We start from the raw sequence: 72,089 nt of genomic DNA, 5'->3' as shown, positions 1-72,089 counted from the left end.
ACCTTGAAAAGTTACAGCTAATCAGAGAGAGCCAGCGTGGATTTGTAAAAGGTCGATCATGCTTGATGAACCTGATCAAATATTTTGTGGCGGTAACTGAAGTGGAGGACAGGGGAACCTCAATGGATGTTACTCAGATGAACTTCCAGAAAGCACTCAACAAAATCCCTCGTAACTGATTGTTGGCTAAAGTTGAAGCTCATAGAATTTAGGGAAAATTATTGACCTACTTAGGACGTTAGTTTAGTGGCAGGAGATAGACAGCAGGGATAATGGACAGATCATCTAACTGGCAGGATGTGAAGGCTTCGTCCCGCAGGAACCTCAACTATTCACCATATTTATTAATGGTTTAGATGACTGGATAGAAAGCCACATATAATTGACATACTCAATATTGCCATTAAAAGACACCATCAGCCATATTGTAATCATGTATATTTTAAGCATAACTTTACAAAAAAAAAGATTCAGTGACTGTGTAAAACTATTTCAATATTGGTGAGTGTGAGGTGTCCAATTTGGACTTTAAAAGATTACAGTACTTTCTAAATCGCCGGACGCAGCACAGGGAAAAGAGACTTCAGGGTCATGGGCAAGTACAGGAACGAAAAGCAAAACAGCCAATGGAATGCTGTGCTTTTTATCTAGTGGAATGGAATACAAGGGGCTAGAAATGATGCTGCAGTGAAAAAAAGAAAACAGGCCAGGCACCATCTGGTGTAATGTTCAGCTATGGGCAATATGCGTTGGGAAGGATATGTTGACCAGGGAGACTGTGCAGCATAAGAGATGCTAGAATGATTCATCGGCTTCAAATGTTTCTGTTTTTTATTCATTCACAAGATGTGGGTGTCGCAGGCAAGGTCAGCATTCGTTGTTCATGCCTCGAAACCTTTCACAACTGGGTGACTTGTTAGGCTATGTAAGAGGACAGTTAAGAGTCAACAACATTGCTGTGGGTCTCTTGTCACATGTAGGCCAGACCAGGTAACAATGGCAGATTTCATGCCCTAAGGATATGACTAAACAAGATTTTTTTTTAATGACAATCGACAATGGTTTCATGGTCACCATTACTGAGACTAATTTTCAATTCCAGATTTATTAACTGACTTTAAATTGCACTGGTTGCCTGGGGCTCTGGATTGCTAGTCCAGTTACATTAACACCACGCCACTGCCTCACCTCATTATGAAGTAGGATTACACAAACTGTGGCTGGGTTCCCTGAAATTTGGAAGAGACTTGTCTTGATGTACAGAGAGATTTGGGTATTCAGGTCCATTGTTCCCTGAAGGCGGCAACGCAGGTCAATAAAATGGTCAAGAAGGCATACGGCATGCTTTCCTTTATCGGACGGGGTATTGAGTACAAGAGTTAGCAGGTCATGTTACCGTTGTATCGGACTTTGGTTCGGCCACATTTGGAATACTGCGTGCAGTTCTGATCGCCACATTACCAAAAGGATGTGGATGCTTTGGAGAAGGTGCAGAGGAGATTCACCAGGATGTTGCCTGGTATGGAGGGCGCTAGCTATGAAGAGAGGTTGAGCAGATTAGGATTATTTTCATTAGAAAGACGGAGGTTGAGGGGGGACATGATTGAGGTGTACAAAATCATGAGAGGCATAGACAGGTTGGATAGCAAATAGCTTTTTCCCAGAGAGGGGGATTCAATTACAAGGGGTCACGAGTTCAAAGTGAAAAGGGAAAAGTTAAGGGGGGATATGCGTGGAATGTTCTTTGCACAGAGGGTGGTGGGTGCCTGGAATGCGTTGCCAGCGGAGGTGGTAGACGCGGCACGATAGCGTCTTTTAAGATGTATCTGGACAGATACATGAATGGGCAGGAAGTAAAGAGATACAGACCCTTAGAAAATAGGCGTCATGTTTAGATAGAGGATCTGGATCGGCGCAGGCTTGGAGGGCCGAAGGGCCTGTTCCTGTGCTGTAATTTTCTTTCTTCTTTGTTCTTTGTTTTCACATTCCCAGCCTATCTCTTCCAGCTGCTGAAAAGTCTTTGGGAATTCTGCAGGTGAGCTACTTGCCACAGAATGCCGATCATCTGACCTGCTCCACTCGCCACTACATTATGGTAAATGGTCTAGTTCAGTTTCTTGTCAATGACAACACTCAGGAGGATTTGATGATGGTAGTGAATTCACTGATTATAATAGCTAGGGGAGATGATATTGTCTCTCTTGTTGGAAATAGTCATTACCTGACATGGAGGTGGTGAGTGTGTTACTTTCTGCCCATCTGCCCAAGTCTAAATAATGTCCTGATCTTGATGGAAGTGGGCAGGAACTGTTTCTTAATCCGAGGAATTGTGAATGGAACTAAAGACCATGCAATCATCAGCAAAAAGCCGAACTTCGGACATTTTGATGGTGGGAAGGTAACTGACCAAGCACCAGAAGTTACTTGGGCCTCAGAGAACAATTAGAAAACACATTTTTCTATTAAAACCGTGGAAATCTGGAACATTCCCGAAAGTAAAGAGCGGTGGATGTTACATTTAATCTAAATTTTCAGGACTAATATTGATACATTTTTGTTAGCTCGGTGTATCAAAGAATCCGGTTCAAAGCGAGGTAAAGAGACTTGAAGAACATATCATCTATGATATAACTGAATGATCGAACAGGCTAGTGCAACTGAAAGCTGTGTACTGATAATGTGGATATGTGTCCGATCCTGTCATATTTAGCGGGTAAAATACACACATTCTATAAAATAACTTTGTAATCTTTCAATTCTGGCCTGATTGCACTGAGCAGTGCTGGAGTACAGCCGTTCTTTTATACCCTGCCGTTCAGTAGGTGTTAACGTGGGCACAGTGGAGCAGTGGTTAGCATCGCAGCTCCAGTGACCTGGATTCAGTTCTGTGTGTTGCCTGTGCGGGGTTTGCACGCTCTCCCTGTGAATGTGTGGGATTCTGCCGCGTGCTCTGGTTTCATCCCACAGCAAAAGACTTGCAGGTCGAAAGTAAATTGACCATTGTAAATTACCCCTTCTGTGGGTAGGTGCGAGGAGAATGGTAGGTAATGCAGGATTAGTATAAATGGTTGGTTGTTGGTCGGCAGAGACTCGGTGGGCCGAAGGACCTGTTTCAGTGCTGTATGACAAAAATAATAACGTGGTCAGGGAGGGTCAGAAGGCTATTGTAATGTCGGATCATTCGTGGTGTTCAAATTAAAGTATCGAAATAGGCCAGTGCATATTCATTTAGTCAACTCCCAACTGTTGCAGCCAATATTCAATTATAAATATACATTCGGTGCAGTGGTAAACAAACTTGTGAAAATTCTGCTTCTTGCAGAATAAATGTTAAGATTTAGAACCATCTTGTTTACCAGTAATTGCGGGTATTTTGTACCACATTACACCAGACCTTCAGCAGTAATAGTAAATTATAATGACTAGTTTCGATATGAACCTTTCAGATAGAAACATGGGAATGCCACCTTTCTCTGATTTCCAAATATTAAGCAGGAAGTTGTCTGCTTTTCAGTAAGTCTGTACTCACCGGAACAGATCACACTGGCATCGTTCCTGTGGCTGCACTCCTGCTGAGTTCCTTGAAAAAGACGGCAGTCCAATAAACTGGATTCGTTTCCAGTGCATTCAAAGATATCAGTCCGTACGAGCCCAGTGCCCTCTCCAAAATGAGCAGAACTTGGCACCGACACGGCGACTCCACACTGAAGCTGACTACAGACCACATTGGCGTCTTTCAAATCCCAGTCAAGGTCACACACTGTTCCCCAGGTTTCAACGTACTGGATCTCCAGTCTGCCTGAGCATGGAGAGTCTCCGGATGTTAGTCTAGGAGATCTGTGATCTGAATAAGCGTATTATATCATAATTAGCGGAATACATTATTAATCACAATAATACAAATAGTTATATTTCAATACGCATCTTATTAATCACACATCTGTGAACAGTCGTTCTCAGATTCTGTTCAAAACTGATTATGCTGGATTTCCTGCATCACTACTGCTTATAATGTGACAGAACTGTCATGTTTAAAATGTTCCTTTATTTATTTATAACTTCCCCAGTCGCCGTCACTGTAACTGAGAAACATGCACTGTGTCAGCAGGTAGAACTAGGCAAGAAGTATTGTGTGACAAGAACTGGTGCTAGGAGTACTGTTGTTCATATTTAACATAAAAGATTTCGAGTCAGAAAAGGGACGGACAATTGTAATATTCACTAATGACATCTACTTGGAGCAATAGTTAGTACAAAGGCAGATTGTGAGAAAAATACTTTACGTTAACGAAATTGTAAGTGAATTTTAATGCAGATAAATGTACACTTACACATTTGGGTAGGAGTACTGAGAAGCCATATTCCTTGGACAATGATAATCTAAATTGCATCGAGGAGCAATGGGATTCAGGGGTACAGACATAAAAATCAATAAAATATCAATACATGTTAACAAAGCTCTAGGAAATACAAAAAAAGATAGAGGTTTGTTCATGAGTGATACGTTGAAAGGGGAGTCACACCCAGCACAAGGAAATATTTGGTGTTGATTGGGAGTAGGTTGATTGGGTGCTAACTGGTCAGTGTTTCCCTGCTTTTCTAGGCAGTGTGTAACTGAGCAACTTTACACCATATCAGTTGAATCCTAGTGCTTTAACTGCTGTAACTGTACTGGATCAGCTTGGCTAGAGTTGTCGCTAGTTTCAGAGCACTGATCTTCAGTACGACAGCTGGAGTATTATCGGGCCCTTAACGTTTGCTTTGTGCTGTGTGCTCAGCCGCTTCTTAATGTTGTGTGCCGTAATCTTCGGAATGGACCAAACAAAAGAACGCATTTGCACAGCGCTAACCCATTGACATGAATTATCACATAATACTTCTCACCTTTTGTCAGTCTGAATAACTACCTTTAACCACACTTTGTTGATTGTTTTGTACCCAGTTTTCTACTGTCTGTCATGATCACCCTTCAAAGCCCTTCATATGAAATTAATTATCTTGAAACCACATTCACAGTTTTAAGTTTAAAAACTGGACAGACAGTTTATGACCAACAAGCTGCAGCAGTCAGCATATAATCATAGAATGTTCACAACACAGAAGGAGGCCATTCAGCCCGTTGTGTCCATGCTGGTCCTCTGTAAGAGCACCTCAGCTCGTCCTATGCTTCTGCCCTTTCTCCATAGCCATGCAAAGATTTTCTCTTCAGGTGCTTGTCCAATTCCATATTGAAAGCCACAATTGAATCTGTCTCCAACAGACTCGCAGGCAGCACATTCCAGATCCTAACCACTCGCTGTATAAATAACTTATTCCTCATGTCACGTTTGGTTCTTTTGCCATCCACCTTATAACAGTGTCCTCTGGTTATTGACCTTTCTGCCAAGAGGAACTCTTCTTCTCTATCTACTCTGTCTTGACCCCTCATGATTTTGAACACCGCTATCAAATTTACTCGTAGCGTTCTCTGTTCTAAGGAGAGCAACCACAGCTTCTCCAACCTATCAATGTAACTGAAGTCTTTCATCTCTTGAACCTTCCTTGTAAATCCTTTCTACACCCATTCTAAAGCATTCACATTCTTCTGAAGTGTCGTGCCCAGAATTGTACACAATACGCCAGTTGAGGTGAACCCAGTGTTTCACAAATGTTCATAATAACTTCCTTACTTTTGTACTCGATGCCTCTATTTAAAAAGGCCAACATTCCATTGCCCTATTAACCACTTTCTCAACCTGCCATGCTGCCTTCAACGATTTGATTAGAAATACTCCCAGGTCACTCTTGGCTGCAGTCACTTTATAATTGTACCCTTGAAAAGAGACCGGCAGCTAGCATTAAAAGAAATCCCAAAGTTTTCTCTGGACAGAGAAATAGTAAAAGGGTGGTAAAAGGAGGAGTGGGGCCGATTAGGGATCAGAAAGTGGATTTACATATGGAGGTAGTGGGTATAGTTGAGGTATTAACTGGATTCTTTGCGTCTGTCTTTACCAAGGAAGAAGATGCAACACAGGCAATGGTGAATGAGGAGGTAATTCAGATACTCGAGGGGTTTAAAATTAATAAAGAGGATGTATTAGATATAACCTGTTATAGATGAACTTACACTTTGAACATCCAAATTAGGACCAGGAGTAGGCCACTCAACCCCTCGAGCCTGCTCCACCATTCAATGAGTTCACGTTTGAACTGATGACTCCGCATTTCCACCTGCTCCCGTTAACCTTCTACCCCCTTGGTTATCAAGAATCTACCTACCTCTGCCATAAAAAAATCAAAGACTCTGCTTCAACTGCTTTTTGAGGATGAGAATTCCAAAGACTCACGACCCTCTGAGAGAAAGAAATTCTCCTCATCTCTGTCTTAAATGAGCGACCCCTTATTTTTAAACAGTGACCCCAAGTTCGAAATTCTCACACAAGGGAAAACATCTTTTCCACAACAACCCTGTCAAGTCCCCTCAGGATTTTATGTTTCAATCATGTCGCCTCTTACTCTTCTAAATTCCAGAGGATGCAAGCCCAGCCTGTCAAATCCTTCCTCGTATAACAGGTCACCCATTCCAGATATTAGACCAGTAAACCTTCTCTGTACTGCCTCCAACGCATTTACATCATTCCTTAAATAAGGAGACTAGTACTGGACACAATATTCCAGATGTGGTCTCACCAATGCCCTGTGTCGCTGAAGCATAGCCTCCCTACATTTGTATTCAATTCCACTCACGATAAATTATAACATTCTCCTTGCTTTCTTAATTCCGTGCTGTACCTGCATACCAGCGTTTTGCGTTTCATGCTCTGGGACACCCATATCCCTCTGTATCTCAGAGCTCTGCAATCTCTCAGCATTTAGATAATATGCTTCCCTTCTATTCTTGCTGCCAAAGTGGGCAATTTCACACTTCCACACATTATACTCCATTTGCCAGGTCTTTGCCCACTCAATTAACCTAATTATATCTGTTTGCAGACTCCTTATGTCCTCTTCACAAGTTACATTCTTACCTAACATTGTGTCATTAGCAAATTTAGCAAGCATACTGTCGGTCCCTGCATCTAAGTCATTTCGATGAATTGTGAAACGTTGGGGCCCCAGCACAGATCCCTATGGCACACCACTCGTTACATCTTGTCAACCAACAAAATGACCCATTTATGCCTACTCTCTGTTTCCTGTGAGCTAACCCATCTTCCATCCATGTTAATATGTTACCCCCTCCACCATGAGCTTTTATTTTCTGCAATAGCCTTTGATGTGGCAACTTATCAAATGCCTTCTGGAAATCTAAGTACAATACATCTCCCAGTTGCCCTTCATCCACAGTACATGTAATTCCCTCAAAGAACTCCAATCAATTGGTGAAACATGATTTCCCTTTCACAAAGCCATGTTGACTATACCTGATTACCTTGAATGTTTCTAACTGCCCTGCTATAACATCTTTAATAAAAGCTTGTAACATTTTCCCTAAGGCAGGTGTTAAACTAATTGACCTGTAGTTTCCTGCTTGCTGTTTCCCTCCTTTTCTGACTAAAGGAGTTGCATTCGCTATTTTCCAATCCAAATGAACCTTCCCCGAATCTGGGGAATGTTGGTAAATTAAAATTAACGCATCAACTACCTCACTTGCCACTTCTTTTAACACCCGAGGATGAAGTCCATCAGGTCCCGGGGACTTGTCAGCCTGCAGCTGCAACAATTTGCTCAGTACCTTTTCCCTGGTGTTTGCAATTTTCTTGAGTTCCTCCGTCCCTTCCATTTCCCGACTTACAGCTAAAACTGGGATGTTACTTTGAAACTCAATAGTGAAGACTGATGCCAAATATCTGTTCAATTCATCTGTCATCTCCTTATTTTCCATTATTAACTCTCCAGACTCATATTTTATAAGTTCAACGCTCACTTTATTACCTCTTTTCTTTATTTTTAAAAATATATGTATATATGTAAACTCTTACTATCTGTCCTTATATATCTATCTAGCCGTATCTCGTCCTCTAATGTTACTTGCCTTATCAATCTTTTCGTCATCCTTTGTTTTTAAAAAAATATTCTGTCCAATCTTTTGACCTGCCTCCCATCTTTGCGCAATTACAGGCTTTTTCTTTAAGTTTGATCCGACCTTTGGCTGTTTTCCTTAACCACGGATGGTGGGACCCACTCTTGGAATGTTTCTTTCTCGTTCAAATGTGAGAAATTGTGTATTCTGAAATATTCCCTGAAATGTCTGCCACTGAAACTCTATTGACCTATCCCTTCACCTGATTTGCCAATTTACTTTAGCTAGCTCTGCATTCATGTGCTCATAATTGCCCTTATTTAAGTTTAAAATATGAGTCTTGGACCCACTCTGCTCTCCCTCAAACTGAATGTAAAATTCAATCATATCATGATCGCTGCTACCTAGGGGCGCCTTCACTGTGAGGTCATTAATTATTCCTACCTCTTTGCACAATACCAGGTCTAGTATATCCTACTTTCTGGTTGGCTCCACAAGGTATTGTTCCAAGAAATTATCCCGAGAATATTCTATGCAGTCCTCATCTAGGCTATCTCTGCCCATCTGACTTTTCCAGTCTAAATGTAGGCGAAAATCCGCCCCTAATTATCACTGTACCTTTCTGACAGGCTGCCATTTTTTATTCATTTATAACCCGCCCCACAGTGTGGTTAATGTCAGGTGGTCTGTACACCACTTCTGACAAGCAAATTCTTGCCTTAATGATTTTTCATCTCGACCCGAACAGCTTCTACATCCTGGTCTCCTGAACTTAGGTCATCCCTCACCATTGCGCTAATACCATCATTAATTAACAGAGCTACCCCTCCACCTATTCCTAGCTTCTTGCCCTTCCTAAATTCCATGTATCCTTCAATCTTCAGGTCCCTGTCTATATATATAAATGAACTAAACTTTGGTGTACAGGGCACAATTTCAAAGTTTGCAGATGATACAAAACTTGGAAGTATTGTGAACTGTGAGGAGGATAGTGCAGATCTTCAAACGGACATTGGCAAGTTGGTGGACTGGGCAGGCAGTTGGCAGATGAAGTTCAATGCAGGGAAATGTGAAGTGATTCATTTTGGTCGGACTGACATGAAGATAAAATATAAAATGAACAGTTCAGTTCTAAAGGGGATACAGGAGCAGAGGGACCTTGGTTTAATAGTGCATAATTCATTGACGGTGGCAGGCTAGGTTGAGAGAGCGTTAAATACAGCATACACGGCCCTGGGCTTTATTAATAGGTGCATAGAGTGCAAGAGCAAGGAAGTTATGTTGAACTTGTATGAGACACTAGTTTGTCCTCAGCTGGAGCATTGCATCCAGTTCTGGGCGCCGCACGTGAGGAAAGATGTGAGGGCATTGGTGAGAATACAGAGACGTTTCATGAGAATGGTTCCAGGGATGAGGAATTTCAGTTATGAAGATAAATTGGAGAAGTTTGGATTGTTTTCCTTGGAGAAGAGAAGGCTGAGAGGTGAATAGACAGCGATATTCAAAATAATGAGGATTCTGCACAGAGTAGGGAGAGAGAAATTGTTTCCACTGGTGAAAGGATCGAGAAGGAAATGGCACCGATTTAATGCATTTGGTAAAATAAGCTAAAGTGACATGCGGAAAAAGTTTTTCATGCAGCGAGTGTTAAAGATCTGGAATGTTTGTCTGAGAACGTGGTGCAAGCTGGTTCCATTGCAGCATTAAAAATGGAACTAGACAGTTATATGAAAAGGAAGAACGTGCAGAGTTATGGAGTGAAGGCAGGGAAATGGAACTGAGTGAATTTCTCTTTCAGAGAGCCCATGCAGTCATGATGGGCCGAATAGTCTCCTTCTGCACTTTAACAGTTCAGTGCTTCTGTGATATTGCCTCTCCTCCGTGTTCCAACCAAAATGCATCAGTTCACACTTCTCTGCAAGAAATTACATCTGCAACCTGTCCGCTCATTTCACCAGCCTCGCTTTATCCTCTTGAAGACTATTGCTATCCTCCTTACTGGCCATGTTTTCAGGCAAACGCGCCTCTTTTCTTCCAATAGTTCAACTGTGTTGAGTTGAATCGTTGCAGCTACTTCCTGAACTATCTTAGCTCCTTTGTTTAATAATTCTGTGCATTTTACTTTCTCAATATTTCCTAAAATTTAAAAGACAATGCGCAGGCAGCGGTGGGATCTTAACGCGCAGTTTCCTCTTGTGATACCCACAATAACTGCGGACCCATTACTTCAGCTCCCCGAGGCTGAGAAACCTGCCTCCCTCCCTCCCCTGCTCCCCAGTCTCAGCTTCACAATCTGTGTAATACATCAGATCTGAGGCCAAGCGATGATTGCAGGCGGACAGCCGGTCTGACAGTGCATGCCAGGTAGCGGCTGCTGGGTTGATGAATGGAGAGTTGGATTGAGGTTGTGACATTTCCAGCCGTTCAGATAATTCACTGCGGATCAAGGGAAAATCTCAATGGAAACTGCTCTGTCTGCATTGTAAATGTGCTGAGTATCATGTATTTGCTGCTGCCGGTGGAGAATGTTTAATAAATACGGTGCTAATGATATAATTTTAAACAGTGATCCGAACATTAACATTAATTCTAACCGGAGATTACTGGAATTATTAACATCTGACTTTCCAGGTACCGACCATCCCGGATTGTTTTACTTTTGCTTCTTCCCAGATTCTATCAGCCGCGGTGGGAGACGGGAGACTGAGAAAGATTTTTACCTGAGCAGATGGCACCGGCATCATCGGAGTGTGAGTAGGAATAGTGATCCCATTGAGCTGACTCACAGTCCCGCAGAGCGGCCTCGGTCCCGCTGCACTTTACACTCATCGTCACAATGGGTCCGGACCCTTCCCCAAAGTGAGCCAAGCTTGGTGCAGAGACCGCAGTTCCGCAGCCCAGCTCCCAACACACAACAGCGGCGTCCTGCAGGTCCCAGTACGAGCCATACACAGTCCCCCACTGTCCCCTGTAGTGTATCTCCACTCTCCCAGCGCACCGACTGCCCCCATTCGCCAGTCTCAGCTTCACCATCTCTGTAAAACATCAGAAATATCATCAAGCGCTTATAGTGTGTTAAACCCACAAGTTCCCAGCGCACCGACTGCCCCCATTCACCAGTCTCAGCTTCACCATCTCTGTAAAATATCAAAAATATCAGCAGGCGGTTAGAATGTGTTAAACCCACAGGTTCCCAGCGTACGAACCCTCCCCATTCACCAGGCATGAATAGATAGGAACATCAGTCTGCACTCAGAACCCTAATAAAACCCGAAGTAAATATTACACATAAAAGAAAAAGGAAACTGAAATACTAATAAACGGTGCAAACGAGCAGGGAACCAGGAGACAGCCGGATATTCCCACCAACACAACTGCTCCAATGGGAACGAGGTGGCGACAGGCTCAGAGTCGATTTAACCGGCAGAAGTGGGGAGATGGGCGTGGCTGTAATGATCTCATATTTAAGTGCTCAGTACTGATTGGGCGAACACAGTGAGATCCCAGCACCACGAAAGAGCAGGGGAAATTGCCCCCTCACCCAACACAGCCAATAAAGATAGGGCTGGATGATGATGTGATCAGGATGTCAGCACAGATTGGTGAGGTGGACCTTTGGACCGGCAACAATGTCAGTGGAGGTGATTCTTCACACTCTGCTCTTCAGAGACCCTTAATTATTGTCCCACCACATGAAGACAGCAGTCATCTCTTAGCTAGGTAACAGTGTGAGTGGAACTGATTATTCTCACTCTGCTCTGCAGAGACCCTCAGTTACTGTCTCTCCACATGAAGGCAGCAGCCATCTGTCAGCTAGAATTAAAGATCTTTACTATCACAATGAGCGACACACTCCCTTTCTGAGTAGCAACAGGGCAACATGATCAAAAAGGTGCTGAGACTGTCGCCCAAGCTTAATATTTAATGGGATGGGTTGGAGCAGAGAGATAGCAGATAGTGTGAAAAAAAAGGCGATTACCTGACGGGCCAGCCTTACTGTTCCCAGGTTTGCCTGAAATGAGAAGTTAACAATTAGAGTTCACTGGGAAAAGAAATGAATGAAACTGTCAGAAAGAAAAGACACAAATGCAACTAAGTGCAGGGTCATTCTTCCCAACACTTTGCGGAAGAAATTATAAGGGATATGTGATTTCATTCCTTAAAACAGAAAATACAGTTTCTGCATCAAATTAATATTGGTAATGGGCCTAAATGTATCCAGAATTGTTTTCACATATACACACACTGACACCCGGATACACTCTTCCCTTGTGGCGGTGGGTGGACCTTATGTATTACCAGTGTGAAGGTGCCTGAGAAGGCGGTGGTGATGATCCTCTCCCTTATAGAATTTTACAATGAAACAGCACAGAGGGATGCCATTCGGCCCTTGGTGCCTATGCTGTCTCTTTGTCAGTGCAGTCTAATTAGTCCCACTCCCTTTCCCCATCGCCCTGTAAATGTGTGCTGATGGTGCTCTGACCATTGATGACCTGTGTAGGTGCCCTGAGAAGAGAGTGGTGATGGATCTGCTTTTCAACTCACTGGTGATGGCACGCTCAGTGAATTCAGTATTATGATCTAAAGTTCGAGAAGGAATGGGAACATTTAAATTCTATTAAAGATTTTCCGATCCTGTGGTAGATTCCGATGCCTTTTAATTTACTGCAAAGTCTTCCACCTGTAACTTTCAAAGTTTCTATAAAGGTTTAATTGGGCATTTCTGCTGTTCAATAAAATATATAGCTTCCTCAAACAAAACAAAACAAGATGAAGGATCTGTCAGTCTCCTAACTCCCTGCTGACTGTGTCTTACTAAGTTGCTGCTGTTCCGATTCTCTTGTCACCTGCCTCGCCGACGTGCCATATTCTTTTACCCGTTAATAATGTTCGATCAATGGTCCTCCCGTTTACTGGTTAAGTGTTCATGCTTTTTAAAAATGCAGTCTGTCGGTTGACTCTCCCAATCCCCCTGATGACAATTTGTCTCACAGATCTCCAGGTGTTTTTCTATTAACACATTATATACAATGGAGGGTGTATTGAGCTGCTCCCCATCTCGCTGATCGCAATGTGTCTCACAGATCTCTAGGTCTTTTTTTAATTCTCAACATTACATACTATAGAGGGTGTGTTGACCTGCTCCCAATCCCCCTGATCACAATGTGTCTCACAGATCTCCAGGTGTTTTTACGATTCTCAACATTATCTACTATAGACGGTGTGTTCATCTGTACCAATCCCCCGATCACAATTTGTCTCACAGCTCTCCGGGTGTTTTTCTATTCACAACGTTATATACTGCAGACAGTGTGTTGACCTGCTCCCCAACTCCCTGGTGAAAATATATCTCCCATGTATTGTTGTCTCTTTGTATACTCTGGTGATATATTATTGCCAACGGGACACCAATTCCTGTCCTCAGCTGTGCCTTCTGAGTAATCTTGAATGTGTTAAATTTTCCCAACTATTATCTCATTGGTCTCTTTATGCTCCTAATTCGATAATGTAAATAGTGTGTGACTTCCTCCCATTAGGAACCTTAGCATTCCTACCAACTTTCCGTGATAATAGTCAGTTCCCATACATCCCCTTTTCCAGTGACCCAATGACAGACGAGGGGGAATAATCTTTCAGTATTTACTGATAAACGGTTCCAATCTCAGTGTTTCTGTAGAGTCCGTGAATCTTCTTCAATCCATTCAGTCATTTCCCCTACTGTTCATGCATTTATCATTACACCTGTAACCACCCATGTCACACTGGACTTTTTTTCCAGATAATCCAGTGGTTCAAGGAGAAAACCCACGAGCACCTTCTTAGGGAAACTAGGGATAGACAACACATGGGTGCAGAACAATATCGCCAACATGACGATAGTGGTTCAAGAAAACACCCCGCCATCCCATCTGGCTAAGTAGGGTTGTTCAGTAAATTCTGGCTAGCCAGCGAGCTCATATCCCGAAAATGAATCTAAACAATCTGTAACCGAGATTCCCATATTTGTCTATTCGACCAGTTTATTTCTTACCATCTCAGAGAAATGTTCAGTCGTTCCCCTTTCTCAATCATTACTATTTTTCCATTTATCTGCACTACTCATATCTGCTGACTCCTCCATTTGGCTCTCATATCCTTCCTCACAATTTCTAACCGCTCTCATTATTTTTCTTGAAAAAGCTTGAATGCATTTCTTTGTGTACCGTTATCCAAATCACCTCCATATACAGGGAATATTACCACTATTCTCATACTCTTCTGGTCGGCCTCCATCCCGAGGTAAACTTCAACTGATCTAAAACTCTACTGCTGTTATCCTGGCTCGGACAGTCCCGCTCACCCGTTTCCCCAGCTCTCACCGACAAGTGGTAACTCCCGCTTCCCACACCTCAGATTTCGGCGGTCGCACCATTACCTTCCTGATGTTTAGACTAATGGGTTTGGTGCAAAACTGTTAAGTTATTTTAACATTTTATACTTATGTCAACTTGCTATTGTACCGTATTACTACAAACAGTAACATGGAAATATTAATTATAAATAACAATCAACTCAAAGGAGGTGAACTGAAACGGGATAAACGTGGGATATACAAAGACCAGAATTTAAACTCTTGAATGTGTCACAAAACCAGGGATGGAGTGGTTTTGGGATTACAAAATACAGTCAGTACAAAGAGTTTATCAGTACATGCTTGTCACGGCAGATTATTAGGTGGGTCAAGAATCAAAATAATTATATTTAATCAAACTATTTTAGTTCCAATTTGAACTACTTCCACAATTAGGTGAGCTCTTGTAGATTTCAGAAGCAAATTAATTGATAGAATTACAGTTATTATAGCTTGCACTCACAAGCAAAGCACTGGACAGAAGAAACTCATATCAAACAATCCGGATTCTGTGCGTCAATAGCATTATCTGTAAGTTTTAGCAATCACTATCCATAACACATCAGCTAGTGTCTGAAGAAACGTTGCCACGGTTAGAAATAACCAAACACGCATCAAAAATTTACAGTACCGAGACAATTTGTTCTGGGCCCTGTCTATTGAATTGAAATATGCAAACGAATTCAGGGTTTCTTCCACAGGTGATCAGAGTATGGGACATGTGGAAGGACATTAAAGAATTTAATAGGAGTAGGATTAGGCCAGACTGCCTATGCAGCCTACTCCGGCATTCAGTAAAATCATGGCTGATCTCCTGCCCCAGATCTACTTTCCCACCTTTACCCAGAGACTGGGAAACAACTCCAGATCTTTCATTAAACACTGCATCGCACCATATAAAAAGTATGGGGCATGTGGAAAGAGATTCAGAAACGCGTCTGGATATTAAATATTACATCAAATGTATGAATCATATAGAAAGAGACTGAGAAACACTAATTATTACACAACACCGTGCACCTAAATGTATGAAATAGAAAGCATGATTTAATGTGAAAAGGCTTTGTTTTGAAGATTGTCGGTGACTAAATAAAACTGTTCATACGTCAAATCCCCTGAAAACAGTAGCATCATTTCTGGAGGGTGTAATTGATAACTCTAATAATAATCAGTACAAATGTAGCAATATTGATTGCACCTCCTGTTAATATATTATACAATATTTATTGTCCTTTCTGAACGTTCCAAATTCTGTAAGAACTATTTAATCTAATTCTCTGTATCACACGGCACTTCACTGAGAAATTCTGGGGACAGATATCTCAATGTGGGATGAGTCGGCTAGATGCAGATCGCAGTATACTGCAGTTCTCACTCACATACACTCGATTGTAACACTGAGCAATTTCTACTTCCAGGAGTCTCCGTTTTAAACGCCTCATTAGAATTTTAACTCCAGTCTTCAGCGTCTGTACGACAGCCATAGGAAACAATATAAAACCAACTCTTGGGGCATTTATGTTCAGTTTTGGTACTAAAACTGAATTTAACTCAATTCTCCTCTGGAAATACAATTAAATGTTAATCAGATGACAAATATTAGATCCGCTTTTGCTGTCAGTGACAAAAGTGGATAACAGTTGCCTATTTGAATTTGATGAACTTAAAGTCAAACAGGACAAAATGTATTTAATGACAAATTTATAAATTAAGGAAACTGTTTCAATATTCACTTTATACGATCTCAATAAATGACAAATTAAAATAAATATGCACATTTCGTATAAATTGATTTTGATCTGGGGCCAATTGCTAAAAAAAAAAGATTCAGGGAGTCAGATAGATTTCATACTTTCTCTTTGTTCTTTGGCTTGCAGAAAATATTCTTAAATGACCTTCAAATTCAGGATTTTAGAATACAATCCATTTTACAAAAACAAAAGACAATTCATCATGGCGGTATGCAATAACATTTAGGGAGAGTTTTCCTGTCGTGAACCAGCATTTGTTGTCGATAGACATTGACAAATGTATCCAAACCCGCACTGGAAACAGTGAGAAACTGAATCGAATCATCCACTGAAAAACTCTGCAAAAATATCGAGCAGGTGGAAGGAGACTATTCAAGATATCTCATTAAACAATTCGCGGTGTTTTACATAAAAGGAGCATGTGGAAGGATACTTTGCCACAATTATTATTACTTGACACTGTACATATGAATATGTGAAATAAGTTGAGAATTTACAATGCAAAGTTCTACAGTTGCAAGGTCATCATTAAGAAAACAATAACAAATGGAAAATCCTCCGGAGATTTTGGAATGTTCAGTAACATTATCTTTTGGAGAGGCACGTCACAATTACAGTAATAACTAATGCTAATTGATACAATATTGGTTCTGCCTCCAGTTAATATTATACAATATGATAAGATCATGTACAACACTCTAACGTGGAACAAACTATTTAAATTATTTCAGTTCCATTCAGTATGTCGCACAGGGTCAGACAACACTTCTACTGTGAAATACCTGGGACAGAAATGCCCATGTGGGTTCATTCGGCAGTAGATTTAGCTTTGACTGCTGTTCTATAATCCCTGCATTACCATCGACCCCACACCCCAAACCGCGAGACCTTCTACTCTCTCAGTGATCACGTTCTACTGCTAGATTGCTGTGTTTAAATCATCTGCTGAGAATTTCAACACCAGTCAGTTGTGTCGGTACAAGAGCATCAGAGGACCAAATAAAACAAATTGCCACGGTATTTGTTTTCAATTTTGGATTTAAATCAAAGTTTTACACATGTCCCTCCTGGGGATTTAGACGACGTGTTAATCAGATGCAAGCTATTATAAAAACAATGTTTTCTGATAGCAAAAGAATGAATAATTGTTCCCTATTTAAGACTGACGGAATGTAAAATCAAACCATCAGCTCAAGCTCCGTATTCAATGTGAATTCTACAAATGTGATAAACTATTTCAATATTCTCTTCATATGATAGCAAAGAATAACATTGTTTTTTGTCATAAAACATGCCTGCTTTTAAAAATTATTCTGAGCAACTAACGATTGGGGAAAAGGCTACAGGGATTCATACTTGCTTAAATGTTTATAGTTTCTGTGGTTTGAATAAAGTTTTCTTTAAATAATCCACAAAACAGGATTTTACTCTCCAATTATTGCATATTCATGGAAATATAATTCGTTAAATACAGAAAGTATCTGATAACACTGGGACTACGTTGTCCTGTCAGTAAACCAATAAAGTATTTTTATAGACAGAGATTAATAAATGGAACCAAACACACACGGGAAATAGTGAGAAACAGAATTGAATCATCAATGGAATAACACAACAAACATCGAGCCATTGGAACAATAATAAAGAACAATATCGCTAACTCATTACACACTACATGGCACTGTGTAAAAATATGTGATTGGGAAAATTGAACTATCTTTAGGCACTGTACAAAAATGAGGAAATAGTAGAATTAATTTAATATAAAAGATATTGATCTTGAAGATCATCACTAACTGGTCAATAATACAGAGCAAATTCCCCAACGATTTAGGAACTTTCAGTAACATCATTTTTTGCAGAGTGCTCGTGAAAATTATACTAACAATAAAAACGAATTGAAAAATATTGGTTCCATCTCCAGTTGAGTGGTTATTATAGAATGAATATAACACTTCAACACTGAACAAATTACTTTAAAACATTTAGTTTCATGAACTGTATCACTAGGACAGCAGACAACACTTGTATTGAGAAATATCTGTGACAGGAATGTGTGTGGCAGTTCATGTGGGCAGTTGATGTAGTTTTGACTGATGTTCAACACTCAGTGAAATAACTTACACACAGACCTCGAAACACTCTATTCAAACAAAGATGGCACTCTACTTCTATCAGACGCGCTTTAAATAATCAGATTAGAATTTCAATTCCAGCTGGCTGTGTCAGTATAAGAAACACAGGGGGAAATATAAAACAAACTCCCGCAGTCTTTGTGTTCGATACAAATTCAACTGGGAATTCAAAATACCCGTTAATTCGATGTAAAATATTCCAAACTCGTTTCATGTAACCAAAACAATATTACTGTCAGCAGTAGCTCAATTGCCAGCACTCTGGCCTCTGAGAAAGGAGATGGTGGGTTCAAGTCTAATTCCAGAGACTTGAGCACAAAATCTGGGCTGCCACTCCAATGCAATACTGAGGGTGTGCTGCACTGCCCAAGTGCTTTCCATCGGAGGAGAAGTTAAACCGAGGCTCCGTCAGCCCTTTCAGGTACACTATTTGGAGGAAGGGCAGGGGAATTATCCCTTGTGCTCTGGCGAATGTTGATCCCTCAATCAACATCACACACACAAAAAAAGTATTCTGGTCATTATCACATTGCTGTTTGTCGGCGCTTGCTGTGTGTAAATTAGCAGCCACGTTTCCTATATTACAGTATGGACAACACGACAAAACAATATCGAATTGACAGCAAAGCACTTTGGGACGTCCTGTCGTCGTAAAATGTGCTATATAAGCGCAAGGCATTTTTATATAAATGGAGGTTTATTCCTATTTGTAGTTGAAAGAACTTAAAATTGAAACATTCAATCCAAAATTTGTAGTAAATGAAACTACTACAAATTATATTACACAGTATCCATTTCATACCATCCCAATGAATGACAAATGTAAATAAAATAGATCCGTTTTCCGTAAATTGATCTCAGACACTGACATATTCTATTCTAACAGCGAAGTGTCTCTTATTCTAACAGACCCTGCTTAAATCGACCCATGAGATTTTCAACGCCTGTCTGCTCTGTGCGAGCGGCTGGTGGAAGGCAATAAACAAGTGCCGATATTTCATTAAACTCTGCACAAGAAAATTAAAATGTATAAAGCATTATTTACTTTCCACATCTCCTGAATTTGTTCTGTATTAAAGATGATAATTAGATTAATAATATATATCTTGTAATAATAATCAGTGTATCAGTAAATAACATAATGCATTCAATAATCTGTAACTTACAGTTCAAAAGCTGCAGAAGAGACAGGGTCAGGAAGGTTCGCATCATCGTTCCAGCGCTGGGTACAGCGATGAGAACAGAACATTACCCGAACGCTGTTCTCAGACACTAAGAGCTCCTTACAGCAGCTTATGAAACTTTGGCTGTTGTGGAAATTAATTCTTTGAGAGAAGTTTCTGCAGAAACCAATGTTTCCTTCCAAATAACCAATAGATTTTGACTTGTGTGAACCGTGAATTACAAGCTGGTAAAATAAACCAATGAGACGAAATGTGACCATTAATGGATAAAATGAACCCAGGTTCCAACTACCAGCCTATCCTGTGAGGATAATGACGTGTGACAGTGTGAAAAGTAAATGAATCACTGATCTGGCGTCCAGATCCTAGATTCATAGATGCACAGGAAAGGCCATTTGGCTACTTTAGTCAGAGTCGTCCCTTTGAAAGAGCTGTCTAATTTATTGTCACATATGTAGCTTTTTCTCGTAACCCTGCAAATTATTCCATTGCAAGCACTTGTTTAATTGTCTTTATAAATTCCTCTGGAATCTGATTTCATCACTCTTTCGGGTCGTGCTTTCCAGATCTAAACAAGCCTCAGAGTGAAGAAATGTCTCTTCACTACCTTTCTAGTTATTCTGCCGGTTCTGCAGAAGGTCTCGGACCCAGGCCCATCTCTGGAACTGCAGAGAAGAGGGAGGTGAGGCAGGGTCACCAGAGCAAGTACGCAAGGCCCCAGTGAGAGGGCCTGGGCGGTTTTCTTGTGGTGCAGGTGGAGGGAGGTCCCGGGGAATGAACTGGTTCCTGGTGGGGGTGCTCTGTGCGTCACAAATTGGCCATGAAGGAGGCAACGCCCCACCCCACCCACAAGGCCACAGGGAGAATGCTTCGTTTTTCAAGGTGTCCTCTCCATGTGGTGGAGGACATCGCTGCTGGTAAGATCCCAGCGGCGGTGGAATGATCCCATAATTGTCTCTTAATCGGCCACTTAAGATCCTCAATCTGCCATTGGACGAGAAGGCTGTTGTTGGCCTATCCTGCTTCCGGGATCACTGGACGATGGGGAAGCGCTGGGATCCCCATCATGCCAAATCCCTAGCCACACACCGCTTTTCCCTATGCCCCCTCCCCACCCCTCCTGGCTTCCAATCACGCCTCTGGGGGCCAGTAAAATCCTGACCATGATCTCTGATGACAAACGTAGTCATGAGGGGGAAATAATTTCCGCATTCTTACTCTACCATAACCCCTCATTATTTTGAACTCTGTTAGATCTGGGACGGCGGGACTGACGTACGAGGAGAGATTGAGTCGGTTAGGATTATATTCGCTGGAGTTCAGAAGAGTGAGGGGGGATCTCATGGAAGCCTACAAAATTCTAACAGGACTTGACAGGGTAGATGCAGGAAGGATGTTCCCGATGTTGGGGGACTCCAGAACCAGGGGTCGCAGTCTAAGGATGCAGGTAAGCCTTTCAAGACAGAGTTAAGGAGAAATTTCTTCACCCAGAGAGTGGTGAGCCTGTGGAATTTGCTCGCAGAGAAAGCAGTTGAGGCCAAAACATTGTATGTTTTCAAGAAGGGGTGAGATGCAGCTCTTGGGTCTAAAGGGTTCAAAGGGCATGGGACGAAAGCGGGAACAGGTTACTGAGTTGGATGATCAGCCATGATCATAATGAATGGCGGAGCAAGTTCGAAGGGCCGATTGGCCTACTCCTGCTCCTATTTTCTATGTTTCTATTCCACTGAACTTTCCATGCTCCAATAAGAAAAATCCAAGCTCCTGAATTCTCTCCATGTAAATGAATTCCCTCACCCGTGGTGCCTTCTTGATAATCCTCACTTGTACGTTTTGCTGGGCCTTGAAATTCTTCCAAGGTATTCATGCCCGGAATTGCACACAGGAGGACAACTGAGTCATAACAATTGATCTATAAAGTCGTAACTTGATGCCCGTTATGTTTGAATTCAATAACCCAATTTTCAAAGCAAATATCTCGTACAATTTCTCAATTAGCTTCTCTACTTGCCCTGCAATCCTTAAAGATTTATGAACATGCATTCCCCTGTCCCTCTGTTCTTGCACCTCCTGAAAATGGTACTATTTATGTTATATTGACATGATGTTTTCACAATGAACATCACTTCTGACTTGACCACAATAAGTTGCATCTACCGTTGATTTGTCCATTTCAGCAGACTGTCTACCCTGAAGTCTGCTATAATAATATTCACGATTTAATGCAGAGCCATGTTTTTCACCATCCACAAATGTAAAAATTATACATTCTAATCCCAAGTCTATGTAATTTGCATGTAGAAAGAAAAAACAGTAGTCTTAAGACCAACACCCGGCAACAGCCACTCTCGCCTGTCAGAAGAGCATCCATTCACCATTGTTCCCTCCCTCCTGTCTCTTACCCTATCGACTACTCGAGCTGACATCGTCCCTTTAATAATATGCATTCCCATTTTCTGAATAAGTCTGTTATGAGGTACTTCGACTTTTTTGGATGCCCACATACACAAAGCCTGCTTCAGCCTCTTACTTGATTGAAGAACTCAATCAGCTAAGTTACACGCAATTGGCCTTTCATAAATCCGAGATGGTTTTCTCATCTTACCCCATGCTTCTGCAAGTGAGAATTAATTTTGTCGTTGATCAAGACCTCTAGCAGATCTCTCAACCTTCACTGTGGTTAGACAGATTAGCGTGCAGTCACAAGATTTACCCTCTCCTCTCGTTTTGAAAACATTTGCCAAATTCCAGTCCTTTGGCCCCAGTGCGATATGCAAGGAGGATTGAAACATTGTGGTCAGGGCTGATCTTATCTCTACCCAGCTTCCTTTATCTCCCAGAATGCTTCCCATCTGGACCAGGGGTGTTGTCGACATTTACTGACAAACTGTTTAGCAACGCGTTCCCATCTATTTTATCCTATGCAGGATCTCTACTTCCCTCTCCTCGATTGCGCCATTAATTTCAGCCTCTTCTTTTTTGAAGCCAGTTGCAAATTACTCATTCTGTACCTCAGTCACGCCCTCTGCCTCGACAGGAATATTTATTTGCTTCTCCATAATCGGCTGCACCGTTCCTTTATTTTTACTTGTATATGTTTGACAAGATTTCTGATCCCCTTTACTCTTAGCTGCTAATCTTTTCCATGCTTTCCCTTTGTCCTTCTTGTATTCTTTTCCAATTCTCCCTGTGCACTCTGCTTTCTATTTGGTTTGAGATTATATTCTTGAATTGGAATTTGTAATGAATCTCTCCTTTCTCTTTTCCTTTAACTGACAATTCATTTTTCATCCAGAGAGTGCAGCATTTAATTCCCCATCTTCACCTCTAGACTTGAGTATTCCAATGCATTCCTGGCCAACCTCCCTGTTTGCATCCTCAGTCATCCTGAGGACATCCAAACCTCTGCTGCCTATATACAACTCTCGCAAGGAGACGTTCATCCATCACCTCTGCACTCGCAATAGCTTCTGGTCATGCACCTCAACAATATTGAAATTCCCACGTTTATTTTATCATCTCCCCATGAGCTCTTCTCTCCCTATCTCTGTAATCTATTTCAGCCCTATCAGATATTTGTCCTCCTTCAATTCCGGATACCTGAGCATTCACAAATTTAATCGCTCCACCGCTGGTGGTCTTATTTTCATCTGCCAAGATCCGAAATTCTGGAATTCTCTCCATAAACCTCTGCCTCTCCACATATTTTTCCTCCTTCAAGATGCTGCTTAAAACTTACCACCTTGATGAAGCATTTGGTCATCTGCCATAATATCTGTTTACGCTGCTCGCTATCAAATTGTGTTTGATAATATGACTTGGATAGTTTAACTATGTAAGGGCACCTCATAAATAAGAAACTGTTGACCTTGTTTTCCACCTTCTCCTTTACTCTTCTCCAGTTAGAAGTGTGCTTTGGAACTAAGTGCATTTAGCTCTTTGCCACCGTGGCTGAAAGGGCCTTTGAACCTCTCCATTCCAGTTCCACTATCATTCCTTCCATCCTTCCTTCACATAATGAATTTGCCCTTACCCTCAACTTTCACTCCACCAGACTCTACATTCAATGAAATATCCTCCATCACTTCTGCCAACTTCACTGCAATGCTCCCACCAGACATCCTCTACTCCATTTTCAGCATTCTGAAGGTACAGCTAGACCCAGTCTTCCTTCACTCAAAGCACCCACTACTCTCCCAATGTCACCTTTCCATGCAAGTGTTGGTGATGCATGACCTGCCCTTTCACCTTCTCTCCTTCAACTGTCAGGACCACAAACAGTGATTTATTTGTATTTTTGTTTTTGTTTAATCAATGTATTAATTCTTAACAATTGTCCTCGACACCATGGAGATGAAGCATACCTTCTGCAATTACTTTGCTGAGTACCTCCATTAAGTCCCTTAGCTTCCATTCACTTGCCATTATAATTCGCTGTCCCACTCACAGCTGACCTCTCTGTACTCGGCCTCCTACATTGTTCCAATTTTTCTGACTCAGCATCAACTTCAAAAATAAACACGTGGGAACTACTGCCCCCCATTTGTTTTTGACAGCAGGTTCTGGTAATGATTCTGTTCTTCATTTAATCACTACTGCCTTCCACCCCATCACAGTTTCTCTCTTTATCTCCTTCCTCTGTTCCCATTTTCCCTGCCTCTGTCCTTACTGAAACACTGTTACAGCACAAACCTTTCCTGTTCTGAAGAAAATTCGCTTTCTCAAAATGCTGCCTCGCCTACTAAGTAGTTCCAACATTTTCAGTTCATGATTTAGATTTCCAGCATCTGCAATATTTTGACTTTTTAAAGAAGTTGATGTCATAGAGAAATGTGGTGAGGTTGCAATTGAATGTAAATACATACACACAATAGATAAATAACTTCGGAGAGAGTGGCACATGGGAATATGATGGGATCAGGAAAGTAATCTTCTTCGGCACACACTTGGTCAAATGTTGACTTGTTGCCCAGGGTAGTCACCTCGATTGCCATGACCACCATTACCAGCAATACAGCAATCACTGCTTTCCTGTTCAGTTTTGCTGTATTTGCCCACTGTAGAACAGCAGAGTGTATCTGAGCCATTCCTCTCAAAACTGCTGCACTCCATATAAGGACTTTGCAGCTTTATTGGGAAAACTGCCAAATAATTGAGGAAATGTGATCTCTACTTGAGACTGTCGAGAGACGCAGAACACACTGAGACACTGAGTGGTCATCATAAGTTGTGAATGTTCACCATCGTTGAACTATACAGGGAGGGATGTGATGTGTTTCCTCTAAAACAAAGGAATCTGTTTTCTGGAAGGTGATCACTTGGAATCAGGAACGGCTTTCCATTGCCGAAATATGAGAAAAGCAGCTCACAGTCTGCAGAGCCTCAGAACAGCCACTGCGTGTTTTTCTGTTCTGTTGAAATGAGAGGAAGCACCTGGCGTTGTGGTGATTTCTCTGCTTCCGTTTTTCTTGCCTGCTGCTCTGCAATGTCAAGAAACTGCAGCAGCATATTAAAACTCGGAATTTGAAATTACGTTGTTTAAAATCCAGAAGGCCAAAGTATCGGGGGAAGCATTTCTGGGCAATATCATTAATTCATTGGAAATATTTGACAGCTTAGTGTCTGCAAATAAACGTACCTCTTATCACAAAAACTGAATCACAGCACAGAATATCTGTAATCTGTGTACAATTTCCAAATGTATAACACACAAAATCAACGGGCCATGATAAATCACTCTGAGTCCAAATCAATCAGCAAAGTCAGATACACCAATGCATAAATTCTCGCTGTGGTTTTAATTTAAAATAGAAGATGCCATGAGATGTTGAGGCTGTTTCCTGCATAGGTGAATGAAGCAGGAATACTGTTAAAAATCAAATACAATCAGGAGGATTGAGCCTGTGTTAATGTAAAGTGTTAACTCGCTGCGATCCGATCACTGGAAATGCAGACTGTGTCAATGTCAGTAGTTAACTTGCTGTGATTCAATTCAAAGAGGGGATCTGAAGGTAGACAGTTGCTTCAATAAATTGTCCACTGTACCTCAATAAATAACATTTAATGTCAGCCTGATTTCTCTGGGAATGAAAGTAAATCTGGGTAATGAAAAGAGTCTGAAGAACTAAAACAGATCAATAAATGAACACAGCTGAGCAGCCACTGTAAAGTTATCACAGGTAGAAAATGTTCAAATGATTAATTCCTCCGGATCTCACATGGAATGAAACAAAAACTCCCCAGAAATGGACATTTAATAAAATAATTCCACATACCGCATTGTCAATCTAGACAAAAATGATTTGAAACAAGGTAAAGCCCCCACAATACTGCCACCCACTCTTTGGTTTCTGAGGATATGTCCGGTCCTTTCCCAATATGATAGACTTGTCCCCCTGAGGTGTGTTTTGCAGATATCACAGACTGACAATTTCAGCATGAGCCAAGGGTGTTGACAGCAACTGGTTGTCAGAGAAACTTGAAACACACGCACAGAATGGTGGTGATTGAAGATATTTGGGTCAATCTCTTGTATCTGTGAGGAGCTAATCGATCCTGAAAACAGTGGCACTTATACATGAACATACTGAGAAATGGTAGCACTAACCAAGGAAATTGCAGTAAGCACTGATACTCAGCAATGAACCTGGATAAATTATGTTCCACATGCAAGATCTCCTCAGACTTTTCCAAATACTTAAGAGAATGCAGTATGAAAGTAGAGATCTGAGGATCTCTCTGCCAACACTGTCATTTTCTGGGATCCCTGTTAATAATGTGACACTCAGGCAACCTAATAAACACTGACGTTAAATTAGAAAGTGATGGAAATACTCAGCAGATCTGACAGCATCTGTGGAGACAGAGTTAGCATTTCAGGTCTGTGACCTTTCATCAGAACTGGAAAAGGTTAGACATGTAATAGTTTTTTTTCCAAAGTGAAAAGGAGGCGGCAAGCAGAAATAAAATTAAGATGTGTGATCGGACGGAGAGCAGGAGAGATTTTTTGTTCTTGTTGTTATTATTTATTCATGGGGAGTGGGCATCCTTGGCGAGACCAGCATTTATTGACCATCCTTGATTGCCTTTGCGATGGTGTGAGTTGCCTTCTTTAATTGCCGCAGTCCTTGGGGTGTAGGTACACCTACAGTGCTGTAAGGAAGGGAGTGCCAGAACTTTAATCCAGCGACAGTGAAGGAACGACGGTCTTGTTCTTAGTCAGGATGGTGAATGGCTTGGAGGGGAATATTAAGGTGGTAGTGTTCATATGCATCTGCTGCCCTTGTTCTTCTAGGTAATATGGGTAGCGGCTTTGGTAGGTGCTTGGTGTGTTGCCACAGTGTACATTGTTCTTGATACACGCTGCTTCCACTGTGTGTCTGTGGTGGAGGGAATGAATGCTGGAGGTTGTGAATAGGGTGACAATCAAGCGGACTGATTTCCTGGATGGTGTCGAGATTCTTGTGTGTTGTTTGAACAGCACCCATTCAGGCAAGTGTAGAGTATTCCATCATACTCCTGACATGTGCCTTGTAGATGGTGGACAGGCACTGGGGAGACAGGACATGAGTTACTTGCGGCAGAATTCCTAACATCTGACTTGTGTCTGTAGCCACAGTGTTTACCTGGCTGGTCCAGTTCAGTTTCTGGTCAACGGTTACCCACTGGGTATTTATAGTGGGGGATTCAACAATTCTAATACCAGTGAACATCAAGGGGAAATGGTTAGATTACCTCTTGTTTGAGATGGTCACTGACTAGCACTTGTCTGGTGCGAATGTCACTTGCAACTCATTCGCACAAGGCTTGAAGTTGTCCATGTCTTGCTGCATATGAACACAGGCTGCTTTAGTATATTATGAGTCACAAATGGGGTTGAACATTGGACAATCATCAGAAAATATCCCCACTTCTGGCCTTATAATGGAGGGAAGGTCACTGATGAAGCAGCTGAAGATGGTTGAGCCGAGCACACTGCCCTGAGGAACTCCTGCACTGATGTCCTGGTGCTGAGATAATTGTCGTCCAACAACCACAACCAACTTCCTTTGTGCTAGATACTACTCTAACCAGTGGAGAGCGTTCCCTCTGATGTCCTTTGGTTCCAGTTTTGCTTTGGCTTCTTAATGCCATGCTCAGTCAAATGTTGCCGTGATGTCAAGAGCAGTCATGCTCCCCTCACATCTAGCATTCAGCTCTTTTGCCCATGTTTGGACGAAGGCTGTAATGAGATTAGGAGCTGAGTGGCCCTGGCGGAAACTAAACTGAGCGTCAGTGAGCATATTATTGCTGAGCAAGTGCTGTTTGAAAGCACGATTGATCACCCCTCCCATCTCTTTGCTGATGATCGAGAGTAGACCGATAAGGCGGCAATTGGCCAGGTTGGATTTGTCCTGCTTTTTGTGGACAGGACATACCAGGGCAACATTCCACATCGCCAGGTAGATGTCAATGTTGTAACCGTAATGCAACAGCCTGGTTCGGCGTATGGCCAGCTCTGGAACACAAGTTATCAGTACTATTGCCAGAATATTGTCAGGGCCCAGAACATTTGCAGTATCCGGTGCCTTCGGCTATTTCTTGATATCAGGTGGAGTAAATAAGATTGGCTGAAGACTGACATCTGTGATGCTGGCGACCTCAGCATGAGGCAGAGATGGATCATCCACTCTGCACTTCTGGCTGAAGATGGATGTAAATATTGCAGCCTTGTCTTTTGCACTGAAGTGCTGGGCTCCACTATTAGTGAGGATGTGGATATTTGTGGAACCTCTTCCTCCTGTTAGTTGATCATCTGTCCACCACCATTCGTGACTGGATGCGGCAGGACTGCAGATCTGTTTCAGTGTTATTGGACCTACACTCATCCAGGCAAGTGAGTGGGGACAGTATCACGAATGATTTTTTAACTGTTCGCTTGTAGGTTGAAGAGCGTCCACAAAGCGTGTGGGAGGGCGGGGTGGGGGGGGGGGTGGCGGGTGGTGAGGAGTTTTATATGAACTGTGGGAAAAATGGAGTTCATCGACCAAAGGACTTACCTGTTTTCTCTACAAGTTAATTTATCTGGTGTGTTCTGTGGCTGGACGCCTTGCCTGATTCAACAGGCTGGATTTTTCAATCCTTTTGGAGATGGCCTGGGAGTCAGGATGGTTGGCAATACGGGTGGGGAAGGCATCGGGTTGGGAGCTGATCTGTGTGTTGTGGAATTGTTTAACTCTGTCTATCACATGTTGCTTCCTCTGCTGGGCATGCAAGTAGTTCTGTGTTGTAGCATCACCAGGCTGACACCTCATTTTTAGGTATGCTTAGTGCTGCTCCTCGGAAGCCCTCCTACATTCTTATTGTACCAGCGTTGATCCCACGACTTGATGGTCATGGTAGAGAGGGGGATATGCCGTGCCATGAAGTTACACATTGTGGCTGAATATAATTCTGCTGTTGCTTCTGTTGCCTATGCCACAAAGCGTCTCGTGGATACCCAGCTTAGAGTTGCTAGATCTGTTTGCAATCTCTGCCATATAGCATGGTGGCAGTGCCACGCACTACAATGGTGAGTATACCTCAATGTAAAGACAGGACCTTGGCTCCAGAGGGACTGTGCGGTGGTCAATCAGAGAGCCATAGAGTAATACAGCACAGAAACAGGCCCTTTGGCCCAACGTGTCTGTGCTGGCCATCAAGCACCTAACTAATCTAATCCCACTTTCCAGTACTTGGCCCGGACCATTGTATGCTATGGCGTTTCAAATGCTCATCTACATAATTCTTAAATGTCGTGAGGGTTCCTGCCTCTACCACATCTTCAGGCAGTTCGTTCCAGACACCAACGACCCTCTGGGTTAAAATTCTTTTCCTCAAATCCCCTCTAAACTCCCTGCCCCTTACTTTAAATCTATGCCCCCTGGTTATTGATCCCTCAGCTGAAGGAATACGTTTCTTCCTATCTAATCTATAAATTCCCGCAGAATATTGTATACCTCAATCACGTCCCCCCTCAGCCTTCTCTGCTCTATGGAAAACAACCCGAGCCTTTTCAGTCTCTCTTCATATCTGAAATATTCCAGCACAGGCAACATCCTGGTGAATCCCCTCTGCAATCGCTCCAGTACTATTACATCCTTCATATAAGGTGAAGGCTAGAACTGTACACAGCACCCTAACTGTGGCCTAACTTATATTTTATACAGCTCCGTCATAACCTCCCTGCTCTTATATTCTATGCGTTGGCTAAAAAAGGCAAGTATCCCATGCGCCTTCCTAACCACCTTATCTACCTTTGCTGCTGCCTTCAATGATCTATGGACAAGTACACCAAGGTCCCTCTGACCCTTTATTTCCTAGGGTCCTACCATCCATTTTATATTTACTTGCCTTGTTAGCCCTCCTATGCATCACCTTTTCAGGATTAAACTCCATTTGCCACGGCTCCGCCCATCTCACCAGCACATCTATATCGTCCTGTAATCTAAGGCTTTCCTTCTTCTCTATTTACAATACCATCAATTTTAGTGCCATTTGCAAGCTTACTAATCATACTTCCTATATTCACATCTGAATCTTTAATGTACACTACAAACAGCAAGGGTCCCAGCACCGATCCCTGCGGTACAACACTGGTCACACGTCTGCACTCCCAAAAACAACCCTCAGCCATCAGCCTCTACCTCCTGCCACTCAGCCAAATTTGGATCCAATTTGCCAAATTACCCTGGATCCCATGGGCTCTTGCCTTCTTAACCAATCTCCCATGCGTGGCCTTAGCAAAAGCCTTACTGAAGTTCATGTAGACTACAGAATCCACTTTACCCTCATCTACACATCTATTCACCTCCTCGAAAAATTGCAATCAAGTTTGTTAGACAGGATCTTCCCCTGACAAAGCAATGCCGATTACCGCTGATTAATCACTGCCTCTCCAAGTGAAGATTAATCCTGACCCTCAGAATGTTTTTCCCAATAGTTTCCAAACCACTGATGTAATTATATTTAAGATCCCTGCTCCCCTTCCCACATTCAGTGGCCTCCAGTCCTCTGGAAACTCTCCTGTTTCCAGAGAGGATTTTAAAATTTGTGTCAGGGCCCCTGCTATCTACTCTCTTGCCTTATATAACAGCCTGGGATGCATCTCGTCTGGGCCTGGGGATTTATCCACGTTAAATCCCACTAAAACAGCTAATACTTCCTCCGTTTCAATGCTAATTTGTACAAGTATATCACAATCCCCCTGCCTGATATCTATGCCTACATCCTCCTCCTCCATCGTCAAAGCAGATGAAAACTAATCACTTAAAACCGTACCTATATCCTCCGGCTCTCCACACAGATTGACACTTTGGACCCTAATGGGCCCGACTCTTTCCCTAGTTATCCTCTCGCCCTTAATATACTTATAAAACGCCTTGGGCCTTTCCTTTCCCTACACATTCTACCGAGCTTGAGGGGCAGAATAGCCTGCTCCTGCTCCTATTTTCTATGTTTCTATTCTCCTCTATGGCCTCCACTGTTTTTAGCGCTCGAAATATGCCACAAGCCCCCTTCTTTGCTGATCCAATCCTCGAGATCCTTTGACATGCAGAGTTCCCTGGGCTTGTTAGACCTACCCTTCATCTTTACGGGTACGTGCTGGCTCTGAACTCTCACTATTTCCTCCTTAAATGACTCCCAATGGCCTGATGTAGACATTCCTTCTATTAGGTGCTCCCAGTCCACTTTAGCCAGATCCTGTTTTTCATATTGATATTGGCCTTCTCCCAATTCAGTACTTTTATTTCCGGTCCCTCCTGGTCCTTTTCCATAGCTACCTTGAATCTTACATATTTATGACCACTAAGCCCGAAATGCTCCCCCACTGGTACTTCTATTACTTGTCCAGCTTCATTCCCCAGGATTAGGTCCAGTACTGCCCTTTGTCTTGTCGGACGTTCTGCGTACTGGCTCAAAAAACTCTCCTCTATGAATTTTAAGAACTCCGCCCCCATTCAGCCATTTCCACAAAGAATATCCCAGTTAATATTGCTGGAACATGAACTCCCCTACTATAGCCCTATCAGTGTTATACCTGCCTGAGATTTGCCTACGTATCTGCTCCTCTACCTCTCCTTGACTGTTTGGAGGCCCGTCGTACACTCCCAGCCAAGTGTTTGCCCCTTTTTTTGTTTTGAAGTTCTACCCATATGCCCTCATTTGAGGATCCCTCTAAGATATCATCCCTCCTTACTGCAGTAATTGACTCCTTGATCAACAGTGCAATGCCACCTCCTCTTTTACCCCCTCGTCTGTCTCGCCTGAAGATTCCATACCCTTGAATACTGAGCTGCCAGTCCTGCCATTCCCACAAATATGTTTCTGTGATAGCATTAATGTCAAAATCCCATGTGTTAATTAATGCCATCAAATCATTTGCCTTGCTAGTAAGACTCCTCGCATTAAAAAAATAGATGCAATCCATCCTTGCATTATTCGCTCGTGCCTCAACAGGTCTGTATTTGCTCTGCCTTCCAAACTCACTTAGATTTTCTTCTTTATTTGACTGCATCATCCCGACTGTACCTCCAGCCTTATATCATTGCGCTGCCAAATTAGTTTAACCCCCAACAGCAACTCCCCCCCCCCAACCCCAACAGCACTAGCAAATCTACCAGCAAAGAGGTTGATAAAACACACACACAGGCACACACACACCGATCAGACCCCAGGCACTGAGCGAGACAGATATATAACCACATACACAGACTGACAAAGGGAGCAACACACACACACCGACCAGACCCCAGGTTCTGAGCCAGACAGATATACAAACACACAGACAGAGAGATACACACAAACACACACACACACACAAACACACGGTGGGATGGGAACCTTTGCAAAGAGTCAGAGGAGGGACGATCAAAGACAAGGACAAAAGACAGTAAGAGGAATAGGAAAAGTGAAAGGCAGAGAAATCAAGCGCCAGAATCAAACATGGCCACAGTGAAAAATAGTGGGAAGGGGCCAACTAATGTTTTAAAAACAAGCTGTGTTCCTTAACACGTGGGGCATTCACAATAAAGTGGATGAATTAATCGTGCAAATAGATATAAACGAGTATCATGCAGACGGGATTATGGAGACATGGCTGCAACGTGATCAGGCATGGGAAATGAACATCCAGGGCTATTCAGTATTTTGGAAGGACAGACAAAAAGCAAAAGGTGTTGGAGTTGCATTGCTGGTTAAAGAGCTTTTTAATGCAATAATCAGGAAGGATATTAGCTCTGACGATGTGGAATATGTATGGGTAGCGCTGAGAAACTCTAATGGGCAGAAATGGTTAGTGGGGGTTCTATATAGATCCCCGAACTGCAGTAGTGATGTTCGGAATGGCATTAAACAGTAAATTGGAGAAGCATGTATTACGGGAACATTTGCATTTTCGGGCATCTTTAATCAAACTATAGAGTGGGCAAATCAAATTAGTCACAATACTATAGAGGAGGATTTTTGGAGTATAAACGGGATGGTTTTCTGGACCAATACGTTGAGGAACCAACTAGGCAAGAGGCCATCCTAGACTGGGTATTGTGTAATGACAGAGGAATAATCGACACTCTGGTTGTGCGAGACCCCATGGGGAAGAACGACCATAATATGATAGAATTCTTCATCAAGATGGGGAGTGACATAGTTGATTCTGAGACGAGGGCCCTGAATCTTAGTAAAGGAAACTATGAAGGTATAAGGCGCGAATTGTCTATGAGAGACTGGGAAACGTTACTTAAAGGGACGACGGTGGAAAAGCAATGGCAAACATTCAAAGTGTGCATGGATGGACTGAAACAATTGTTTATTTCTGTCTGGCGCAAAAGTAAAGCGGGAAAGGTAGCCAATTCATGACTTACAAGGGAAATTAGAGAAAGCATTCGATCCAAGGGAGATGCATATAAATTCGCTAGGAAAAAAACAACAAACCTTCGGATTGGGAGCAGTTTCGAATTCAGCAAAGGAGGACCAAGGGATTGATTAAGAAGGGGAACATAGAGAATGAGAGCAAGCTTGTGGGGAACATAAAAACTGACTGTAAAGGTTTATATAGATATGTGAAGATAAAAAGATTAGTGAAGACAAATGTAAGTCCCTTACAGTCAGAAACAGGGAATTTATTATGGGGAACACAGAGATGGCTGACCAACTAATTGTATACTTTGGTTCTGTCTTCACAAAGGAGGACACAAATATCATACAAGCAACGTTGGGGAACACAGGGCTTAGTGAGAGATGGGAACTGAAGGAAATCAGTATTAGTAGAGAAATGGTGTTGGGAAATTGGTGGGATTGAAGGCTGATAAATTCCCAGGGCCTGATGGTCTGAATCCCAGAGTACTTAAAGAAGTGCCCTAGAAATGGTGGATGCATTGGTGGTCATCTTCCAAGATTTGATAGGCGCTGGAACAGTTCCTACAGATTGGAGGGTAGCTAATGTAGCCCCACTATTTAAAAAGGGAGGTAGATAGAAAGCAGGGTATTATAGACCAGTCAGCCTGACGTCGGTTGTTGGGAAATTTCTAGAGTCCATTATCAAAGATTTTATAGCAGAGCACTTGGAGAACAGTGGTAGAATCGGCCAGAATCAGCATGGATTTATGAAAGGGAAATCATGCTTCGCAAATCATCTGGAATCCTTCGAGGATGTAACTAGCAGAGATGATGTGGGTGGGGGGGGGGGGGGGAGTTGGGGGAGGTAGCCAGAGGATGTGGTTTACTTGGACTTTCAGAAGGCATTTGAAAAAGTCCCACATAAGAGATTAGCATTTAAAATTAAAATTCATGGGATTGCGATGGATAGAAAATTGGTTGGCATACAGGAAAAAAGGAGTAGGGATAAATGGGTCTTATTCTGAATGGCAGGCAGTGACTAGTGGGGTACAACAGGGACCAGTGCTTAGACCCCAGCAATTCACAATATATATTTATGATTTAGATGAGGGAACTAAATGTCGTATCTCCAAATTTTCAGATCACGCAAAACTGGGTGGGAGGATGAGTTGTGAGGAGGATGCAGAAAGGCTTCAGGGTGATTTAGACAAGTTGAGTGAGTGGGCAAATGCATGGCAGATGCAGTATAATGTGGATACATGTGAGGTTATCCAATTTGGCAGCAAACGAAGGAAGACAGATTATTATCCGAACGGCTACGAACTGAGAGAGGGGAATATGAAATTAGTGCTGTGTGTTCTCATACATCAGTCGCTGAAGGTAAGCATGCAGGTCCAACAGGTGGTAAAAACTGCAAATGGTATGTTGGCCTTCATAGCGAGACGATTTGAGTACAGGAGCAGGGATGTCTTGCTGCAATTATACAGGGCCTTGGTGAGGCCCCACCTGGAATATTGGGGGCAGTTTTGGTCTCCTTATCTGTGGAAGGATGTTCTTGCCATAGAGGGAGTGCAGCGAAGGTTTACCAGACTGATTCCTGGGATGGCGGGACTGATGTATGAGGAGAGATTGAGTGGGTTAAGATTATATTCGCTGGAGTTCAGAAGAGTGAGGGGGGATCTCATAGAAACCTATAAAATTCTAACAGGGCTTGACAGGGTAGATGTAGGAATGATGTTAACGATGGTGGGGGAGTCCAGAACCAGGGGTCATCGTCGAAGGATACGGGGTTAACCGTTCAGGACTGAGATGAGGAGAAATTTCTTCACCCAGAGAGTGGTGAGCCTGTGGAATTCGCTACCACAGAAAGCAGTTGAGGTCAAAACATTGTATGTTTTCAAGAAGGCATTAGATATAGCTCTTGGGTTTAAGGGGATCAAAGGGTATGGGGCGAAAGCGGGAACAGGTTACTGAGTTGGGTGATCAGCCATGATCATAATGAGTGGCGGAGCTGGCTCGTAGGGCCGAATGGCCTACTCCTGCTCCTACACACATACATACACCGATCATACCACACGCACTGAGCCAGAAAGATATACACAGACACACATGCACTGACCAGACTGCAGGCACTGAGCTAGAGCGATATACATACACACACTCACAAAGAAACAGACAGACACAAACACACAGCACACATGCATACATTAACAAACACACACACACACAGGCACAATCCGATCAGACCACAAGCACTGAGCCAGGCAGGTATGCAAACAAACACACAAACACACAAGCACTGATCAGACCCCAGGCACTGGGCTGGAGCGATATACAAATGCACACAAACAGAGACAGACACTACACATCCACAGACACTCACCAAACAGACCGGGGGCACTGAGGCAGACAGTTATACAAACATTTAGACACAAACAGAGACATACACAAACACACACACACCGATCAGAACACAGGCACTTAAACGGACAGATGTACAAACACACACTCACCAAGAGAGACAGACAGGCACACACACATAAACACACACACACACACACACACAAACACTCATCAGACCCCAAGCACTGAGCCACACCGATATAGAAACACATACAAACACAGACACACACTACACACCCACAAATGCACACCGATCAGACCCCAGGCACTGAGCCAGACAGATATTCAAACACACAGACACAAGCACACACAAACAAACACACAGATCAGACAACTGGCACTAAGCCAGACCGATATAGAAACGCACACACACACCCACACACAAACATAGACAGACAGACAAATACTCACCATACACACACCAATTAAACCACAGGCACTGAGCCAGACAGATATGGAAACACATACACATGAACACATACACACATATACACAATCGCACACACACACTTATCAGAGCCCAGGCACTGAACCAGACAGATATACAACCACATACACACAGACAGACAAACAGAGAGACACACACACAAACAATCACACCAGTCAGAACACAGGCTGAGAGCCAGACAGATAGACAAAGACACACACACACACCCACACATTTACATATACACACACACACACACACACACACACACACACACACACACACACACACACACACACACATCAATCAGACTCCAGGCACTGAATCAGACAGATATACAAACACACAGACAGACAAACAGAGAAACACACACACAAACAATCACACCAGTCAGAACCCAGGCTGAGAGCCAGACAGATAGACAAAAACACACACACACACCCACACATTTACATATACATACACACACACACATCAATCAGACTCCAGGCACTGAATCAGACAGATATACAAACACATAGACACAAACAGAGACAGACAGACTCACACACAAACACACACACGCACACCAATCAGAACCCAGGCAGCAAGCCAGACAGATATGCAAACACAGACACACGCCACACACACACCAATCAGAACCCAGGCACTGAGCCAAGCAGACATACAAATAAACACGCACACACACACAATCACACCAATCAGAACCCAGGCTGTGAGCCAGACAGATATACAAAGACACACACACACACACAATCACACCAATCAGAACCCAGGCTGTGAGCCAGACAGATATACAAAGACACACACACACATACACACACCGATCCGACCCCAGGCACTGAATCAGACAGATGTACAAACACATAGACACAAACAGAAAGAGACAGACTCACACACACACACACACACACACGCACACCGATCAGAACCCAGGCACCAAGCCAGACAGATCTACAAAGACAAATACAGACACACGCCACACACACACACACACACCAATCAGAACCCAGGCACCGAGCCAGGCAGATATACAAACACACACACACACACACACACACACACACACACACACACACACACACACACACACACACACACAAACATACACCAACTCACACAGGCCAGCTTTGATTAAAGCCCAACCTGCTGCTGTTGGGGCACTGATTTCCACAATCCCTTCCAGCCTCGAAAAGTAAAGAGGCAGCATTGACAGATTTAGTGGTTCGAATGGAAAGGAGCTTTGTACGGATCCCTGCTGTCCTTTAGTTTTCTCTCATGCAGATCAGTGAGATATAACATACAGCCCCATGGGAGCAGACTCGTGCTATGGGAGCTGCAGGCGGTGTCCTCTTTCAAGAGGGAAGTGCATCTGCGCCCTTGACAGACCCTCGTTCGATGCCCATGCAGGCACCACCAAGTTAGTCGAGATGCACCAACCAGAAGTCAGTCCCACTCTCAGTCGCACTGCCGAAAATTCTGCTTGTAAATATCTGCAGTGCCATTTTTACTACTGCAGTAAGCGTCCACCACGCTGAGGTCAAAGGGGCGGCTCTGGAATTAGAAAACACACAGCGTTCAGGAAAACACTATTAGGTGGCACAGGAATGAATATTAATTTGAGTGCAATTTGTGAACGGAATATTAGTTCAACGTATATCCGTGTCAATTTGTGCAGATTGTTTTGTTAATAACTTTAGTTCCTTCACAGTGTGGGCATGTGAATGCCTCATGCAGGGATTTTCTCTGTCCAGGCACAGTGGAGATCAGAGCTAAATGTAAGGGAAGAATGATGTTCGTGGATCACTGGGTGCAGGGGTGGGAGGAAAGGGTATGGGTAGCATTTCAATACATCCAACATTTAATAACTTGTTCTCAGACTTCTCATGTTACTCGCTGCTTCACCATGCAATGCCAGGCACCACATGGTCAGCTTTTGGTGTGGTCTCCAATTCTTCCTGCACGATGACAGTGCAGTGACTGGCACGATAGAGCCATCTCTCAGTGTGGGCTCCAGGTCTGGCTGCTGAGACAGGGCAGTGGGAGGGAAATATAAAATATCTGTCAAAGAGGAGAAGTGCTTTTGTCATCCCCCAATGTGATGTCCCTGTCTCACTGCAGTTGCTGTCTCCTCATCACTATCTCCATCTGCTGGTGTCCCCATCTCTTTTCAGTTACTGTCCTCTCCCACCATTTCCATCTGCTGGCGTCCCTGTCTCACTGCAGTTACTGTCCCCCTCTCACCATCTCCATCTGCTGGTGTCCCTATCTCTTTACAGTTACTGTCCTCTCCCACCATCTCCATCTGCTGGTGTCCCTGTCTCCCTGCAGTTACTGGCCCCTCTCACCATCTCCATTTCTGGTGTCCCTGTCTCACTGCAGTTACTGACCCCTCTCACCATGTCCATCTGCTGGTGGCCCTGTCTCACTGAAGTTACTGTCCCCCTCACACTATCTCAACCTGCTAGTGCCCCTGTCTCACTGCACAGTGACATAAAACCACACCGCAACTACTCTCCATCCATCCATCTATCTATCTATCCCCGGGTATTGTCTGTACCAGTACATCTGAGGGATACTGGTGCCATCCACGGTGCATTTCCGCTTCACCTGCTCCGCAGGAAATTTGGAGACAGCGGTGGTAGTCTGGTGGATCGTCTGTGAGTTCACATCTGGGAAAGAGACAGTGGGAGGAGGAGATTGGTAAACAGGGACATTCAGTCCAGTGGAGAGAGTTAAAGAAAGAATGAGAGAAAGAGGGAACAAGTGAAGAATTAAGTGGAGCTATTGTTGAAACAAACCCCTTATGATGAACCTGGGTGATCAGAGTCAGTAACAGATACATCTTTTACTTTCAGTTGCCCTCTGAATCAGCAAAGGGGAGAGAGCAGGAACGATGAGTGTTGTCAATAACCAACCCACTCCTTACAAGTAATTGGGATGAACAGGAAGAACATTAGGAAGTGAGGCAGAGATGGTGACGTTCATTTTCCACGTCAACAAATCAGAATGCAGAAGATTGTCAATGCCTCTCTTTCTCTCTTTCTTTCTCGTTGTTTCTGACAGGGAACTTGTGGGAGTGAAAGGAAGATTGGGAGAGGAAAGGAAAGTTATTAGCAATATTTTTGTACGTCACACTCACTTACAATAAAACAGGATTATCAGACCCAGTAGCAGATACATCGTTCACTTCAACTTGTTCTCTTAATAGACATCGGAGTGAGAGCAGGAGCTTAGAGTCTTGTGAGGGTCCAACTTCACTCTCTACAAATCATTGGGAGGAACATGAAGAGCATTAGGAAGTGGTACAATATTGGAGACGCTCATTCCTCCAGTCAACAAATCAGAATTGAATTGGTTGCCAATCTCCTTCTCTCTCTCTCTCTCTCTCTCTCTCTCTCTCTCTCTCTCTCTCAGTTTACCTTCCGCTCTCTTGCTCTCTCTTTGTCTCTGTCGCTCTCCTCATGTATCTCGGGTTATGTCTCCCACTCTCCCCCTCTCTCTCTTCTCTCTATCTATCTCAGTCTATCTTCGCTCTCTTTCTCTCTCTGACTCTCCCTTTCTCGTGTATTTAGGGTTATATCTCCCACTCTCTCCTTCTCTCTGACTCTCCCTCTCTCTTACTCTTGCTATCTCTTCAGTTCTTTCTCTGTCCCTGTCTCTCACTAGCTCTGTCTCCCTATCTGTCTCAGGCTCTTCATCTCAGTCTCTCTTTCTCTCCTTCTCTCTCTCAGTGTCCCACTCTCTCTCTCTCTCTCTCTCTCTCTCTCATTACGTGTCTCTTACTGTCTCGCTTTCTTTGCCTGTATCTCTGTCTCTCTCTCTGTCTCAGTCTCTTTAACTCTGTCTGTCATTTTACCTCTCACTGCCCTCTCGCTCTCTAGATCTCTCTCTCTCTCACACACACACACAATCTCTTTCTCTCTCTGACGAAGTGGGTGTCCTTGTACTGTTGATGTGTATCAAGCTGGAGGTCTGCATGATCTCCTGCTCTTTCAGGTTTCACACTAAATCCTTCCCGAAGCCACTCTTCATTCTCTGGCCCTATAGCTGTCCCTGTGGAAAAGGAAAACACAGGGTCAGTGCATAAAAACCCATCTTATTGTCATTGATTCGTGATAGTTACAATCTCAGTTCTGGTGGCATCCTTATGAATCGTTCTTTTCCTCTTTCTTCACTGCCTGCATCTCCAATCTCTCACTGCCATTCTAACTGTCTGTTCTTAGGCATGACGTCCTGCAGTTACCTCCTGCAACCCTTCCTCCTCACTAAATGTAAAAACTAGTCACTGCCATCTGAAAACGGACAGCTCGTTTCAGCCTTAACTCTATGGGAGGTTGCAGGGAACATTTGCATGGAGGATAGGAGAAATGTGTGGGTGTGCCGGGTCTAGAGGGACTGAATGGCCTCCTCCTGTTTATTGTGTTCTTGATAAACACTGTACCAGACGGTTGCATCTTTCCTCATCCCAGGAAAAGAAGACACTGCTCCAGTGGATAAAATCCAAATCTTTTTGCTGATATTCTCTCCTGATAGTTACAACCTTTCAGTTCTACTATCATCCTTGTTAATCATTAATATAAAGATAGAAAGCTTTACAATGCAGAAGGAGGGCATTCCTTGCATCTTCGCCAGTGTCTCAACATTTAGTTTCTGAGTTTTATTCTAACCGTCTCTTATTGTCACAAAAACGGTCGCCCTGCAGCTCCCAGTCCACTGATGGCTCCTGAGTAGATTTCTCATCCTCAGACTCAAATCCCTCATTGACTTCGGCCTTCACTACCTCTGAACCAACTCCAACCAAACACCCCTCCGAGATAGTGTCTGCATGTTTGTTGGTGTGTCTGTCTGTGTGTGTGTGTACATGCGCATGTTTGTGTCTGTTTTTGTGTATCTGTACTGAGGGAGCACTGCACTTTAATATGTTGGCACATTTCCAACGACTTTCCAAAGTTTATTTGCACCACATGTAAACGCCTCTCATTGAACCAATCAGACACCAGGTAAATAAAACCTCAGGTATATCAGCAAAACACAATTGGCCCTTTTACCCCTTCTTGTTTGCTGTCACCAATTAACTCAGGCCTTGTTAACTGTTCAGGGGCCGTATTTAGAGACACATCACTCTCGGAGAGAAATAATGAATGAACACAGTGTTGTGAGGGGCGCTGTAAGGGGGCCTGGGGAATAAAGGCTCCCTCGACAAATAATATATAAAAGGGGCCTGGGGTTAAAGGCTTCCTTTAAAAACAAACGGGGTTAGTTACAGAATAAAGCTCCCTCTCCGCTGTTCCCATAAAAAAGAAAGAGAAAGCGGGGTTGGCTGTTGCTTGATTGAATGTGCTGACTGCTGGTTGCAGCAACGAACCTCAGCTAAAGAAGAAAAAAGGGGCGCTATATTAAACTGGGGCTGGGCCCCACTGGGAGATTACAGCACCATCGGAGCTGCAGTAAGGAGAGGGTGATGTACTCTCGGGAAGCAGTGTTGGGGGAGAGCTTCACAATCAGAGCATCATTCTTCCCACATTGCAGTTGTACAGGGTCCAGGAGTACTGTGTACAGTTTTGGTCTCCTTATTTAAGGAATGCTATGTATGCATTTGAGTGAAGGTTCACTAGGGTGATTCCTGGGATTTCGGGATTATTTTATGAGCAGAAGATGAGAGGTCTAGGTTTATGTTCCCCATGGTTTAAAACAATGAGAGGATTTCTCATTGAAACAAAGACAATTGTTAGGGTGTGGTAGATGTAAAGAGTACCTTTCCCCTGGGATAGAGAGTCCAGATCTAGGGAGTCACAATTTCAGGATAAGGCGTCGGCCATTTGGGAATGAGATAAATATATGATACTCTTAAACTCAAGACTCTGGTGGATCTGGAGTAGTGTATCTCAGTGAGCACATGGGTAAGGGATGAATGGGACGTGGTTTAAGGTGGCATATCGATGCAGAGTTTTTGATGAGGTCTGCTGCATGTAGGCCGTGCAGGATAGTATTAGCTTAGACAATTCTGGACGTAGAAAAGGCATGGATAAGCCTTTCAGAAGCAGACAGGCTGATGGGAGGAAAGGGCAATATTCTGGAGGGGGTAGTAGGCACGATTCATGTTCTGGAACTATACCAATTCAGAACTCATCTTAAGGCCAAATGGAATGCTGAACTTAACAACAGTCTGGTTCAATCTCCGGCAGTGGGCAGTGCCTGCAATGGAGTAAATGAATAGTGAACAGAATTTATGATTTAGGACGGAAAGGGTGATCTTTTAGGGGCGGTACAGTGAGGCAGTGGTTAGCATCGCAGCCTCACAGCTCCAGATGTTCGTTTCTTGGTACTGCCTGTTTGGAGATTGAAAGTTCTCCCTATGACCACGTGGGTTTTTGCTGGGTGCTCCGGTTTCTTCCCACAGCCAAAAGACTTGCAGGTGATAGGTAAATTGGTCATTGTAAATTGCCCCGAGTGTACGGAGGTGGTTGGGAATATGGGATTACTGTAGGGTTCGGATAAATGGGTGTTTGTTGGTCAGCACAGGCACGGTGGACCAAAGGGCCTCTTTCAGTGCTGTATCTCTAAATAAAAGTAAAATAAATAAACAAAGTGATAGCTTTGGGCTGCCCAAGTTTTAAATGGAAAGATCAGTAACACAGTGAACCTTGATATACAGATCGAATAGCAGAACAAAGGGACATACCAGAGACATCACAAACAGCAAGGAGAATAGAGAAAATAACAAGAACAGCTCAGCATGATTTTAGAACTAAAAGTTGGACATAGATACATTGACACCAACACCAGCGAGGATGGGATAATAAATCTTTTGAATAATCAGAAGGCCATAATAGAATCGATGATCTAATTTCATCCACGCATAATATGCCGAAAGATAGACAAACTCAGAGGAGAAACTCCTCCTCATTGTTGCAACGTTCCAATCAACTGTTCTTAGATTCTGATCCATTGTTGTAATTCTACCAAATACTATTCTCAGATTCCAGACAATTGTTCCAATATTCCACACTCAATTCTATTTTCTCCCTTTCATTGAAGAAGCAGAGGTGATGCTGCCGAACACATTGAAAGCTGTCCCTTATTAATAGAAGAGGGAAACCTTGCAGTGATACAACTGGGTCCCATGGAGATTAACATTAATTACAGACACTGAACAAACAGGATCGATTAACCCTCTTCAATCCAGCACTATGCACAATAAAGTAAAATACTTAGAGACTTTGGATGGAATATATGTGAATTACCGATGGAAGGAGTGTTGGAAACAGTGTAAGCACTGCAAACAATCGCTCCAATTCTCCATGGATATGGGAATGGTCCCGGAGAACTTGAGGGTTGCAACTGGTGCACACTGTTTAATAAAAGAAGAGATGAATAAACCCTGTAATTACAGGTAGGTAGCCTAACATCGCAGGCACGGAAATTTCTGGAGGTCATAGGCCAGCACAAAATATTTCTGGCTTGGTAAAACATCACTACGACATGTAAGACAGCACAGATGTAATCGAATTATCTGATGAAGTAACCGACAGGGCTGTTAAGAGCAATGAGTGTTAGGTTATCTATATGGCTGACAATAGTCATGTGACAAAAGTCCATTCAATGACCTTCTATGAAAACCGTGACTGTGGCTATGACACTGGCCAAGGAACAAAGCTAAAGAAGAGGAGTGGTGAACAGTTCTAAAAACTGGAAGGGACGATACTGTAATGTTCCCAGGGAATGAAGCACTGTTCTGCTATATACATATATTAATGAAATGGACTTATGTATCAGGGCACAATTTCAGTAGTTGAGATGGCAGGAGGTCGAAAATGTCGGAAACAATGTTCGGGTAGGATCAGCCTTTAGTAGGACAAAGACAAACTGGTGAAATGACCTGGCAAATGGCAGATGTAATGCAATACATAAAATATTGGAAATGAATCATTTTGTCAGGTATAATGAGGGAAGTCAATATAAAGTGAACTGCACAATTTTAAAGATGGTACAGTAAAACAAATTATAGACTTGAGTATGCATGTAAGCACATCTTTTAATGTTAAGAGAAGTTGCAAAGGCACACTCAATCTTTATCCTTGTGAATAGACTCATGGAGTACCACAGCAAGAAACTTATGCTAAAAGTTAATAAATCACCAGTTAGGCCCTGGCTGAATTATTGCATCAAATTCCCGGAACCACACTGCAGGAAAGAGGTCAAGAGGGTGCAGAGGGTCCGAGTATGGTATCAGGACACGATATTAAGGTGATTGACACACAGCCTTAGAGGATATGAGGCAGTTTTATTTTATTCAGTGAGTTGTTCTGATCTGGAATCCACCAGCTGAAAGGGTGGCAGAAGCAGATTCAATAACAATTTTTAAAATCGGCCTGGATAATTGCTGACACAGCAGTGGGGACGGTGGTGATTGTGTGTATGTGTGTGTGTGTGTGTGTGTGTGTTTGTGTGTGCGTGCGTATGTTCGTGTGTGTGTGGGCGGGGGAGGAAATTGATTTACTGGGTGATGGAAAATAACAGGCAAATACATCTAATTGGAACGTTCTTTCAAATAACCAGAACAGATACGATGGGCCGAATGATTCTATTATTTTATTGCAACAGCAGCCCTTGAGACCTTATTTCATGTGTAGAGTTGACATTCTGCCGTTTTTGATCCAAATGTTAATCTTTACTCGGATACATGCGACAGCAGGAAATAAAACATAAAGGGTATTTGAGAAACGTTTTGTTAACAATTTCTTTAGCAGAGAGTAATGCTCCGCTATGATCATAGGCCTCAACTGATTTATAGAGTCATAGAGTCGTGCAGCATAGAAACAGGCCCTTCGGCACACCGCTTCCATGCCGACCATAATGCCTATCTATACTAATCCCACCTGCCTACATTAATTCCATATCCCTCTATGCCTTGCTCATTGAAGTACCTGTCCAGATGCCTCTTAAATGTCGCTACTGTTCCTGCCTCCGCCACATCCTCACGGACATCATTCCAGATACCCACAACACTTTGGGTGTAAGATTTACCCCTTTGATCACCTTTAAACCTCCTTCCTCTCTCCTTAAATCTATGCCCTCTAGTTCTAGTCACCCCTACCACGGGAAACAGACTCTGGCTATCTACCCTATCTATGCCTCTCATAATTTTATATATCTTTATCATATCCCCTCTCAGCCTCCTTCTCTTCAAGGAAAACAGACCCAGCCTATCCAATCTCTCTTTCTAACTCAAGCTCTCCAAACCAGGCAACATCCTTGTGAATCTAGTCTGCATCCTCTCCAGCTTAATCACATATTCCCTGTAGTGCGGCGACTAGAACTGCACATAATACTCCAAATGCGGCCTAACCAATGTGTTGTACAACTGTAACATGACGTCCCAACTCTTGTACTCAATGCCTTGGCCGTTGAAGGCAAGCATGCCATCCACCTTCTTCACCACCCCGTCTACCTGTGTTGTCACTTTCAGGGAACTATGTACTTGCACCCTGAGGTCTCACTGCTCAAGAACACTTCCCAGGGTCCTGCCATTCACTGTCTATGTCCTGCCCTGGTTTACTTCCCAAAATGCATCACTTCACACTTGCCTGCATTAAATTCAATTTGCCGATCCCTTGCCCACTTTCCCAGTTGATCTCTCTCCTGTTGTAATCTTAGACAACCTTATTCACTGTCCATCATACCACCAATTTTGGTGTCATCTGCAAACTTACTAATCATGCCCCTTACATTTTAATTAACAATTTACAAAATCATTGATTTTATTCCTATTTAATTTTTTGTTCATTGGTTCTCGACATATGGGTGACATTGGCAGGATCTGCAACCTTTGCACATCCCTCGTTACCGTGAGTAAATGGTGGTCCTTAATCTGGAACCGCTGCAGTCCTTATGGGCAAGGAGCTTTCACAATACAGTCACAGAAGGAATATCAGAGGGCTAGAGTGGATGGTCCTTGAAATACGGTACAGAGATTATGAGAAACGATGAGCCTGTCCCTGCAAGCAGTGCACAAAATTGGTGCTGCTTGATCATTTGCATGATTGAGCTGTGCAGCAAGGGCTGAGCTTGCTGCTTCGTGACTGCAAACCTCAACAAGTTCGGACCAGACCAGCAGTATGTAAAGCTAACCTGCACTACTTAGAGCGAAACTTTACTTTTTAAAGGTGATATATATTCGAGCGGCAGCAGGGGCTGGAACATTTTGGATAACATTTTGAAGACTGCAGGAAAGAACTGGCATGGTGCAATGGACAGGACGGCATACTCCCAGGTTTTAGAATGTTGCACTGGAGTTGCTGGTGTTGGAGGTGGACTGGAGGCGAATGGGGCCATGGAAGTTAATGCACCTGTGTGGCACCGAGGATCGAGATGCAGTGCAACAAGAAGTTTGAAGACTCGCACAAGTGGTCAAGCTCACAGAATGCATCGACATATGTCACTACCTAGCAACTACACAACCAGCCTCATGCACTACTCCACTCACCGCACCTCGTTCACTCACTTCTGAACAATCTATATCAAATATGACTCAAAGTAAAGCCTAGCTACCCGACGAGAACCCGATCAAACCCGACTACATGTGTCGGGTTTGGTTTGGTTCGGGTCGGGTCGACAGTCTGTGTCCAGCATTCGGGCTTGGGTCGGGTCGGTCTGCACTGCTCTGTTTCGCTTCGGCAGCCTTGGTGACTGGAACATTGAGACCGTCTCTGCGGGAGATGGGACCCGTGAAGGCTGGACGAGTTGCAACTGAACAGAGCTGGGACTGAGTTCCTTGCGGCACGTTTTGCTAGTGCTGTTGGGAAGGCTTTAAAACAGTTTGGCGGGGGATGGGGACCTGAGGGGATAAGAAAGTAGAGGGAGTGGCATTTTGGACAAGAAACCTCTTACAGCTGTGAGGGGGGGGTGGGTGGATGATATGTTGGAAGGTTCATGAAATGAGGGCATATGGATTGAGCTAAGGACAAAACAAAAAGGGGCAATCACAGTGCTGGGAATGTACAACAAACCCCCAAACAGTCAGGGGGAGATAGAAGAGCATATTTTGAGGCAACTCTCTGAGAAGTGTAAGAACAGTAGGGCAGTAAAGAGTAAGGGATTTTGACTACCCGCAAATAACTGAGGTAGTTTACGTGTGAAAGGGGTTGAAGGAAGAGAATTCTTTCAGAGCATTCAGGAGAACGTTTCTGGCCAGTATGAAACAAGACCAATCAGAAAGGGTACAGTTGTCGACTAAGTTTTAGTAAATAAAGATGGACAGGTGGAAGGAGTGGCAGTGGGGATTATTTTGTTGGTAGTGATCAAAATTCGGTTAGTTTTAACATAATTATCGAAAAGGACAGATATAGAACAGGGGTTAGATTTCTCAATTGCGGCAAGGTCAATTTTACGAAACTGAGGATTGATTTCGTGAATGTAGACTGGAAACAAGTACTTGAAGGTTATTCAGTGTTAGAGCAGTGGGAGGCATTCAAAGGGGAGATTTAAGGGGTTCAGATTAATCATGTTCCCACCAAGAATAAAGGATGAGATGGCCAAATCTAGCGCCCTGTAGATGTCAAGGAGCTTACTGGGGAAGATACGGGCAAAAAGAAAAGCTTATGTCTGGCACCGACAACTTAATATTACAGAAAGCCATGAGGAATATACGAAGTGGAGGGGTGAAATCAAAAAGGAAATTAGGAAAGCAAAGAGAGGGCATGAAAAAATATTGGCAAGCAAAATCAAGGTGAACCCAAAGATGTATTATCAATATATTAAGAGTAAGAGGATAACGAAGGAGAGAGTAGGGGCCAATACAATACGAAAAAGGTTACCGATGTGAAGAGGCAAAAGATGTTAGTATGATTTGGACTGAATACTTTGCGTCAGTCTTCACAAAAGAGGGGGACGATGCAGATATTGTAGTTAAGGAGCAGGAGAATGAAGTATTGACTGTGATAAACATAGGGAGAGAGGAGGTATTGGTAAGTTTAGCATCCTTGAAAGTTGATAAATCACCAGAGCTGGATGAAATGTACCTTAGGCTGTTAACAGAATCAAGGGAGAAAATAGTGGAAGGTCTGAGAATCATTTCCAGTCGTCTCTGGATACGGTTGTGGTGTCAGAGGATTGGAGAACTACTAATGTTGTACCTCTATCTAAAAAGGAAGCGAGGGATTGACCGAATAATTACAGGCCAGTCAATCTGAGCTCAGTAGTGGACAAATTATTGGAATATATTCTGAGAGACAGGATAAACTGTCATTTGAAAAGGCACAGGTTACACAAGGATAGGAAGCATGGATTTGATATGGGAATATCTTATTTGACCAACTCGATCGAATTTTTTGAAGAAGTAGCAAGGAAGATTGATTAGGGCAATGCAGTTGAAATGGTCGACATGGTTTTTAGCAAAGCTTTTCATAAGGTGCCACATGGTAGACCAGTTAAAAGCAATAAACTCCCATGGGATCCAGGGAAATGAAGCAAGGTTGATACAAAATTAGCTCAGTGGCAGGAAACAAATGGTAATGTTTATGGTTGTTTTAATGACTGGAGGCCTGTTTCATGTGACATTCCTCAGGGCTCAGTACTGGGTACCTTGCTTTTTGTGGTATATATTAACGATGTGGACGTAAATCAGAGGGTTAGATAGGGTGGATAGTGAGAGTCTTTTTCCTCGGATGGTGATGGCAAACACGAGGAGACATAGCTTTAATTTGAGGGGTGATAGATATAGGACAGATGTCAGAGGTAGTTTCTTTACTCAAAGAGTAGTAGGGGCGTGGAACGCCCTGCCAGCAACAGTAGTAGACTCGCCAACTTTAAGGGCATTTAAGTGGTCATTGGATAGACATATGGATGAAAATGGAATAGTGGAGGTCAGATGGTTTCACAGGTCGGCGCAACATCGAGGGCCGAAGGGCCTGTACTGCGCTGTAATGTTCTATGTAAATGTAGGGTGCATGATGAAAAGTTCGCAGATGACACCAAGATTGGCCGGGAGGCAGAGAGCGAACAGGATAGCTATAGGATACAGGAAGATATTGATGGATAGTTCAGATGAGTTGAAATTGGGAAATGGAACTCAACCTGGTGAATTGAGAGGTGATGCATTTGGGGAGTACTAAGAAGGCAAAGGACTACAGGATGAAAGGGAAAATACTGAAAAGAGTACAGGACGGGAGGGACCATGGGGTGAATGTCCACCGATGCCTGAAGGTAGCAGGACAGGTCGATTACCTGGTTAATGAGGCAGGTGGAATCATTTCCTTTATATGCCAAGATATGGAAATGTGCAGAAGTAACAGGGTTGTTGTCATGGGTGACTTCAACTTCCCTAATATTAATTGGAACTCCTTAGTGCAAATCGTTTGGATGGAACAGTTTTTGTCAGCTGTGTCCAGAAGGTTTCCTGACTCAATATGGCGATCGGCCGACTAGGGGGAGGCTATGTTGGACTTGGTGCTTGGCAACAAACCAGACCAGGTGGCAGATATCTCGGTGGGAGAGCATTTCGGTGATAGTGATCACAACTCCCTGACCTTTACTGTAGTCATGGAGAGGGACAGGAGCAGACGGAATGGGAAAATATTTAATTGGGGGAGGGGGAATTACAATGCTATTATGCAGGAACTGGGGAGCATAAACTGGGAACAGATGTTCTCAGCGAAATGCACGACAGAAATGTGGAGGTTGTTTGGGACGCACTTGCTGCGACTGATGGAGAGGTTTGTCCCGATGAGGCAAGGAAGGGATGGTAGGGTAAAGGATACTTGGATGACAAGAGATGTGGAACAGCTAGTCAAGAGGAAGAGGGAAGCTTACTTAAGGTTGAGGAAGCAAGGATCAGACAGGGCTCTAATGGGTTACAAGGTAGCCAGGAAGGAACTGAAGAATGGACTTAGGAGAGCTAGAAGAGGACATGAAAAAGTCTTGGCGGGTAGGATTAAGGAAAATCCCAAGGCGTTCTACACTTATGAGAGGAACAAGAGGATGGCCAGAGTGAGGGTAGGGCCGTTCAGGGATAGAGGAGGGAACTTGTGCCTGGAGTCAGAGGAGGTAGGCGTGATCCTCCATGAATACTTTGCTTCAGTATTCACAGGTGAGAGGGACCTGGTCGTTTGTGAGGACAGCGTGAAACAGGCTGATATGCTCGAACAGGTTGAGGTTAAGAGGGAGGATGTGCTGGAAACTTTGGATGATATGAGGACAGATAAGTCCCCGGGACCAGACGGGATATAACCAAGAATTATACGGGAAGCGAGGGAAGAGATTGCTGCGTCTTTGGCGACGATCTTTGCCTCCTCACTGTCCACTGGAGTAGTACCGGATGATTGGAGGGTGGCAAATGTTGTTTCCTTGTTCCAGAAAGGGAATAGGGCTAACCCTGGGAATTATCGACTGGTCAGTCCGATGTCGGTAGTGGGCAAATTATTGGAGAGGATTCTGAGAGACAGGATTTATGATTATTTGGAAAAGCATGGTTTGATTAGAGACAGTCAGCATGGCTTTGTGAGGGGCAGGTCATGCCTCACAAGCCTTATTGAATTCTTTGAAGATGTGACAAATCACATTGATGAAGGAAGAGCAGTGGATGTGGTGCATATGGAATTTAGCAAGGCGTTTGATAAGATTCCCCATGGTAGACTCATTCAGAAAGTGAGGCGGCATGGGATACAGGGAAAGTTGACTGTCTGGATACAGAATTGGCTTGTCCATAGAAGTCAGAGGGTGGTAGTAGATGGAAAGTATTCAGCATGGAGCTCGATGATCAGTGGTGTTCCGCAGGGATCTTTCTGGGACCTCTGCCCTTTGTGATCTTTATAAATGACTTGAATTAGGAAGTGGAAGGCTGGGTTAGCAAGTTTGCCGATGACACGATGATTTCTGGAGTTGTGGATCGTGTGGAAGGCTGTTGTCGGTTGCAACGGGACATTGACAGGACGCAGAGCAGGGCTGAGAAGTGGCAGATGGAGTTCAACCTGGAAAAGTGTGTCGTGATTCATTTTGGAAGGTCGAATTTGAATGCAGAATACAGGCTAAAAGACAGGATTCTTGGTAGTGTGGAGGAACAGAGGGATCTTGGGGTCCATGTCCATAGATCGCTCAAAGTGGCCACCCAATTTGATAGGGTTGTTAAGAAGGCGTATGGTGTGTTGACTTTCATTAACAGGGGGATTTAGTTTAAGAGCTGCGAGGTTATACTGCAGCTCTGTAAGGCCCTGGTTCGACCACACTTGGAACATTGTGTTCAGTTCTGGTCGCCTCATTATCGGAAGGATGTGGAAGCTTTAGAGAGGGTGCAGAAGAGATTTACCAGGATGCTGCCTGGACTGGAGGGCATGTCTTGCGAAGAAAGATTGAGGGAGCTAGTGCTTTTCTCATTGGAGCGAAGAAGGATGAGAGGTGACTGGATAGAGGTGTACAAGATGATGAGAGGCTTAGCCAGAGACTTTTCTCCCAGGGCGGGAAGGGCTATCACCAGTGGGAATAATTTTAAGGTGATTGGAGGAAGGTTTTGGGGAGATGTCACAGGTAGGTTCTTTGCACAGAGAGTGGTGGGTGCGTGGAATGCGCTGCCAGTGGTTGTAGTAGAAGCAGATACATTGGGAACATTTTAGCGACTCTTGTATACGTACATGGATGATCGTAGAATGAAGGGTAGGTAGCTAGTTTGATCTTCGAGAACGTTAAAGGTTCGGCACAACATCGTGGGCCGAAAGGGCTGTACTGTCCTGTACTGTTCTATGTTCTATGTTCTATGTTCTATTTTGTATTCAGCAGAAAAGTGCAGGGAGCTTATGCTGGAGCTATATAACTCATTGCTTTGGGCACAACCTGTATATTGTGTGCATTTCTGGTCACCTCGTTACAGTCAGGATGCACTTGCTCTCGAAATGATACGGAGGAGATTTATCAGGACGTTGCATACTGGAAAAAATGAAGCTCCGAGGAATGGTTGGATAGGCAGGGCTGGTTCGTCTTGGAGCAGAGAAGGCTGAGGGATGATCTGGATAAAATGCATAAAATTATGAGTGGCCTGGATAAAGTGGAGGTGTTCGGCCTTGCAGAGAGGTCAGTGACGAGGGGGCATAGATTTAAAGTGATTGTTAGAATAATTAGAGGGTGGATGAGGAAACTACTTTTCACTCAGTGGGTGGTGGGGCTCTGGAATGCACTGCCTGAAAGTGTAGTTGAGGCAAGAACCCTCAACGCATTCAAAATGAGTCTGCATTTGCACCTCGAGTGTTGTAATCTGCAGGGCTACGGACCCAATACTGGAAGGTGACATTTGAATGAATGGATTGTTCTGCAGCTGGCACTGACACGAAGGGCCAAGTGGCCTCTTTCTGTGCCTTAAACCCCCTATGATTCTCGACCGACACGTGATCTTATCAGGAGATCTAAAAGTTGCAGGGTCCTGTGTCTGTCTTAAAACCATTGTCTATCTCCCCATGAATGATCCCAATGCCGCGGGTAGTGGCCCGACTATCAAACGTGGTTTTCTTGAAAAAAGATGTTTGTAGGCAAGGATGCAAATAACTCCAAGAAAAACCGGGGACGGGGGTTCGGCGGGCGGGTGGTTGGGAGCGAATCGGGCCGAGAAGGGTGCGAGCCAGCGGAGCAGCCAGAAAGAGCTGAGCGGCCAGAGAGAGCAGCCAGGGGGCAGTAGAGCGGCGGGAGAGTGCAGCAAGCGGGAGGAGCAGAGCAGCCGAAAGAGCGGAGCAGCGGGACAGAGCAGCGATGGAAACATCGGAGCAGTCAGAGAGTGCAGCGAGGGGAGCGTGGAGCTTGAGGCATGGGTGAATATCCGTTGGCGTTGCATTGCTGTACACGGAAAGCGCATGCGCAGTTTGCGACCAGGCGGGTTGCCTGAAGTTGCATACGTCATGCGATGATGAGTCCACTCATGAATTATTCTGAGGATTAAGTAAAGTTAGTCAATTTAAGACACCATTCCAAGAACCTACAATTCCCCAAAGGACAAAATCAACTTCCTTAATCTCATTTTTGTTGTTGAGCGCTCTTTCCATTCTCTATCTCATGAATGGTGCGATCTGCACAAATTTTACATTATCTTACCTTCTAAAATATCATAACTCCAAATGACTACTGATGTTGAAGAATGCTATTATCTGTTAAAACTTCATTGACACTCCTCAGATTGAAGACAGTCACCCCACCTGCACATCACCTCACTCGATGACAGTCATTATCCTTTCACAGGAATGCTGTTAATTCCTAAACTGCACGCTGGCTTATTATTTACCTCAGATACCCCTTTACGGTTGATAGGAAATGCACCAAATTATACTGATTTTTAAAAAATCTAAGTTTCTCAAATTCAAATAATGGTGTCGCTAGTTGACAATATCTTTCATTCATTTATCTTAAAAAAAAGTTTTCCTTCAATACTGAGCAACCACCTGGACGGTATTTCCATCAACGATTTTGAAAATTATGTATGTTTATACCCATTTAAACTCAGATAGATTTCCTTTTGAGTACTTGGAATAGCAACTCATAATAATTTCTTTATTATTGATTTAAATGTCATAAACAATTATTTCCATGTTTACTGGCTTCAGATGAATTCATCATAGAACATAGAACATAGAACATACAGCACAGAACAGGCCCTTCGGCCCACAATGTTGTGCCGATCCTTTGTCCTCTGTCAAGGACAATTTAATCTATACCCCATCATTCTCCTTTATCCATATACCTATCCAAAAGCCTTTTGAAAGTCCCTAAAGTTTCTGACTCAACAACTTCCCCGGGCAAGGCATTCCATGCCTCGACCACTCTCTGGGTAAAGAACCTTCCCCTGACATCCCCCTTATATCTCCCACCCTTCACCTTAAATTTATGACCCCTTGTAACGCTTTGCTCCACCCGGGGAAAAAGTCAGAGACAATAATGTCTACAGTTGTTATGGAAGCTGTCTGCAAATAATTGCAAAGACTTTCTCTGGAAAAATAATAAATAGAAACATATGGATGAATGAATTAATGACAATTCCTGCCTTTTAAAAAAAAAAGAAGGCCAAGCCTTCAGATCAAGATATCACCATGCTGTCATAAATGTTGCAAAAGTCTTAAAGTGCGGAAGTCGATTAATCTCTGTGAACATATGTTCCACTTATTTAGAGAAACGAAGAACTCAAGGTCCATTCGGCTTGGAGCCAGATGAGTTAATTCAATCCAGATATCTGTGGCAATTTAGAAACAGCAATTATCACAAAATCCCATTTATATCTCACAAAAAATGCCATTCAGCAAATTGTTCAGTTGCGAGCGGAAAGGTTTAACCCTACTAGTTTTAAAGAGGTGAAGCAAAAGTTCTCTGGATGTGATGACATCCCACCTCTCTTTCTCAAAGCAAAGGACAAAGAAACACATGTTCAAACCAATTCTAACCACTTTTTAACGAGGGAGAATCCTGAAGAGACAACATGCTTTTTCGTTGAAAAAGCCGCTCTGAGACATCCTTGACCCGAGCACCACGGAGGCAACACACAATCCTGGAGCCTCGTTTGCGGCCACAGAAACGCCTGTCTGTTCGCCTTACAATTGAATCTCCTATCACTATGGATCTCCCATTCTTTTTCCTGCCCTGCTGTACAGCAGCGCCATCCGTGATGCCACGAAATTGGCTGCTGCTGCTATCCCTGAGAGACCATCCCACCGACAGTATCCAAAACTGAATATCAATTTGACAGGGGATGGCCACAGGGGACTCCTGCACAACCTGCCTGCGTCTACTACTCCTCCTGGTGGACAGCCATCCCTCTTCTGCCTGTGCAGCCATTACCTGCGGTGTGACCACCTCGCTGAACATGCTATCCACTGCGTCCTCAGCACTATGGTCCTCAATGGATGCAGGGGTGCGGTGCTTAAGGATTGGAGAATTGCTAAATTGTACCTCTGATGAAAATCGGAGTGAAGAATAGACCTAATATTCACAGGCCAGTTAGCTTAAGCTCAGTCGTGGGCAAATTATTGGAATCTATTCTGAGAGACAGGATAAACTGTCACTTAGATAGGCACAGGTTAATTTAGGATCGTCAGTATGGAATTGTTAAGGGAAGATCTTGTTGGACCAACTTGATCACATTTTTTGAAGCAGTAGCAAGGAAGATAGATGAGGGTGGGCAGCTGATGTGGTCAACATAGAATTTAGCAAGGCTTTTGACAAGGTCCCACATGGCACACTGGTTAAAAGAATAATATCCCCATGACATTCAGGGAAATGCAGCAAGGTGGCTACAAAATTGGCTCAGTGGCAGGAATCAAATTGTAATTGTTGACGGATGTTTTAGCGACAGGAAGGCTCTTTCCAGTGGCGTCCCGCAGAGCTCAGTATGGGTCCCCTGCTTTTTCTGGTGGAAATTAATGATTGGATGTTAATGTACGGATCATGATCAATAAGTTTGCGTACGACAAGAAGATTGGCCCTGTGGTAGATATCGAGGAGAGTAACTGTAGGCGGCAGGAAGATATTGATGGTCTGCTCAGATGGGCAGAAGAAGTGGTAAACGGAATTCAACTTGAAGAAGTGTGAGGTGGTGTATTTAGTGAGGTCAAACACGGCAAAGGAATACATGATTAAAGAGAAAATACTGAGAAGTGTAGCGGAAGTGAGGGGCCTTGGAGTCAATGTCCATAGGACCCTGAAGGTAGCAGGACAGGATCGTTAACGTGGTTCAGAAGGCATATTGAAATCCTTCCTTTATTAGTAGTGGTTTAGAATATAAGAGCAGGGAGGTTATCCTGGAACTGTGTAACTCATTGGTTATGCCGCAACTTGAGAACTTTGTGCAGCTCCAGTCACCTCATTACAGAAAGGATGTAATTGCACGAGACAGGGTGCAGAGGAGATTTATGAGGATCTTGCCAGGACTGGAAAAATGCAGGTAGGAGGAAAGATTGGATAGGCTGTGGTTATTCTCCTTGGAACAGAGAAGGCTGTGAGGAGATCTGATTGAAATGTACAAAATTTTGAGGAGCCTGGATAGAGTGGAGGTGAAGGATTTATTCACCTTCGCTGAGAGGTCAGTGACGAGGGGGCATACCTTTAAACTGATTGCTAGAAAAATAGAGGGGAGATTAAGGAAACAATCTTTTCACCCAGAGGGTGGTAGGGATCTGGACCTCACTGCCTGAAAGGGTGGTTGAGGCAGAGACTCTCGACTTATTGAAAATGAGTCTGGATATGCACCTCAGCTACCATTATCTGCAGGGCTAAGAACTAAATGTTGGAAGGTGGGATTGGAATTGGTGGATCCTTTTCCAGCTGGCACAGACACGATGGTTCAAAGTGGCCTCTTTTTGTGCCTTAAACATTTTATGTTCCTTTGATTCTATGGTTCTTGGAAGCTTAAAATAATAAATTATTCCTCTTTGCCGCTGATATTTGTTCTATGCTTTTTACCAATCATTTTCCTCGTAATTCAAATGACATCTGATTCACAGGTCTTGCGGATCTCGGTCTGGTTGTTTCCGTTAGCAATTCCCTTCCCTGAATGTATAAAGTTGGTCAGACTAATCAGAGCAAGATTCCAATCAAATTCACGATCAGTCATTTCGTATTAGCTTTTATCAACGTCTGGCCCCAAGTTGCACCCTTGTATGTTTTGGGGTTTTGAGGCGTAAAACACATTTATTTAAAAAGTCTCAGTTCTGAATTTTCAACTTATTACAATGGGGTTCTCAGCTGTGCCTGACCTAACGAGGTACTAATAACGGCTACTTATGAATCCAGTATAATTTATTAAGCAAGATGTTATAAATACATAACAAAAAAACACTGAAGACAACATGGAAGTTTCTTACCCTTCAAGGCCAGGATTCCTTGAATGTTGCCAGCACAGGCGATCCCTTTGTTCTCCTGTCTCTGAATTGACATTACGTTGAACCGTGTTTCTGAATAATTACACCACAAACACCATTGTAAAGTGTACCAGCAAAGACTCTGAGTTTCCACCTTTTGGGATTCCGATTCCTTATTATGATATCCTTTAAATTAACTGTTTCATTAGTTTAACGTGAGATTTTATGCTGTCACTGCACCTCTGTAATTAGAGTGGAGTACGCGAAAAGTATGTCTATCTCTTATTTCCTAGGCTCCTTGAGTTAATATTGCACTGTGTGAACAAATATCACATCCTTGTAGAAACAAAACAGTTAAACATCAACCTTTCATCCTCTTATGAACAATACCAACGACAGTAAACAATTCACCTCAACATTCCCAGGCTTTTTAAATATAAATGTTTTCTTCGACAGCTATTGCTAATTGATCAAGTCAGTTAGCATACTTATTAAACTGCATGGTTCTTGTTTAATGATAGGTGTCATATCCAGTTCAAGCTTCTTTCACATCAGTTCCTTGAGGGCGAGCAATCACTCTCCTCCTGACCCTTTTACGAAGGTCATCTCTTTCCTTCTGCTCACTGCTCATTATCTTATTGAATTCCTGCTAATTTACTTCCGATCTTCCTGCTCACGACCCCCTTCTTCCCGTCCCTAACAACTCTAGTATTTGTATTTACTCTTCCAGGCCATTTTCGTCTGGACCTCCAGCGGTCTCCTCTTGTCAATTAACCACTGGATCTTTAAGCTGGTCTCAGTTGCTTTGTTTATTCATTAATTTAATAATTGATGTAACTGGATATTTTATGGCGCTCTTTAACTGCTCTCTGAACTCGGACTGAGTGGCAACATAAATAAATGTGTTTGTTTAGCAACTTAAATTCCGTAGCATGTATGCGACATTTTCAAAGATATAATAAGAATCATCATCTAAGAAATGACCAACACGAAAAATGTATAACATATACACCAGCCACAGAAATATGAAACTGCCAGATATGCTGAAGAGTAAAATCATAGACTTCCTTCTTCTCTGCATTTCAGAGTCACTGTGATTATCTTTCTTGCTCTGACACCTCAGTCTCTGACGAACGCGACTGGTCACTAATATGTGTCTGAACGTCAGAGCGTTCAGCAACAGAATTAAAATGAAAGGCAATAATGGTGTTAAAACTTTTTCAAACATTCTAAATCCAATCCATCGAGGGTCAGTAAAATAGCTTCGCTTATTATAACAGCGCCATTCGACATTGTCGATTACCCATCTAGGTTTAAATCTAAAGTAGATGGGAATATTTTTCAGACAGAGCAGAATGCAGGTTGTGAATAGAACCACAGTCGCAGTTTTCCTGGTGCAATATTTTGATTTCAGCTTCAGGCAACCAATGGCAGCAAATCGATCAAATGTGAAAGCGATGGTGAACCAGACGGAACAGTCGAGGGCTGCACGGATCAGGACATAGCGAGAGCGACACACAAAGGTGAGGTCCAGGAAATCTAATGTGAAATAAAGCCTATTGATTCTCCGGAGTATGATCTCAGTGATAATGAACAGTAGATCCGCCGTTGACATGGCCACCAGGTAGCGGGTGGTGCAGGTGGAGAGTCCGCAATTTCCCTTGGACAGGATCACAATTGAGACTAAATTAACTGGAAAGGAGTGAAGGGAGAAGTGGCTGTAAATTACTGAAAAACATTCTCTGCTTCTCAACCCTGGCAAAAAGGTTTTTAGCACCAAAACCGTGTTGATTGGGATCGGGTCAGATCGGGTCCATGACCCCAACCTGCCTCCAACACCAGTAGTTCCAGATTTAACAAATCCTGGACGAGGAGGTGCAGCACCCCGCTCACCGGACGCTGGTTAACTAGTTAAATGTAGCAATGAGGAGCCAAAGAATGGGTAGACTGGAGAACTGCACCCCTTCTCCAAACACTCCCACTGTAGGAACCCATCCCGGACTCGAATCACTCCCTGGGGTCGAAGAAACCCATCCCTGACTCGAACCAGTTCCTCGGATAGGTGACACTCATACATCTTGGACCACTCCCTCTGATGTATAATTGTGTGACAGTGAAAAGGGAGTTTCATATTTCAATGCAAATGTGATCAAAGCACAGACATTAATTTCTACAGGAATATCATTAAAAGAAAAGTGTCATAATAACGTATTAGAAAGGTGGTGATTGAACACATAAATAATGTGTACTCTTCTGGACTATACATGATAATAATATCCAGGGTAACCAGCAGGTGCACGTATTCTTCACAGAAATAATACCATAACTGGGAGATAATAATTATTGGGATATGTTGTGGCTCTATTATGTCGATAAGAGAAGGATGAGTGTTGAACTAATAGAGGCCTTTAAAATTATATAAGGGTTAGAGAGGGAAAACGTGGACCTGATATTTCCACCTTTGCTGGTGACCTGTTCTGCATTCCCTGAAAATAAGATGGTCATCAATAAATTCACGATGTAATTCAAGAGAGACCTATTTAGTCGGAGTGCTCGGAACGTGGAATTGAGACCTCTTGGAATAGCTACAATGGAAAAAAATAAGAAGAAGCGAGGTTAGTACAGGTTAGTACATGAGGGAGACAGGATTGGAAGGATATACAGATAGGATTAGATGAGCTGGAATGAAGAGAGGCTCGTGCAGAGCTTGAAGACAGTCCTAATCTAGTGGTACCGAATGCCCATATTCTGTGCTGTAAAATCAGTAACTTGTCTATTAACTAGTCATTGTCATCAGTGCTTTTCGTCATATTGAAGAGGATTATTTATTATTGCAGTGCACTTCTGACCAAACGCTTCTCAAGACTGTGCTCGGGAAGTAAATTAATCAGCACCTGATATTGTTGTCTAAAACAATACTTCGAGTAAGAGTAAGAGGGGGAACCGCATTGAATACAATGACAGATACTCCAGGAAATACGTGTTCCCTGGAGTTACGTGGTCCACATCATTTAGTCAGACACAATCAGTGCAATTCTAGAGTGCCAGTTATACATGATCGCTGAGGTCAGGTGCTCCACTCCAGTTAGTGCATGCACACTGTATAATTCTACATTAACACATAATTCCGGTAATCCTTCCACTCTGAGATTTTCCTGCTTTGAACTGTGATTCCACAGAACACAACATTCCTCATAATTCAATAACTTTACAATACAGAGTGTCTCGAGCTTGAAACAGTTGAGACAATAGATTAAAACTGCACAGATAAATCAGGAAATTAATGCAATTATATTATTGAGTGTGTGTCTGTGTAACTGTAACCATTCGATCTCATGTAATATTATTATTCTCATGGTAATCGAAGAAACCAGCTCATACACAGATTTACAAATCCTCACTGTTTAGGGATACTTACCAGGAATGCCAATTACAGCAAGGATCACATAGAATATGCTCCTCACCCATTGAATTGGTCGGTGCATTTTTTGCTTGGAGTGTTCGGTCTGTTCGTGCTGCAGGTAATATCTGTGAAATACATTCTGAGGTGACACATTCCCAGTGCATTAACTTTATACCCTCTCGGATCGCTGAGGGGATACTGAAGTTGCAAAATTGTTCAAACAGTTTTTCTTAATTTTTGAACTAACAGATTACAGCAGCTGTGTTAATTCCCTGTTGATGGAATATATTTTCCTCTAAAATTGGATTGGACCCATCCCCACCCCCAAGTCTGGACAAATCTGATCACAATAAGCAACTAATCATAACTGGAAGCTGTGTTAAATCGAAATCAAGGAAGTCCTGGAAAATTCATGAGTCCCATCTGTAGATTTCATGTTGTTTTAGTGATGGCCTTCACGCTGCATGACAATTCAGAAATTAAATTCCAAATGTCAGAGAAGCCTGTAACGGATGTTCGTCTATAATTTGGATGCTCTCTTTAGCTGTGCAATTCCGTTCAACAATTCATATATTTAAACAAAACGGGGGATAGAATGGTTGCAACACAGCAGTTGGCCATTTTGTCTGTGTTTGCCCGTGTCAGCTCTCTGCACGGGCAGCTCAGCTAATCTCATTCCCACATCTGCTCATCACTAACCTGCATTGTTTTTCTCTTCAGTTGTTTATTCCATTCGCTTCTGATTAAATCTATCTTCACCACTCTCTCAGCCAGTTCATTTCATATCCTCAAAACGTGCTTTGGAAACATACGCTTTCCCTCATGTCGTTTTGATTCTATTGCCAATCCCTTAACCTGTGTCCTTTAGTTTTCGCCAGGTTTGTCAATGAGAGCAGTTTCTCTCTATCTACTCTGGTTAAACAGCCCATGGTTTGGAACAACTCTATCAAACTCTCTCTCAATTTCCTCTTGAAGGAGAACAACCCCGATTCTGTCATCTGTCGGCATAAAACATCTGTCACCCCTGGAATTTTCTCTTGAACATTTTCTACACCTGCTCTAAAGCCGATACATTGTTCCAAAAAAAGTGGTGCCTGGAACTGGACACAATGGCAGGATTTTCAATATTGTTCTCTCCCTCACACGGTCCAAGCTACTCCGTTTCTCTTTTAAACCTCTTTATCCGATACATCGATGATTGTGGCTGTGGCAAACCCTTGTTCGCATCGAGCTCGAAAATGTAATCAAATTTGCATTGAAATATCTGTACCTCCCTCGCCTGAAAACGGTCCATCTGTGACTCATACTTCTCTTCCACGAATTCCCTCTCTCCATTTAAGTGGACAGACTCTGCATCAATATTTACTGTGATCCACCAACTTCCACAGTAATCTTGACCACACCTCCTCAAACTCCACTTTGCCGAAATAATAACTTCCATTCTCTCAGTTACCTCATCGACTTATGTTTGTTTAAACGATGCCATCTTCCATACCAGAGCTTCTGCAGTCTCTTAATTTCACGTTAACCGTGCATTCTTCACATAGATTTTGCAGAGGCCTCCGCTTTATCTGTTCCATCACCCGAGTAACTGTCCTCACCTCCTTCCCTACCTTCCAGAACCATGATATTACTTCACGTATTCTCACTTTCCAGTCCAACCGCCTCCAGCTTCAACACATCATCCTCCTCTATTTCCACCATGTGGAACAAAATATCTTTGTTCACTCTTCCGTCACACCCAAGATCTGGTTTGCTTGCCCGAAACTCCTTTCTATGCAAGTGCAAGATATGCAACAGATTTCCTTTCACCTATGATCATAAGGTCATTAGAAATAAAAGCAGGAGTAGGCCATTCAGCCCATGGATCATGTTCTACCATTCAATACCACAATGGCTGATCTGACCATGGCCGTAATTCCAATTTCCCGCGAGACAACAGTAAGTCGTGAAAAGTCAGTCCAAACCGGCCTTGAATATATTCAATGACCCAGACGCCACTGACTCTGGGTAAGTGAATTCCAAATGCGATGGAACTTTCAAGAGAAGAAATTCCTCCTCATCACTATTTCAGTTTGGAGACTGCTTATTCATAAACTGTGGAGAATGTGCTGAGCACAGGGCGGGGCAGGGCACCAATGTAACACACATCTGGGCTTAGTCGGAAGTAGCAAGATGAGGTTTGTTCCTTCTTTTTCCTTCGATGTGGGTATTGCTGGCGAGGCTGGGATTTGTTATCCATCTTTCGTATCTCTTGGAAACGTGGTGGAGAGCCACCTTCTTGAAACGCTGGACTCCATCTGCTTTAGGTGCACCCGCAGTGCAATTAGAAAGGAGGCTGCAAGATTTTGACCAGCAATAATGAAGAAATGGCGATGTCGTTCCAATTCAGGATGTCTGTGTCTTGGAGGGAGCATTCAAGTGTTCATGTTTCTATGCATCTGCCGCCCTTATCCTTTTAGGTATTAGCAGTCTCATGCTTGAAAGGAGCTGTCGAAATAAATATAGTAACTTCCTGCGGTGTGATGTTATATATGGTGCACACGGCAGCCACTGTGTGCTGGTAGTGGAAAGCGTTAAGCGTTAGTATGGTGCATCATATGACCATCAAGGAAGCCCATTTTCTTGGATTTTTCTGTGGTGCTTGAGTTTCGTTGGCAGCGGCACAGATCCAGGAAAGTGCGGTGTATTCCATTATTCCTGACTTATACCTTGTAGATTGCAGATGTAAAGGTCAGTGAGTTATTTGTTGCATAAATCCCAATGTCTGATCTTCTCTGGAGCAACAATATTTATTTGGCTGGCCCAGTTAAATTTCTGATCAAAGGGAACGACTATGATATTAATAATGTGGTAATTGGGGAGTGACCACGACGATGAATATCAGGGGAGGTGGCTAGAATCTCTCTTGTTGGACAAGGCCATTTCATGGTAAATTTGTGATGCGATTTTTCGTTGCCTTTCATCAGCCCAAATCTGATGCAAACAATGCAAAAAATGCAGTGCTTTTTGTGGGAGTGAAAGAAGACAGTTTCAGTTTGTCCGTCATTTTTCCAGAGTAAATTGCTTCTCAACCTGACCTCAATCTTTGACCGTATAATTGAAAGAGGAAAATGACAGGGTAGTTGGGGGAAGTATAAACTGTCGTTGGTCTATTTGTTGAAACAAGCCACGAGTTTCATGATTGGATGTGATAATTTCGAAAAGATACATTGTAATGATCAGGAGAACATGGAAAATACGCTGTATTGTGTCATATCTGGACAAGAAGAGGGGTAATTGGATCTGATACAGGCTATTCAATTCACCATCAATGCTTAGAACATCGAACAGTACAGCACAGGACAGGCCCTTCGGCCCACGATGTTGTCCCCAACCTTTAACCTACTCTTAGATCAAACTACCGACATACCCTTCACTCTACTATCATCCATGTTTTAAAGGGGAGGTCACAATATGGATAGTTATGATGCTGTGTATACGAACCTTGGGGCATTCAAGGCTTACTCTTGGAAATCAGAAGAACCATATATTCCCACTGCTTGGAGAGACATCGTAGTAACAGGGGGGAATGCAGAATGGGTGTGCGGGGGTTCGGGCTAATGGGAGGGCCAACCTTGCCTTCTTGTTGATGGAACTGTTCCTAGAGGGTCCAGTTGGTAGGTGATGGAGGAAGCTGTTAGCAGCACAGCTCTTACTCAGAGTTCTGGAAGGGATTGACAACGCATTGCAGTGTTCCACGGAAAGTAAGTAATACAATTCCGGCCCCAGGATATAATTCTATCTTCTGGGTTACCAAAACACAGCAGCAAGAAACCTCTAACCCCGAGGACTATTTCAGTTGGCTATCAAGGCAAAGCTGCCACAGGTTTCACATTTATAACAAACAGAAACAAAAGACGTGGATTCACTAGTGAATCAGATTCAATCCTTTGTCAGTACAAACATCTTCCTATTTCAATAATTTCGTTTTCTTTTCTCGAGAAAGTCTATTTTCCCTCCTAATTGTACATGTTGTTCCCAAATATGTATGTGATTTTCTGTTCAATTTCGCACAATATCAGGATGGAATAGTTCTACACTTACTAACTTGACATTCAACAAACCCCCCCCCCAAAAGTCTTCAAGGCAAATCTGCCAGCAAAAGTATGGCCATGTTCTTCTGCCTCTCCCTCACATGAATTACAATGATTGCAGATTTTTACTTTGTGGTGAGTAGGTTCCTTGTTGGTTTGAATTAACCTGAGGGAGGGACTGATAACCTCATGGAATATTTTGTTCACCTGCCCTGCACGGCCTGAAGTCAGTCAAATCCCACTCCCTGACAGCGATCAACAAAGGAACATGAAACATGCCAATTACAAGATCTGATCTTGAGAAGGCGCAAAATGTAGGACCATTATGTTAATTTGATAAACATGCATCCGTCAAAGGATAAAGCAGGAACCAGTCTTACTTCCACATCGGTTTATTCACAATCATCCATATATTATAAGTGCAGACTACATTTACCTGCTCCAGACCAGCTTCCCTGTATCCCTCCCAGGGCGGAAACTGGTTCTTCCATAAGTACCCTAATATTTCCACAATTAGTATCAGCTGCTCTTAATCACAATTAGAGCAAGCAGTTACATATATTCAATTGACAAGTCATTTGCAACATTGGCTCATTTGCAGCATTTTATTACCAGTCCATCAATGTGTCCATTGTACATTATTATTTTTCTTGTGATCCCTGTCCTAATATATAAGCTACATGTGAGAATTTCAGCTCCGGTTTGAAGACCAGAACGGCTCTTCAAATATCCTGCATTGCATGAATGCACAACCTGTGGACTGTTCATTCAAAACACACCATGAAATCTAACGCGGCGGCGCTCACTCACACAGCGACATACACAAGCACAAACATTGCATCCAGACATCTCAGAATGCATGAAAGAGCAGGTTAAAACAGCGTGACATCAAGCACGAGGGCAAACGTATGGAGAGTGCGAGATTGATGAGCACGTAGTGAGAGATATCGACTTCCAGACGGGTTTTGAAGGCAAGAAGAGTGTTGAAATGGTGTCGTGCTGGAATTTACGATGCCCTGGGTACAGTTTATTGGGGAAAATCCTGTTGACGATGCAGCAGGAACAGTGGTGCATAACAAATACTGTTCGACAACAGATGATAAGGGAGGAGTGGAGTGGGGTATGTTCACAGCGATTTATAGCTTGGCAGATTGTTGTGATTGACAGGGTGTCATTTGCAACAGGATTGATATGTTCGTCCACGATTCTTCAAATTATTTCAGTGGAGCAATAAGGAAAAGGGAAATTTGATGAAACTGTGCTGGACAGGGATTGGGGTCTTATTTCTGGTCAGGATTTGAGCTGTGGCATTCAGCATACCTGCCGTTTAGGCTGTGCTCCTGATTTGCTCATTGGTAGACAAAAACTCTGGTCGGCGACAGGGATAGTGAAACTGACCAGGAGCAGAGCCTGGTCATGTGGCCCTGTCTTACTGGAAGTTGGGGTAACTTGCGCTGGCTGCTGTTTGATTGGCTCCTGGCTTTGTGATCAGATTTCCTCCATGGCTACCATTCAAGAGCTTCAGTGAACTTGGGCAGCAGCTGGTTCTGACAGTGGACACAGTGAGTATGATTCTTTCATATAATTAGATGAAAAAATACGAGCGTAGAATGTGGGAGGTCGGCCACGAGTGTGTTTGAACATTCAAAGCTGGAGCTGGCAAAGACACGGATGAGTTTTCAGCAGCATTTGAGGTGAAACGGGGAAGAAGAATGGGTCATTATGATGGCGCAGCCTTGTCGCTGAAAGCTCATCCCGAGGTTACTATATGACCAAGGTTGCGAAAAATATGGTTCAATCTCAGACAGTTTCCAGAAAAAGGAATTCTGGCTCGAGAGTAAAGTTTGTAATAAGAAACAAAGTAAATGGCTTCAGCCTTCCCAATATTTAATTGAAGGACATTGCTGTTCACCCAATACCAGATTTCTGACAAACCGTGTGACAATCCAGAGACAACTGAGGATCAAGAGATGTGAGTGTGAGGTAGAGTTTGGTGTCTTCAGCACCAATATTGAAACTGACATTCTGTTTCCGGGTGATGTCACTGGCAGACAGAATGCAAGTGAGAAATAGACCCTTCGAGATAAACAGAGACACTGCTGCAGAAATTGCAATAGAATCTATTGATGGTGATATTCTGGCAATGATTATAAAGATAAGAATGGAAACAGATGATTGCAGTTCCAGACACGGGGACGATGGTGGAGAGATTTGGAGGATTGACTGATCAACTCAGTCAATTGCTGCAGACAGGTCGAGAACTCGAGGAGGAAAAGTTAATGTTTATTTCAGTCACACGGGATGACATCTGTGATTTTGATAAGAGCTGATATGGTACTGTGGCAGTGACGGATGTCTGATTGGAGGACTTCAATCGTGGTGTTCTAGAAAAGATAGGCACAAATTAAGGAGGCAACAAGAGAAAGGCAAGAGGTTGGGGTGGAAAATGAGTTTGTAAATCGACTAAAGAAAGGGTTATAGATTAACAACAAAAAGTGCTGGACATCCTCAGCAGATCTGGCAGCATCTGTGGGGACAGTAGCAGAGTGAACATTTAAGGTCAGTGAGCTTTCATCAGAAATGGCAAAGGTTAGGAATGTAATAGCTTTTAAGCAAATAAAGCTGGAGTAGGGCAAAAGAGAACAAAATGGAAGGTTTTGATAGGCCAGAGGGTCACAGAGAATAACTGACAAGAAATTCATGGGGCAAAGGCAAAGGCAAAGAAGATGTGTTAAAGTTGTGGTGAAAAACAGCACGTTCGTGCAGAGACGGTGTTAAATGACTGAATAATGAAAGCTCTAACCAAAACCACAAACATGAATAAAAACAGTGGGCAGGCACATGGCGAAAATAAATTGAATGATGTAACAAAGTAATATAAAATAAAGTAAAAATGAAAAGTAAAACTAAATATAAAAACAATGGGGGCTAGTCATGCTCTGAAATTATTGAACTCAATGTTCAGTCCAGTTGCCTGTCGCTGGCCTAATCAGGAAATGAGTTTCTGTTCTCCAGTTTGCGTTGATGTTCACTGGAGCAACGCAGCAAGCCCAGGTCAGAGATGTGGGAATGACAGCCGGATGTGTGTGTTGAAATGGCAAGTGACAGGAAGATCGGAGTTATGTTTCCGGGCTGAGTGGAGGAGTTCGGAAAAGTGGTCACCTAATACACGTTTGGTATCCCCAATATAGAGGAGACCACATTGTGAGCAGCGAGTACAGTATACTAATTCGAAAGATGTACAAGTAAGTGGCTGCTTCATCTGAAATGAGTGCTTCGGGACATGGATATTGAAGAGAGAGGAGGTAAAAGGGCAGGTATTGCACATCATGCGATTGCATGTGAAGGTGCCATGGGAAGGAGATGAGGTGTCGGGGTAATGGAGGAGTGGTCCAGGGTGTTGCGGAGGGAACGATCCCCTCGGAATTCTGACAGGAGAGGGGAGGGGAAGATTTGTTTGGTGGTGGCATCACGCTGGACGTGTCAGAAATGGCGGAGAATAATCCTCTGGACGTGCAGGCTGGCGGGACAAGAGGAGCCCTGTCGCGGTTCTTGGAGGGAGAGGAAGGGGTGAGAGCGCATCTGCAGGAAATGGGCGAGTCACGGTTGAGGACCTGTCAACCACAACGTGGGGCGGGGGGGCGAGAGGGGGAATCCTCGGTTGAGCAACAAGGAAAATATTTTCAAGGCGCTGTTGTGGATGGTTGCATCATCAGGGCAGATGTGTCGGAGAAGGAGAAACTGTGAGAATGAAATGGAGTCCTTACAGGATGCAGAGTGTGAAAAAGGGTAAAGGGTCGCTGGGTCTAATCCCATTCTCCCTTTTCTGCTTCAATGATTCTGGGAAATGCTTAAATCTCTGAAGCAAAGGAAAGGACAAAGAAATGAAGACTTACGATCCCATGTACTTTGATTCACTCCGATTTTTTTTTAGCATAATACGTTGCCTGATAAGTTTCAGTTATTGCAATTTGCTGGCAATGTTAACACACCTATAAATGTACTTTTGTATAGAAGAGTCTTAAAGAAATAAGACAATAACAGGAATCTTTGGGTAGTAAATATATGAAAGTTTAGGAAAGGAAAGACATAATTCATAAACGTAGGGTAATGGCATTTACAGCTTTAGCCGGTTTCATGGTTTGCTGAAGTATAGATCACTTTCAAGCTCTCAGCTGTCTGCTCTTGATATCGAACCCGGTTGCAGAAATAAAATGTGGTGCATACTTGTGGAACTTCAGAGTTTGTCCAACACAGAAACCTGATGGAACCCTCATTGTTATCCCTTAGATAACTATCATGTATGTCGCAGTTAGTGTATTTTTGACTAAATAATTGGTAAGAGCTGTTGTTTGGTAAACTTAGTTTGTTCTTAATTGCATCTTCCGGTTGATAACACGTGGTTTGAAATGGCAGCAATGTGTTATCCATAGAGAACAATGTTTTCTTTACAATACCAGTTTCAATCTGATGCTGAGCAACTCAGTATTCATAAGCTAGACTCTTACAAGGCCTTGGTAACTTATTTCAGTTTAGAAAGATTCCAATTTCATATGAAATTGATTTTTACAGAAACTTTAAACTTAAATAGTTTGTATTCATTAATACTTTAAATGAATAAACAGACTTTCTAATATATTTATCAACTACAACAATGCACTCATTATAACTTAATCATGTTTCATTACTTTTATAATCATGACTGGCTAATACTTAATGCAGAATCAATGCATGTAGATAATCCATAATACAAAATGCAGAGTACGAAATGGCTGAAAAGACAAATGATAATCTTAAAATGGCTTCCTTGACCTTATTGGTCATTAAAGTGAATACAGTATCAAAATGCTAAAGTTTAGCTTCGATCACACGCTCCGTGGCTGCCGACAGCTATCGCTACAACCCAGGGATTTTCAAGGTTTACCCAAACTGGAGCCGCAGTAGTCGGCGGCGGACCTGGGAGGGGGTAGATAAACATTCAAACACGCAATCACAGCAACAAAATACTTACATTTGCCATAGAAAATACCATTTAAGATAACCACGGCAAATATTAGATACAGCAGATTTCACTTGAGCTAATCGCAGAGTATATTAACTCAACAATGCACAGAAAATATCACTTCAACTGGTCACAGCAAACATTACTGAAAATTGCTGTAGAAAATGCCACTTAAACTGGAAACAGAAAATAACACTGAAACTAGACACGAAAAATATCACTTAACATTATCACAGCAAATTTCAGTTAACATTAACACAGCAAAAACTGTGCCCATTTTCAGTATTTTTTACTTTTTTGGGGATCATGTTACGTGATATTTGCTGCGTCCTTCTTGTGTTGCATTTATTGTTACAATTTTAACTGATATCCATTGCTGTCATCTTACGAACAGGTAGTTACTTTTGCAAATACATTTCTATATATTTTCAACAACCTGTCTACAAGCGGTTTGTGATTTAAATCTTTTCCTTTTCTTTAAGAAAAATACCCTGATAACGCATTCCTCCACTCCCTCAGCTTGTGAACCCTGACTTGTAACAGACTGTACAACACTGTTCTTAAAGTTAAGTCAAAACAGTAGGGTTTATTGACACACAGTCTTGAACTCGGGAGGGGGTTAAGTTCACAAGGCACGCTCACAGACATACAAAGAAAGGGAAAGGCATCAAAAGGACAAAGACATTTACCAAGTAGAAAATACCTTCATTACAAACTGACAGGGGCTTCAGTTGAAAATAGGGATGGTTTATTTTTTTAACTAACATAAAGTTTAACAAGGATTTATTTAGTGACTGTCATTCCTCCACAAGTGCCTATTGTGACTTGACGCACCATGACACTTCCAACAGTTGCTTCCAATCCACTGGATGTGGCAACACTGCTCTGCTCAAGGCCAGTTAATTCTGTAACCATATTAATTACCTTTTCGATGACAAAACTATATAATGTGTAAATGTGGTGCAGGGGTTTTCGAGTATGTAAATAACTTAACGGGAAATAGCTTTATCTGTAATCTGATGTAGTAGCTACCAATTCAATACTGTTTAGATGATGTTGATTTTCAGTTTGATTGTTTTCGCAAAAGTCGGAAAGCATGGAATCTTGCTGTCATATTCTTTAATTGGTCAATGGAAAATTCATACTTGTTGTTTCAAGATAACATTCTCTATAGAGGTCAGACAAGACCGGACCTGATGTGTGTGTATCACTGAGCCAGGGGGAGAGCAGATCGGAAGCTCTGTGTTTGTATCAGTGAGCCTGTGAGAGAGCTGATGGGCTCCACTCTGTCAGTGTCACTGAGCCTGCGGTAGAGCAGACCTGCCCCATTGTGCCTGTATCACTGAGCCTGCGGTAGAGCAGACCGGCTCCACTGTGTCTGCATGAGTGAGTCTGGGGTAGAGCAGACGGGCTCCACTGTATCTTTATCACTGAGCCGGGGGCAGAGCAGGCTGGCTCCACTGTGTCTGTATCACTGAGCCTGGGGTAGAGCAGGCTGGCCCCATTGTGTATGTATCACTGAGCCTGGGGGAGAACGGAGCGTCTCCACTGCGTCTGTATCACAGAGCCTAGGGAAAGCAGACCGACCCCACTGTGTCTGCATCACCGAGCCTGGGGCAGAGCAGACTGGCCCCATTGTGTCTGTACCGCTCAGCCTGATGGAGAGAAGACCCGTTCCAATGTATCTGTATAAGTAAGCCTGACGGAGTGAAGACTAGCCCCAATTTGTCTGCATCACTGAGCCTGTGGGAGAGCAGAATGTCGGCACTGTGTCTATATCTCTGAGACGTGATGAGAGCAGACCGTGCCAACGTGCCTGCATCACTGAGTCTGACGAAGAGAAGACCCGCCCCACTGTGTCTGTATTACTGAGTCTGAGGGAGACCAGACTGGCCCCACTTTGTCTGCATCACTGAACATGGGGGAGAGCAGAAAGGGCTCCACTGTGTCTCTATTACTGAGCCTTGCAAAGCGTCCCCACTGTGTCTGTATCACTGAGCCTGGGGAGAGTAGACCAACTCCAATGGGTCTGTATCACTGAGATTGGGGGAGACCAGACCGGCCCCAAAGTGTCTGTTTCAGTGAGTCTTGGGGAGAGCAGACTGGGCTCATTGTGCTGGTATGAGGGATCTTTGGGAAGAGCATACAGGCCCTCTCTGTTTCTGTATCACTGAGCCTGGATGGAGCAGACCAGCACCACTGTGTCTGTATCACTGAGCCTGACGGAGAGAAGACCCGCCCCACTCTGTGTCACTGAGTCTGGGGGAGAGCAGATTGATTCTGCTGTGACTGTGTCACTGAACCTGGTTAAAGCAGATCGGACCATCAGCGTCTGCATCACTGAGCCTGGGAGGAGGACAGACTGGCCCCACTGTGTCTGTATCACTGAGCCTGATGGAGAGAAGACCCGTCCCAATGTGTCTGCATCACTAAGACTGACGGAGAGCAGACCAGTCCCACTTTGTCTGCATCACTGAACATGGGGGAGAGCAGACGGGCTCCACTGTGTCTGTATCACTGAACCTGGGGGAGAGCATACCAGCTCCACTGTGTCGGTATCACTGAGCCTGACGGAGAGAAGACCTGCCCTACTCTATGTTACTGAGCCTGGGGAGAGAAGATTGACCCTGTTGTGTCTGTGT

The sequence above is a fragment of the Heterodontus francisci genome, unplaced genomic scaffold (genome assembly GCF_036365525.1).
Source record: "Heterodontus francisci isolate sHetFra1 unplaced genomic scaffold, sHetFra1.hap1 HAP1_SCAFFOLD_236, whole genome shotgun sequence".
NCBI lineage: Eukaryota > Metazoa > Chordata > Chondrichthyes > Heterodontiformes > Heterodontidae > Heterodontus > Heterodontus francisci.
The sequence above is the reverse complement of the archived record's forward strand: the minus strand, read 5'-3'. Positions refer to the sequence as shown.